We start from the raw sequence: 72,089 nt of genomic DNA on the forward strand, positions 1-72,089 counted from the left end.
TAATTATTATTATTCTTATTATTATTATTCACTCCGCTGTACTCGGGTTAGGTTAGGGTTTATATTGATTTTATTCAAAAATGAATTGGACAAATCAATGAATTATGGGGACACAAATGATTTCGTTTTATTTTATTTTAAATCATTGGCGTACCTTCATGGACGAATCTTACTTGGTAAAGAAATCCACTTTCTACTGTTTATACAACATGTATTTCGCTCACTGACTTTTGTTGTTGTTGTTTTGGTTTTAAACGTGTGTTTCTCGATGTTTACTGTCAGTCTTTGTGCCAGACTTTATGACATCTATATTTCTTTCTGTTTTTTTCTATGCATTACCTTGTCTTGTAATTTTCCTTTCTTCCCTCCTTCATTCCTCGTCTCTTTCATATTTTCTTTTAGCTACATGTACTTTCTTTCTAGAGAATCTGAAAATTTTGTTTGCTATAGATCTCCAGTGGTGAGGAGCTGAATAAAGACTAAATAGGCAACCTCAGCGCCACATTTCGCTTGTTGCTTGATTCATGTGTTCACGTTTGTTGTACTCCCCCTAGCTAGCTGAGTACGCGCTGCCGAAATTTAGTCTTAAATATTCTGTATTCCTACTCGCGAAAGAATGTCTAAAATGCCGCTGAAATTTGCCGTAGTGTGCTCAAGTAATCAGAATCGCAGTATGGAAGCCCATGCTATTCTCGGGTGAGTAAAACATCATCAGTGTCTGTTATCAGTACTGTACCACTAAATTGCACTAGATTATGCAAACCACTGACTACACGTGTACTATTACCAGCACGTAGCACCAAGCACACATCTCGCCCCCGGGCCGTGCGGGCTCGGGCGCTCCGTTCGCGTTCGGGCCAGAGCGACGGCTCTGTAGTCTGGAGCCTGTGCCTGGTCCCTGCCCTGGAGGGTGTTTCACAAAGAATTTTAATCGATCTTTTTTATATTAAGTTTCAAGTTCCTGTATTGTTCAAAACCTTGTTATAAAGGCACAAGAACATGATAACAGTCTCGAAGTTTATAAACTGCATGGCATGGCAATCATGTTTCAATAACAAACTACTATTAACGCATAACGTTAGGTCTGTCTAGTTAGCTAATAATAGTAGTAACCTTTAGTTTTAATGTTAACTTAGCTTAGATCTACAATGTAAGTAGGCTCTATTCTAGGCCCCTAAGTTTTAAACGAAACCTGCTGGGAGTGTTGACAGGCACCAAGACAATGTGACCAGTTGGTTGGTGACCCACTGACCCTGTGCTGTGTCAAACAAATACTTTCTTTTCACTTGCCTTTCCAATATAATGTAGGCACCACAGGGCAACTAACAATATTTCCATGCACAATGGTTCCATGGAATTCTTTATAATGAGGTTCCATTATGTAACAAAACAATCATGACAATTGAATAACTATGATCATGATGATTACAACAACCAACAACAAGTAACGACAACAAAAAGAAATAAACGAAAAAGGGGAAAATACAAAATTATTACAATGTATCTATCCTACTGTAAAAGTGGAAATTTTCGCGCATTTCGGGCAACCAGAAACTAGCGTGAAAATAAAAGCACGCGAATATTTTTGCTTGCCGTATGTTCCTGTGCATGGTTGCTTGATTCCGCGGAATTAAAAACACGCGAATCTCTTCTTGCCCGGCCAAGCGCGAAAAATTAGTCACTTTTACAGTATGTCCTGTTTCAGTGTTTGCTTTTGGGAGTCGTATCTATTAATTGGGAATACATAAAGAATAAATCTGCACTTGAATTAATAAATTCTTCACCTCTTGCTTGAAAAAGTCTCTTAAATTTGAACGTAGGTGGATTTTCAAGTTTAGTCAACAATTTGCTTTTAACAAGCTCTGAATCAGAGGCGTCACATTCTCTCCTACAACATTTTTCTTGCATTTTTCACAAGTTCTCATGCAGTTCAAGGAGTAGGGGCTAGGGGCATATAACTGCCAGAAACAACTGGGAGTTTGCTGAAGTTTCTGCATCTAAATCTAGTGAAAATGTCATTGTCTGGTTTGGGGACAAAATGTTCAGATATTTTTCATAACACATATCATCCTTGAATATCCTATAATTTATGCAACTGCTTGAGTTATTTAAATCAAAATTCCACTAAATTCATTTTTCATAAAAGATTACATACATCTGTATTCCATCACCTTGATGCTGACCAGAGCTACCAAGTCTCACGCATTCTGCATGAGACTCAAGCATTTAGGGGCCATCTCACGATCTCACGCATGACACCCATTTTTCTCACGCATCGGGCGAAGTCTGCAACTTGGGCCTATAATAATGAGCATAGCTCAAAAGATTAAAGTGATAGCTGCAATTGAAGGTATATTTCCCTGTTGTCTTTCAAAATAAGTAAAAAATAGTCACTTAAGTATGCACCTGATCGCACCATTAAGAGCTAAAAATTGAAAAAGCTCCCTACCGTGGGAGGCCACGGGGGAAAAACCCCTTCCACACCCTCGCTCGCGCGCACATTCGCATGCCGAGATGCTGAGTCATGAAAATCTCACTCATAAATTTTTTTTGAACTTGGCACCCCTGGCTGACATCACAAGTAGGCTATATGTGACCGTGCACCTCAAAACGAACACAGAGACTCCAACTCTCCCGTTTTCGACGGGAGATCTCCCGCCGAAAGCCCATTTTTGCAAAATCTCCCGTTCTCCCGCTTGAGATTTGATTTCTCCCGCCCTGGCTCTGTGTCTCCCGGTGGAAAGGATTTCTTACTCATTGCTATCGTATGTTGAAAAAAAATAAGCCTTAGATAGCACCAGAGAACATCTAGAACCCTAGGAACTTTGCGCTTCGCACACATCAACTTGAGGTCTCCCGTTTGCTAGGGGTTTCGGGCGGGAGAATCTCCAGATCAGAAGGTGCTTGGGGTTGGAGTCTCTGCGAACATAAAGTCGCACACACTGATTTTGCGTGAGGACTGAAAACAAGTGAAATGGGTCAACCTAGCCGAACTTGACTTTTTCATATTTTCTAAAAGAGCAGGTCTTCTTTTACATTATGCTAAAATTTGGTATCATGAAACGGGCAGGAAAGTGTGTTTTTTAGCAGTATATCTCGAGCATTTTTGATAGAATAGTGTGATTAGGTGTGTCTTCAGAATCCCTTTTTCATTTCTGAAAAACCTTGTCCACACTCTTCACTTTCAACTCTAATCACTTTTGCAAGGATAGTGCTACTGCTTTGAAAGTTGGCATTAATTATGGAAAGAATAAGTCAATGAGACATGTTTAATTTCAGTTTAATCTGATAATCCCTTCATTATTGTTACTCCAGTGGTTTACTTCCTGTTTTTTGTCCCATTCATCGCACAGCCAGCACGGTTTGGTAAAGATTAAGCGCTTGAATAGACACTGTACTTCAGAGCCTCTTTTCTTAGTTCACACTTTTTCTGAGGTTGTGCTTTCTTTCCAATATTTAGATAGGTTAGGAGAATCCATTTGCTTTGAGTTATACATCATTTTAAAGCTTAAAGTCTGCTCTTTCAGAATATGGTCTTAACTAAAAATTCATGTCTGGCAACTTTTTGTTTGTTTTGAGGTGCACTGTCACATATGTTAAGGGTAGCAATTATTCCCCCTTGCTTTCTGAGAGCAGTCAGTCAAGTGCTCTTTCATTACCCTAGAAAAATGCATTTTTTGTGGAATTCCCTTTATATTTTCTTTATATTGTTGTCCACACATGACATCATTTAACCTCTAGTAGTCTCCTCATCCAGCGGTTCCAACACCAAAACTTTAAAAATTCATAACTTTTGCATCGATTGTCCGATTTTCCTTAAACTTTCATTGATGTGTTCTACTAATGTTGCTGGCACTTCCATTCAATCCCCATTTCTCTGGGTTTGGGTTTCCTTTAATTGAAAATGATAAAGTAAGGAACAAAGGACTTTTTTTCTGTAAATTTTGATAACAATTTGAGGTGGATTCTGAAAACATGAGATAAGATTGAAAAGAGAAACCAATGGCATACCATAATTTTAAGTCAATCTTGCAATTGTGCTGTATTGCCAAATGCAAGGCAATGAAAAATTTGATATTACACATTTCTTAATTCTGCATGTTCATATTGTATTTTAAGTATGAAAACGATCTTTCCTTGTCATAATATTAGAACAGATGTAATTGTTCAAAGATTTTTTTTTTTTTTTTAACAAGTCATCATATCCTCAGCAAAAACAATACCAGACTTTGTTCAGATTTGAGTATGTTTTGTGCATTTGGTGTTTGTTTGTTTGTTTTTTCCACAGCTGCAAATGTCAGGTACATGTAAAATTGTTTGCTGACTTGAAACTTGTTTTTGTACATTTTGCAGACTTTCCAACTTCTTTGGTCCGGCATTAATTGTATAGACAGCAAATGATATGATCACTTGTTCATTTGTGTGCTTTGTAAGTTCTGTTGAAGTCTGGATGATTTGTGGATGGAACAGAGGCACCACATTTTGTAGGATATTGGCAATTTGCATAATTTTGTAAAATGTCATATTCGTAAACAATTTTGTCTAGCAATGACAATAGTTGTTTATTCCTTGCATTTAAATAATTTGAACACTGTGTTATTTATAGTTCAGTGAATTTGTTTGTTTATTTGTGTTTTTAACTGTAGGAAAAAAGGGTTGAATGTGAAATCCTTTGGAACAGGTGCTACAGTAAAACTTCCGGGACCAGCGCCCGACAAACCAAACATCTACGACTTCAAAACGACGTATGAAGACATGTATCAGGACTTAAAGCGCAAGGACAGAGACTTGTATCCTCTTTGCACTGATGGGATGCTTAGTGGATGGTTTTGTTTGGTCTTATACAGTGAAACTCCCACTTCAATGCAGATGTGCTCATTAACCAAAGTTGCATTGTATGCAGAACTAAACAATTCGGAACAACACAATTAATTCAAAAGTGATTCTGAATGATATGACCCACAATGATTTGCACTTTGGTTTCCTTTCGCAATGTTCTCAAGGTGTCATGTTCTGTAATGATCCCTGTAAGTATAAATAGAAACCAATTTATTTACTGCATCCTCAAGTTTATCCCAGTCTTTGAAAGCTGTGGTACTTGTTAGTCTAGTGGATATGTCACCTGTCTAGCAATTCGGAGGTCGTTGGTTAAGTCCAACGCAAGAATACTGTGTCCATTATTTTTGTTGTGGCTACTCCTAAAACACTGAATAATCGGTGCTTGAAGGGCATCGATGAAGGGCAACCATCAATCAGTTGCAATGAAAAATGACTGAATGCAAGAATCATTAATATGAATTTAACTCATTGAGGACGGTTTCATTTTGCTACAACATGCATTTCCCAGAGGCACTTGCCCGAGTATACTCAGGATTTGTCCTCAGTGGGTTAAGACCAGTCTGATAGTCCCATGGACATGTATGTTAAAACATTATGCAGCAAGGAGCATATTTTCTTGGTGGTATCTGTGACCAATATCAATATTTGATATGAATTTCTTACTCTCTCCCCTTCCATTATTTTTTGGTTATAATTTTGCAGTACTAAATTAACATAGGGAAGGGTATGTACATTGTAGGTGCTTTGTCTATTTCATGATAGTATCGCTCTCACAATAAAATCCAATGACAGCAGTGATACTAGAATGGTCTTTCAGAACAGACAAATCTCCCATGTTGAGTGTTACAGAAAAAAGGTGTTTTGAATTAGCACACATTTTGGTGTAGAAACAGAATGCTAATCCCATCATACTTTCTCATTTATGCTGAAGATACAGTATGTAGCTTTTTGTTGTCTGAAGTCTCCAGAAGGTACAACAGCGGCTGCCATGGCATCGCATTTCTTGTGGGCCCTCTAGCCTCTACCAGCTTCATTTTCTTACTAGATTTCGTTCCAATTTGCTGGGGAGGTGTTTAGCATGGTACATTTGGCTATTGTTTTGGTGACAGCGCCCTCAGTGTTCTGACTCTGGTAAGCCAAAAGGTGAATTGATGGAATCTCAAGACTTTAAATAGCTTTCATTTTATTCCTTAGGTATGGTATGTAGATATATTCTAAACTGGACTTTGATAGTAATTGTTTTGTTTCTCTTTAGGTACTTTGGATACTGTTTTGTAAATGACAAGGAATTACAGTCAGCTCTTACTGAGCACAACTTGAGTTGCACAAATCAAATATTTTGCCCAGGGTCAAAGCTTGTACTTGAGTCCCAATAGATGAGGTTCCATTACGCATACATGTCTGCCTATCACGGGGCATGGGATGTTACGCTTACATGCTTGCCCAAGTGTATGGGGGCCTCCATAGGCAGTTTTTGTCCCACAGCATGGCTTGAAGACATCATTGGAACCTCAATACGGAATGCTCATATAGTTAACTGTTTGATTGTATTCTTTTTCTTCAGTGGCTGTTTTTGAATACTGAAGGATGTGTGCTGACTGTTATCCAATTTCTTGAGAATGTTTTGAATCCTTAATTTGTTTATTTCTTCTGCGTGGTGATTGGTGGAACCAGATACACCCAGAACGGTATTTTGCATATGTTAGACCGGAACAGGAGATTGAAACCAAAACCGGAGAGATTCCAGAGCAGCAAGGAAAAGTTTGACATCATCTTGACTGCAGAAGAGAGAGTATATGACCAAGTGCTGGAAGGTGGGAAAAATCAAATTTAAAGGTTTTATGATGTACAAATGCATGTTGATTTGTGTTGATTCGTGATACCCTCAACATCACTTTTGTGGTGAAACGAATATCTAGAAATAATCCATCGAATAGTATTTAATTATTTCTTCTATTTTTCTTCAGATTACTTGGATACGCTCACACAAAACCTTCCAAACCAAGATTCTGGTAGTGACCTCATCTGTCAATCAATGCTGAAGTACTGAATTTGATCAGCAAAAGACATTGGAATGCACCCTCCACGAGGCCGAGCATAGCTTGCATGTTCCCTCGCCATGTCTTTTGTTAGTCACATTAATATCGCAGAAACTGCAACTTATGCCAAGTCAAAAAAAAAAGAAAAAATTGCCAGGAAATTCTGATTTGAGAAAATTTACAGTGACACGACATTCGCTCCTGTGATGATTAGTCCGGTCATATTTTCTCCAAGGACTTAGGGTTAGGGTTGTGATTGGGTTTTAGGTTTAGTTTAATGTGAGGAGTAGGATTAGGATTAGGAGTAGGGTTAGTGTTTATGATTGTGTACAGTATAGAATTTATGTTTGGCTTTAGTGTGCAGATATTTCATTGGAGCAATTGTCACAGGAGCAAATGTCATGGAACTGCTACACACACTGTTTATGACATAATACTCTCATACCCGCTGGCCATACAGATGTAGTGTAAGTGTGTGAATGGGGTGCTACATAAACTGTACCCTAGTATGCTTGTCTGAAAGTATTAGCTTGTGAATGGGAAGTTATACTCAAATGTCCACTGGTCTTAGGAAAGCAAGTGTCATTATATGTCAACTAACAAAGTAATAAAAGATGACATTCCCTCAACTTGTTGCTGACATGGTAAGGGCTATATCATTCCCCCTACTTTTTGAAATACAGTTCTTGTAGGTATTCAGCCAGGTGCTCTTTCACAATGCTAGAAAATTAAAAATATGTTGAATTTTCTTAATATATTCTTATATAATATTTCATACACGACGTCACAAACTGTACAAGTAGTAGTCTTCTCGTGATGATGGCGGTGCCAAAACTTCATTCTTCTAAAAATTCATAACCTTTGAACAGATTGTCTAGATTTTCCTCAAACTTTCACTGATATTTTCTTCTAATATTGCTGCATTCATTCAATCAACATGCATTTATTTGCTTTTCATTCTCCTTTAATTGCAATGATCTCCATCTCCGCCTTCTTGCCACCAAGATTTTGATACCAGAGAAGAAGAGACCCAAGTTCCCGTGCACGTCATCAACATTGACATCCAGGACAACCACGAGGAAGCAACGATCGGGGCATTCAGATTTAGTAGTCTCGCCATGAAGGTACATTGTAAATGAGTCTTAAAGGGATGGTACAGTTTCAGTTGAGATGGGGTTTTCAGTTTTCAACGCTTTATGATGATGATTTTTTTCAGATAATGACAAACCCCTTATGTAATTTTAAGTAGCCTATAATTCTAAGAGGAATTCAAAAATTGTTTGGTGAAAATTGGTATTGAAATGGCTGAGATATCAAAATGATAATAAAGGGATCCAAATAAAAGGTTGGACCCACCTTATATTCGGATCCCTATGTTTTACTATGTTTTTGGATATCTAAGGTATTTCAAAACTGTTTTTCATCAAATAAATTTTGAATTCCTCTTAGAATTGTATTCGTTTTAACATTTTACGAAGTGGTTTCAAAGTACACGTATCTCACAGAAAGTTAAAAGCTGAATACTCACGTCAACCAATACTATACCATCCCTTTATGCCCGCTGCACACTATACGACTGACAGACTTTAGATCCAAAATAAATCACAATAGCCTCTGAATAAAAACGCTTGTTTTAAATTTCAGATCCAAAGTCTGTCAATTGCATTGTCGTGAGTCGTATAATATGCGGCGGGGTTTAGGCTCTGACTAAACCTAACTGTACTTTGTTCACCTTCTCAAATGGCACAGTGTGTCTGGTTGATACAATGGACTCCCGTTATGACAAAGTGTTCGGGACCGGCAGTTTTCGTTCGTTATGAGGTTATGTATCGAAATGTTGTTATAATCAAACAAAGAAACAATAAAAAACAAAGACCGATAATGTTGCGGTCTGAAGTTTTACTTCATTGTAAATTGAATTTCCTTATAACCGTGTGCGTTATAATGAAATTCTTGTTGCAACGGAGTAAAAATTCATGTCCCAAAATTATCATCTAGATCTCTTTACATATTGTGTTGTTTGGCTTTAACGAAATTTCAATATAACAAAGGAAAATTGCCGGTCGCGAGGACTTCGTTAGAGTGGGAGTTGCCTGTACGGAAAATATCAGGAAAATAAAAAGAAATATCATTTCTTACAAGAAGTACACATTTCCTCCTCTTGACGCTGACACAAAATAACTCTACCTGACTACCTCTACTTGTTTTTTGAAAGAGGTAAGCCAAGCGCTTTTTCATCATGCTAGAAAAATGGCAATGACAATGATAATGCATCGTTGGTAGTCCACCAGCATGCTGATCCCACTGTGTCCAAACATTAACCAGCCACATTTAAAGGGACTGCACAGTACTAGTTGAGGTGAGGATTCAGGTTTATACATTTTTTTTTTTCATGAGATTATGAGAAACCTCTTATGAAATATGAAAACCATGTAATCTAAAGAAGGATTCAACGTCTATTTGATAAAAAAAGGCCTTGAAATGGCTGAGATATTAAAAAAAAAAAAAAAAAACTTTCCTAACAAATTTGACAGGCCACAACTTTTATTAGGTATCTAATTACCTAATTAGGTTTTTAGATATCTCAGTTATTTCGAAACCGATTTTCATCAAATAAACTTTTGATTTCCCGGAGAATTGTATGCTCTTTAGCATTTCATAGAGTGGTTTCTAAATATCTTGCAAATTATCTCAAGCTGAATCCTCACCTCAACCAGTACTGTACAGTCCCTTTAACGATTTGCACTCTAAAGCTAGAAGTATTCTCTTCAGAAAATGCATACATACATTTGTATATGTGCATATAACATGCATGCATATTAGGCACCCAAGTGTGTGTGAGTTACAGTGCCATGTGAAGACCAATCTACTGACTTTTGTGAATTATACTTGGGACTCCAGACATAAGGAAGTTCTTGATAACTTCAGTTTTCTTTTGTTGCATTGAACTTTTGCTATAGGCAAATGTTAAAGTATGTTAAGGTATAAATAAAAATATATGTGTAACTGAGTTATTACTTTGTTGTAACAAGAAGTTTGTAATGACTGTGTTTGTTATAATGGGAGTACACTGTACAGATGACTGTATGTCTGGCCTTTAATTGTATCCAGATAGTTGCTTTTGTAGTCGGGACAAAGGTATTACTGTAAAACACGATATACTCGCGGCATGAAAATTTTGCGAATTGGAGCCTATGGCCTTTCTGGCAGCATGAAATATTCGCGACTTGCCACTGGCATCCAATGCATAGTGTGTAGACAAAAACTTTGGCGTGCATTTTAATTTCGCGAATGTTACAGCTCGCAAAATTCGCGAAATTGAAATGCTGGCGAACTTTCCTCGTTTTACAGTACCCTGGATGTGTCCCAATCAAGAGGTGGCTACTGTTATTGTGCTTCATTGAGCCTCATATGATATTCTGGGGACATGTTAAGCCAGGCACAGAAAAGTGAAGGCACTTGACATTGAATCATGTGGTCCACATCAATCAAGGAGTCACGTATAGTTAACAAAGTGCTACCAGCAGCAGTATTTGAAATTCAATGCTGACTCTTCATGTCTATTGAGATTACTTCTGGAGCCAGATAGCTTACATACTTCAATCTAGCAGACATACTGAGCCGTGTATTAACCAGTATGAGTAAGAGATGCAGCCTATCTTTCAATACTATGCAGACCTAAAGATTTCAAAGATTTAACCGTATGAAAGGATTTGATCTGGAATAGACTGCCTATTCAAGGATTTGAAGCACAACAAGCATTAACCCGTTGAGGACGAGTCCTGAGTATACTCAGGCAGGTGTCTATGGGAAATACATGTTGTAGCAAAATCAGTCTGTCCTCAACAGGTTAAGTGCTCATACATATATTTATATTTGATGATAAAATCTTTTGAATTACATTGATTTGATATAAGAGTCAAAACCTGATGGTGTTGATGATTACTGTCTAAGTTGAATGAAAGTTTGTGTAACATTAGAATTTGCACAATGTCCCCAGTGGGAAAAGTGAAATAATGATAATGAAAACAGCATCTTTAACGCAACCTTGATAAAGTTGCCAATTTTGAGCACAGGGGAATATACATTGTAATTTGAATGAGGTACTAATGAATGTTACTTTGAAAATTACCATTACCACTCAAATTTTCACCACCTTTTTCTTTCTAATTCACCCAGCTGGAAAGTGCAGAGGATCTGGAGAATGAAATTGACGAGTTAATACAGTCCTTTGAACATGAGATGAATATAACTGTCCTTCACACTGTGTGCTTCTACTGAAACCTGTCGCGCCTTTCAACAGAAGGATTTGGGCTGAGTGTGAAATGGGCTGTAGTGATGTGTTAATACAGTCCTTTGAACATGAAATGAATATCACTGTCCTTCACACTGTATGCTTCTACTGAAACCTGTCGCGCCTTTCAACAGAAGGATTTGGGCTGAGTGTGAAATGGGCTGTAGTGATGAGTTAATACAGTCCTTTGAGCATGAAATGAATATCACTGTCCTTCACACTGTATGCTTCTACTGAAACCTGTCGCGCCTTTCAACAGAAGGATTTGGGCTGAGTGTGAAATGGGCTGTAGTGATGTGTTAATACAGTCCTTTGAACATGAAATGAATATCACTGTCCTTCACACTGTGTGCTTCTACTGAAACCTGTCGCGCCTTTCAACAGAAGGATTTGGGCCGAGTGTGAATGGACTGTAGTGATGTGTCAGCCGATGCCCGCCTCTCCCTTGTCCGTAGCGACATCTTCGCCCATGTCTCACGTGGCACCACCCGCTGTTCTGTGGAAAACGTGATGGCATCAGTCATCCAGCAGAATCATATTTCTTTTTTTTTGGCTCTCATTCTGCCAAGAGGAGCATGGCCAGGACGGACCAAAGGGCGCGTTCGAGCGCTCTCCTAAAGCGAACTGTACCGTACTGCGCCCACGCCAGAGGAGTGCTCGAATGCTCCTAAAGTGTACTGTACTGTACTGTACAGAGCCAAAAGTGGACCACTTTCCGATGTGCTCCAAAAGCGTACCGTACCAAAAGTTCGCTGTAAAGCATGTGCGTATTATGCGCATGCGTCACAATGCATAAACATTATTCTCTTTGTTTGGGACAGCTGTAAGTAGTTCAAGCGCCAGGTGGATGACATTCTTGCTACAAAAGTGCGTGACCATTTCTAAAAATAACTCGTGAGGTACGTTTTCTCGACAGAGCGCTCGAATGCTTCAAATCTGCCTCAGTTCGGTACGGTACGCTTTGGTTCAGTTCACTTTGTTTGGCTTTAGAGCGCTCGAATGCACCCAAAGACAAGAAGAAGAAGAAGAAGAAGAAGAAGAAGGCTTATTTTTCTCTCAGGTCTTGGTTTTGCAGCAGTGTGATTTTTGTATTGCTGGAAGGGTTGCTGTATTAGATAATGTGCTTAGTAAAAACTGACAGACTGACATTCCGAGTGTCTGTACTTTGAGGTAACCCAGAAGCCATGGACTACCTAAGAACTATTCTGACAGATTACTTTCCTGGACTTTTTATTGGTTAATAATCCCAACAACATTTTCTGTACAACATTTTATGTTGTGGTTGATATCTCAATAAGACATTACGAAGGAATAATTGTAATGTTTTTGTGTACACTCATAGAAACTATCATATGGTATAATGCACTTTCAAGAACTGAATATTATTGCAGGTTGTATCATATGGGAGAATGTCCATCATTGGTCAGGTATTGATGCTCTTATTAAAGTTATGGTGATATATTGTCTCGTAGTTATCACATGATTGGGTGAACCAGTTCATATATTCATTGATCAAACGAAGATGAAAGCAATCACAGGTCAAAGAACCCTGAGAGGAGATTGAAAGATGAAAATTACTTCAGCAGATTGCACGCAAAGTGGAGAGGACACGCTGGCTGTATGGAAAACATGACTTAAATTCATGGCTCCACCATGCAGGATACAGCATACTATCTACCTATTCAGACACATGTTTTGTAGGAGAGAGTGTGACTGATTCATTGGCTTTGATTGACAGATGCTTCCACTCCTGCATTAAATTCGTAATTTCCCATTTGGGCAATTCCGTGGTTAGTAATGTTACATTTAAAGAAATTTAGATATTCATTTTTACTATTAAATCACCATTTATTCATTTCAAGTCAAAATCATGTTAAAAACATGTTCATCCTTCCCAGGTTTATGATACAGAAAAGAATGAGTACAATCCAATAAATATTAGAATTGCTATGGCAACTAAAAGGGCTGGTTAGTAACGTTACGAAAAAAGGACATGACAAAAAAATCAATGTCTTGTAACAAAAAGTGTGCAAAAATTCAAGTTACTTCAAACAAAGTGTTGCATTAATTTCAATTACCCCTGGTATTGCATCATGACAAATGTTCACGCAAATATTTTTAGCAGTTCGACCGATAATTTATTAGCTAGACCCCCAAATGCATGGTTAGTAACGTTACGGTTTAATAGTAACGTTACATTTGTCCGGAGTAATTCCGCAGGTCATTTCACCCTTTTGTAATTGACATAATGTCACATGACTTCTGGAGCATTTAAATGTATTCATCTTTTACCTTTTAGGAAAATTTTAGGAAAAATTTTCAAAGCAACCCACTGTAATTTGCATTTAAGTGAATTTCAGCGTCCCCAGTCCCACATGTACATTTTAAATGATAGTTTTAGATCTCGCAAAATCAATAAATACGAAAAATAAAATCTACTGAATTTGAAAGACCTTAGTGATTGGTGAACATCCATGGCATTAGTTGGAGTAAGATAAAGAGGCACATTTCTTTTATCCATGTCATGTCCACCTAACTGCGGAATATTGTCCATTTGCAGATGAAACAAAAGCCCAGCTTTAATGCTTCAAAATAGTTCTAGAATGTAAGGAATAGAAACATCCAATGTAAAAATGTTAATCAGTATAATCAATGTTAAGTATTGTTAAATATAAAAAATGTGAACAATGAATATGATAAGACTCTTTCTAGACTAAACCATTTACAGTTATGGTTTACTGAGAAAAATAGTGATATCTCTGTATATTTTAGGCTTTATTGCAAAATTTGTATATGGTAGGATGTTTTGTGATACAACTGACCTACACATATGCATCAAATGTGATAACTCAGAACATTTTTTGAAGGCGCATGGTCCCAGTAGTGTAGAGGGCGCTGTTGATGATACTGTCGATCACCGTCAACATTGTACAAAGATTGCCGAAGTTGAGCTGTCATCAAGAGTAAAGCGCATAGGTGTTGCTAGGTAGCATTGCCTTCCTTGTCTTCTCTGGGCATCACACAGTCTGTAGTAATGTCAGGGTGCATGCATTATCCTTCTTAGTATGACATCACAAAAGAAGTTTGCTAAAGCTGTCATCCCCCTCTGCCGAATCAAGAGCGGAACTGTGATCGGACACTGACCACAGTGGATCGGACTTCTTCAGACTCGGGGGAAATGGGTCAAAGCGTAAGCGCTAAAGAGGAGTCGATAGCCTAGGTCTCTATAGGAAACTTGCGCCGTGTGCCCGTGTACGCATTCGATTAAACCACCGGGACCATGTGCCTTTATTAAGTCACTGCTCCTAATGATAAGCAGTACCTTTAAGATGGTGTAGGAGTCCATTGAAAGTAGAGCATTCTCTTCCCCCCCCCCATCTCTCTTTACACAATGTACACACTCACAGACTTAAAAATAAATTGAATATTTTTACTGAATATATTTAGTGTGGTTTATTCAGTGAGTTAATTTACAAATGCATGTACTACAATGTATTTGCATATATATATATATATATATATATATATATATATATTTTTTTTTTTTTTTTTTTTTTTTTTTAATCTCCATCTTTGACAATATCATGCACTGGCAACAATTTGGCTTTTGAGCTAACAAAAAGAAACTTGAATTGATTTGCAAAAATAAATGTATGATCGCTATAATTTCTTTGTTCCTCAAAGATAGACAAAGGCTGAAAAAAAATGGAGGAATATGAAGAATCTTCTGTCAAATCCAAATTCAAATGACGACAGAAAAGGAGTCATTCGAACAAAAATATTTCAATTATGTTTTATCAAATTGGAAAAATTTGAAATAATATTTGTCCTTGAATTTGTTTCATGAATTCTTGTACATGTATTTCTAAAGTAAAAGAATAAAATAAAGGAACTGTCCATTTAATAATCTTTGTGGTATAACTTCATATGCCATATGAAGTTGGAATTGACAGAAAATACACTAATTTTCCTGTGTTTCCCACTTTGTTTTTGTTTGAGGCGAAACAAATATAAGAGGACAAAAACTATTTTTTTATTTAATTCTTATTTCTCATTGTGTCAAATTGGTTTGAAGTTATCATTGTTATCTTGGAGAGCATTTGCAAATGTATTACAACATGTCAATTTTGTAGTTTCTTTTTGTGCCCTTTGAGGACAAAAACAGATGTGATCACTCATGCGCATAAAGTTTCCCTTTATACAAATGACCTACCAGTTTGATAGCCAATAAGCCAATTCGTCGTAATTAGCTTATGTACAAATTGGTACAAATGACCTTTCCTTTTTCTCAGTTGGTTACACACTTCACTCGTTTTCAAAGTGGCATAAGCGTGCCCGATGTAATCATTTATGGAATTCGTTTTCAAGCAAAGAATGAATATGCGTTTAGACCAGATGACCAAAATGGTCCCTCAGCTGTCATTTTAGCGGGCATCTGTTTCATTGCTGTTGTTTTTGATGCAATATAATCTTTTTCTTTCGAGTTTGCCAAATACAGTGCCAGGCTTTCTGACTGGTTGATGTAATGTCTAGCGCCTTTTTGATAAGGATCATATGAATAATCATCACATCACAGATGCTTATCTTGATGAATAAGCAAACCAAAATGCCTACAGGTACAAATGACTTTTTTCTGCCCAAGCGCAAAGTGGAATTACCAATTGGTCTACTGAATTACCTTTAATATCGTATATAAATGATTGACTTTCATAAAAATCTTCCATGAAAAATATGAACTGGAAAAAGTATTCACTTTATTTTTTTTTTTAATCTAACTGATTGTATACAATACAGTATGTAAATGCAGGTAGACGGACGCCATATACGGTGTACATGCAGTACTGTAGGCCTATGGCATAATTATGAAATAGCTCCCTCTTGAAGTGTTAGCACTTAGACATTCAGAAAGGACATTTCCCCATACACGACATTCCAACTCCGATTTTCAGCTTGACTGTAAATACTAAAATTATAGGATCACACAACGAAGAAGGTTGTTTCGTAACAATCGAAGGTATGGAAAAAATATATAATTTGTACAGAGAATTCAAATGTTTCACGTACATGTATTTTCACGTAGCAGATGTAAATCGCAAGCATGATATGAGTAGGTACTCAACGGCGGTGGTGCATTGAATAATTATCATGCCCTTGAACTCGTACCGTGATTTGTATTAAAATAAAGAGCATATTTTTGGTCGGTATGATAATGCACCAAACTCAATCTAATTTCCCTTCGTTACAGCAATTCATCAGTAATCTTACGCGAAACAGAACAGGAATGTCCGCACTTATCAAAGATGTTAATCATGTACATTAAGCTCGATCTTCATCACAACTATCCTCTTTATTTGCGCACAATATTCGACTGTATACAGGTGTGTGTGTGTGTGTGTGTGTGTGCGTGTGTGTGTGTGCGTGTGTGTGTGTGATGGAATGTTTTCCTTCTATAACTTGGCAGCTATACAATCATGTACAAACCAATTTCCTTTAAAGTCTCCATTTGTAGATTACACTTCTCCAGTAACTTGATAAGGATGGATGTTATCCGTTTTTCAATATGATTCTATAAGCAGTGTTCCCATTTAGCCGAGTTATAGTGCCGAGCTTTGGCGAGTTGTGGCAAGTTGCCTCAAAGGGGCACTCGCGATAACTAGCGTAAAGCTCTTCATGTAACTCGGGATAACTCGCGACAAGTCGGCACGACTCGGCGTAACTCGTCGTGAATCAAAATTTTTGAACATGTTCGAAAATTTTCCCTAACTCGAAGCAACTCGTGCTGAACTCGTTTAAACTCGTAATATACTCGTACTACTCGTAACAAACTCTCAAGACTCGTACGAAGCTCGCGATAAACTCTTCGTAACTCGCCACCTTCAAGTATTACGCGAGTTCTGCTCGAGTGAGTGAAGAGTGCGATACGAGCACTATACACGTGTACGACTCTACTATACCGGTATGTGTTAAGGGGGGATTGCCCTCGAGCTAAGCGCGAGTTTAGATCGAGCTCTGCGACTTACAACGAGCTTTGTATTAGCTTATTCAGAGTGCATTGCACTGACCCATATGAATATGGAGTTATTCACATTTTCCCAGCGTTTTCAAGACAGAAGACATTCATTCAACCCTTAACGCACGTGCACGTGCAAGTGCACAAATAGGTCGTTGCCATTACATTTCTAGAACTACGTAAAAATTAAGACAAAAAGCAAGCCTCGGCTCAAGAAATCCAAGAAAAAACCGGAGAAGGAAATGGAGATCAATCAAGCAATGGTAGAAGTAGAGGTAGAAGAGCAGGAAGAGAGTAGAAACTGAAGAGATCATCCGTGATGAGCTACAGAGGCAGTCAGAAGACCAAGCCTCTAAACAAGACCCACAAGACCAGGTCCCAGTAGAAGAAAATGGGAGAAAAGACCCCAATGGAGGCCAAACCGAACAGCAGGGATTGCGCGAACTCATAACGGGCTCGTAACGGGCTCGTAACAAGCTTTTTATAACCCGATGAAAGCTCGGTTAAAGTCGTACACAGGTCATCACAACTCACATCAAGATCGGTGTTACTCGTATCACGCTCGGATCACTCGTACAGCTATCGTAGTAAATTCGATGTTGCCTCGTAGATCACTCATGCGCAGCTCATTTAAAATTGACAACTTTCACGCGAGTTCACGCGAGTTCAAGCGAGTTCAAGCTCGCGCAGCTCGGCACAACTCGAGACTCCAACTCGGCGAAGTGGGAACCTTGCTACACAACTGTACATCTGAATGGAAATGCACGTACACCTGTATTTTTGATAGGAATGTTTGTCAGTCAATGGAGTCTTATGAGCTGATGATGTCATCACTTTAAATCTACGTGTGTGGTTGTGACCAATAATTATCACTGATGAAATAATTCTGAATGTCAAATCTTTCCTCTTTCATTTTTACCCTACTGTACAGTTTGTTTTTATAAAATGGAGTGGCGGTAGCGTGGGGATTCGTGAGTGGCCCGACCTAATCAATCTTTATTCGCTGTCCACCAGGGTACATTCGAAAACCACGAATAGCGCCCATTAGCGAAATAATTACAAGATGTATGTGCATAGCAGTGGCTGATCCAGGAGGGGACGCACCGGGCACCCCCTTTAATTTTGTTAAAAAACAAAAAACAAAACAAAAACAAAAAATGCAGGGGGGGGGGGGGCGAGTAAGCCCCCCTTTAACAAAGGCGCCCCTCTTTTACGGAATTCCTGGATCCGCCCCTGCATAGAATGAAATGTACGCTCATCGGTAACGGTCGACTCCAGTCGCATGATGTTTTTTCGTGCGTGTGAACCTACGGAGATCAGCGACCAAGCTGCATCCACAATTCGTCACTAGGATTCTCGAATATAATATATCCCAGCTGAGCCAGATCTTCCCACCCCATGGTATCTCCACGCTACAGTGGACTCTCGTTTAAACGAAGTCCTCGGGACCGGCAGTTTTGTTTCGTTACATCGGAATTTCCTTATAACCGAACAACTAAATAATAAAAAAGACATAGAGTGGATAAGGCTATGGCCTAAATCTTTACCTCGTTGTAACCGCAGTTTCGTTATAACCGTGTTCTTTATAATGGGAGTGCACTGTACCAAGCCATTTTATTGAACATTTCCTTGCAGTAACAATACTCTGTGTTGATACAACTTCATCACACAGTTTTCATCGGAGACACTGACAACTTGAGTGTTGATATTATATCACACACTAGACATATTACAATCATGTACACCACATATACACACAGATGCAGAAACTGATTCAGGAAGCATTTTCACTATGAAGCGAAACAGTTTCCTTTCCAAACATTTTATTTACAAAAGCACCAGATTCTTTCATGCATATTATGATGACGACAGTGTAAAGAGTAGCGTCATGGTTATTTTTTTTTCCTTTTTGTGTGTGAAAATCCGAGTCATTTTGCGCAGCATGGAACTACATTGTAAAGAAAAACAGGAGGATGCGTTAGTTTCTATTGACCCCTCACTAATTAGTGTGGTGTTCTCTGTCATGCATACTGCTGAAGTGTTAATTTCTTCACTTTTTTCTTTTTTGTAAAGAGAAACGCCTGACGAAACCTCGATACAGTGGACTCCCGTTATAACGAAGTCATCGGGACCGGCAGTTTTCTTTCTTTAGGCCTATATCGAAATTAAGTTACAGCTGTATAACCGAACAAATAAACAATTAAAAGCAAAAACCAAAAAACAGAGACCCGATAAATTTGCGATCTGGATTTTTAATTCGTTGTAACCGGAATTACGTTATCACCGTGTTCGTTATAACGGGAGTGCACTGTATAGCGAGAGAAAATTGCCAGTCGATAGGACTTCGTTATATTGAGAGTCGCCTGTATGTTGTGTATAGGACTTGTTACATAATCACATTACCATCAATATATCAGAGCAGAGGTACATGTAGAAGACTCATTACAACAATCTCCTTGGAACGAAAAAGTTTGCTAGTTACATCGGATTTTGTTAAAGGAGATAAAAACAACTGCATGAATAAGTTATTTAACGACTTTGAGACAAAACAATACTACTTCGAAACGAGATTTCGTTGTCAGTATCAGTGTTCATTATTTCGAAAATCTAGAGTATTAAGCAAAATCTGGGACTAGGTCATACACTCGCCAACTATACTAATATGCATTTCATCGCAGTTTGAAATCTCCTATAAGCTAATCTTAACAAGGTCCAAAGAATCGCTTTTCTTTTGTGAGCATGAAGGAGGTGAGTAAGAAGCGTCAAATTTTCTCAGAATCCCGAAATATCCTAATATAGACAGTTTTAGGTATCTATCAGTGCTGAGAGTAATATTTGTGGTTTACAGTATCAGAATCGAGTATCAGAAATATTTTCACAATGGAAGCATTTCAGAAGAATACATTGATCGAGTTATGCTGTGGTAGATAGGGGAATATTATGCTGTTTCAGTGCATTGATCTGGGAACTGTACAATCTCGGCACCGCAGCTAAATCTCCTGCTTGTTTTGATATAGGCCTACTATGTGCAGTATATACAACATTGTACGTGACATATGCAGATAACTTTAAGAGCGTTTGCTTTTTCACATTCTCCTTGCCTTTTTTTTCCTTCTCGAAAGTGGTTGTGACTGTGCCCGACACCGAACAGCAAACGTCACCTCATAACAGATTAGTGACAACTGCTAACTGACAACTGACTGTCGACCTTTATGGCAAATGAGCACACTGTGATGTTCTGTCCTTCTATAACGAGCCAAATCTTTAACAACCACTGCAGCAGCCGATTTACATGGCGTAGACGTAGTAGTAGGTTCCTTGCCACGTAAAGCGATTGGCCTGCCAGTCCTCCCGGTACACGCTCGCTCCGCTCGCCGTCGCACGAGGCCCGAAGTAGACGGACTCGACTAGGATCTGGTCGGACTCTTCGTTGGGCTTTGGTACTCTCCCGTAGCCACACTTGTGTGACGTTCCCGGTGTGATACGACATGTTATCCGATTCCCTGTGCATTACGGATGAGAGGTGAGCAACGTAAGTCATCACTCTCTCCATGTTGGTCGCAACAAAAGCAACATTCAAAAGAAAAAGACAAACAACAATACTACAATAACATGTGCACACATGAAAAAAAATCCTACTACAAAGTGCTACACAAGCTTCAAAGCACTTCTGAAAAGAACGAGCATTATAGGTTTATAGCATTATAGATTTACAATCACGCCCAATCTTGTTTGAAAAGGCAAACAAAATGATGTGGTGCTTCAACAAGACCAGTGCTGTGAATTTTTTAATTATGTATACTTTTTTAAATAAAATTTCGTAAAATTAGCTGTCTTCTATATCAGCACACACCCATACATACGTCATTCAAGTTTCCTCAGAAAATATATATTTTGGAGTTCTAGCTTATATACAGTGCACTCCCGTTATAACGAAATGCTCGGGACCGCAGTTTTCTTTCGTTATAACGAAACCCCTCAGACACTGCTTGACATACGGAGTGAACACACAGTGATGTGATGTGTTCGCCCATGCAGAGACGCTATAAATGCTTGTTCCGCTACGTATTTTCGAAAGCAATTTGCATTTCGTTATAACGGAGCGCATTTCTTTTGTTTTTCTTCGTCAGTTGCGCTCGAAAAAGACTTCGTTATAACGACCATTTTGCTATAACCGTGTTCGTTATAAGCGAATTTGGTACCATAGACTTTAATGGTGATAATTTTGGGACCAGAAGTTTTAATTCGTTATAACGAAATTTCGTTATAACCGTGTTCGTTGTAACGGGAGTGCACTGTATAAACATTTACCGAAAAAGGGAAAAATAAAGACAAAGTTGAAGTACAAGGTAAATGTTTCAAAGTGAGTTGCCGAAATGAATATTAGTGCAATGTGCTCTCAATGATTATGATACAACATTTTATTTGATATTTATGACACGAGCATTTTATTTGCACCTGCTGTTAAGGTATAAATTTGCATGGATCCCACTGGCGGATTCAGGAATTTCTAAAGGGGGGGGGGGGGGGGGGAGGGTTACAAAATTAAAGGGGGCGCAGTCACCCCTCCATTTTTTTCTTTTTATTTCTTTTGGTTCAAAAAAAGAATAGGTGGCCCCCGCCCGGTGCCCCCGCCCGGTGCGCCCCCTCCCGGACCCGCCACTGAATCCCGCATCTATCTCATCTTTTCAGGCTTTTGAATATGTGTTAAATCTGGCAGCAAATCTCGGTTACCCGAAGGTTTAATCCTGGCATCGAGTTATTCGAAATCCAAACACAATAATCTATAGAGTGCCGTTCAATTTCTTCGCTGCACCCCGGGGAACTTTCGAAACCCACGAATAGCACCGGTCAGCGAATTATGTTCATCGAAGCGTATGCTCTTCGGTAACGGTCGACTCCAAAGAGTATTCGGCTGGTTCTTCCACAGAGATCAGTGATTAATTCGTAACGGGGATTCTCAAATATCTATTATCTGAGCCGGGCAGATTTTGCCACTTCATGGCATCCCCAGCGCACAAATCTTCTAACCCTGCATGGAGTGAAATAAACTGACAAGAATTACTATAAAAATAGACGATGTGCTTGTCACTTACAAAGGACATAACTATGTTTTGAAAATCTATAGTCCGACCTCTCCTATCCGGACATGTCCGGACCCGGCGCTCCTCCGGATAAAGTATTTGGCCAGATATGAGAAACTAAATGTTTAATGCACACAGCTGCCTACCCAATTCTATGACGTATTTTAACCTTTTGCAGGTAGCGTACACTGCGGTGATTTGGGGATAGTGGATGTCTGAGAGGATACTATCGTTTTATTGAAAATTTTATGTGAATGTATATTTATTATCTTGGAAATGATACGTAATTCATGTAAGTTTGTGTAGGAATTTTGTTTGAATGTGAAATCCCCCTTTCCCCTAGGCATAATCATTGGATTGCATCCGGATTTATAACAGAGAGAGATCCGGATTTAAAGGGCCGAGGCCGGATAGGAGAGGTCGGACTGTATTTAGAATAAATTACATGATCCCATCAGGGAGGTGGAAGAGTCTCTCTTCCACCTCCCTGATCCCATTATACAGCAAAAATATTTCGTACAGAAACACAAGGTGATCTGTGATCTCACACGGATCATCTTACTAATAAGAAGCTTGTTGCCTCGAAAAAGAGGGGAAAAGAGTGTCCATACCTCCGGCAATGAATTCCAGACGTGTGAAGTTCTCGCCATACCCTTCTATGAAATACGCTGCTCTGTGGAACCATGGGAGGATGCGAGCGTTGACTCGCGAAGGGTTGGTGCTGTCGTCAGCTTGCAAACTTCGGAAGTGAAACAAGCAGGGGCGTCACCAGCTTTTTTTCAAGGGGGGTGCGTTTTGACACTAAATGTTTACGAGATTTTTTTGGACAGACATTTGGAATATAGGAAGCTCTCAATCCCTAGACTTTTACTGTTTTTTGAGGGAAACCAAGCGGGGAAAGGGCAACGGCGCGCCGGTAGCTAGGATTTCATCGGGAGGGGGGGGGGGGGGGGGGGGGAGGGTGTGGAAGTGCCGGAGAGGGTTGCATCCCTTATAAATGAATTATGGAATGACGGTGTGAAACGACAAATTACTGGCAGCGATATCAGGGGAATGGCATAACGACTACATACGAGCGAGCGGAGCGAGCGAGCTTGGAAATTTTGACATTTGACAGTCCAAAAAACTCCCGTTTGTAGCCATATTTTTTTGCTTTGTAAATTAAGGGGGGCGCACCGAGCGCAACTGCTGGCAATTACTGGCAGCAATATCAGGTGAATGGCATGATAATTAAATGCGAGCGAGCAAAGAGAGCGAGCTTGGAAATTTTGACATTTTACAGTCCCAAAACTGCCATTTGGAGCCATATTTTTTCGCTTTGGAAATAAAGGAGGGGTGGGGCGTAACGGGCGCAACTGCCGGTAATTACTGGCAGCAACATCAGAATGGCATAACGACTACATACGAGCGAGCGAGCGAGCGAGCTTGAAAAATTTGACATTTTACAGTCCAAAAACTGCCGTTTGTAGCCATAATTTTTTGCTTTGTAAATTAAGGGGGGTCGCACCGAGCGCAACTGCTGGCAATTACTGGCAGCAATATTAGGTGAATGGCATAATGATTAAATGCGAGCGAGCAAAGAGAGCGAGCTTGGAAATTTTGACATTTTACAGTCCCAAAACTGCCATTTGGAGGCATATTTTTTCGCTTTGGAAATAAAGGAGGGGTGGGGGTGCAACGGGCGCAACTGCCGGTAATTACTGGCAGCAACATCAGGAGAACTGCATAACAACTAAATACGAGCGAGCGAGCGAGCGAGCGAGCTAAAAAATTTTCACATTTTACAGTCCCAAAACTGCCGTTTGTAGCCGTATTTTTTTGCTTTGGAAATCAAGGGGCGCACCAGGCGCAACTGCTGGCAATTACTGGCAGCAACATCTGGTGAGTGGCATAACAATTAAATGCGAGCGAGCGAAGAGAGCGAGCTTGAAAATTTTGACATTTTACAGTCCCAAAACTGCCATTTGGAGCCATATTTTTTCGCTTTGGAAATAAAAGAGGGGTGGGGGTGCAACGGGCGCAACTGCCGGTAATTACTGGCAGCAACATCAGGAGAACTGCATAACAACTAAATACGAGCGAGCGAGCGAGCGAGCGAGCTAAAAAATTTTCACATTTTACAGTCCCAAAACTGCCGTTTGTAGCCGTATTTTTTTGCTTTGGAAATCAAGGGGCGCACCAGGCGCAACTGCTGGCAATTACTGGCAGCAACATCTGGTGAGTGGCATAACAATTAAATGCGAGCGAGCGAAGAGAGCGAGCTTGAAAATTTTGACATTTTACAGTCCCAAAACTGCCATTTGGAGGCATATTTTTTCGCATTGGAAATAAAGGAGGTGGGGGGGGGGGGGGGTTCACCGGGCGCAACTGCCGGCAATTACTGGCAGCAACATCAGGAGAATTGGGTAACAATTAAATGCGAGCGAGCGAGCTTGAAAATTTGACATTTTACAATAAAAAACAAACTGCCGTTTGTAGGTATATTTCTATATTTAAGGGGGCCCATCGGGCGCAACTGCTGGCAAATACTGGCAGTAATATCAGGAGAGCATAATGATTACATTCGAGCGAGCAGAACGAACGAGCTTGAAAATTTTACATTTTACAGTCCAAAAACCGCCGTTCTTTTCTTAGCCATATTTTTTCGCTTTGGAAATTAAGGGGGAAGGGCCCCGGGCGGAACTGCTGGCAATTACTGGCAGCAACATCAGGTGAATTGCATAACGATTAAATGCGAGCGAGCGAAGAGAGCGAGCTTGAAAATTTTACATTTTACAGTCCAAAAACTGCCGTTCTTAGCCATATTTTTTCGCTTTGGAAATTAAGGGGGCGCACCGGGCGCAACTGCAGGCAATTACTGGTATCTAGCAACATCAGAAGAATGGCATAACGATTAAATGCGAGCGAACGGAGCGAGGGAGCTTGAAAATTTTGACATTTTTACAGTCCCCAAATTGCCGTTTGTAGCTATAATTATTCGCTTTGGAAATTAAGGGGGGGGGGCGCACCAGGCGCAACTGCCGGCAATTACTGGCAGCAACTTCAGGAGAATGGCATTACGACTAAATGCGAGCGAGAGGAGCGAGCGAGCTTGAAAATGTTGACATTTTACTGTCCAAAAACTGCCGTTTGAAGCTATATTATTTTTTTTTTCGCTTTGGAAATTAAAGGGGGGGGGGGGGGGCGGACGCCCGGTGCGCCCGGCGCGCCCGCGGTGCGCCCCTCCCCCTGGATCCGCCACTGGTAGTCAAGGGTGTGGGTTTATGTTCATGACTGGGGGAGGTATGACCAGCGAGGTGGCGTCGAAGTGACCAAGCGGGGAAAGGATGTCCAAAATCTGCACTTTAGAGCATCCCCTAAACTAATTGTGCGTGTTTGTTTGTGTGTGTGTATTATATGTACATGGAAAAGTTAGGAATTAGCCCAGGTCAAGTCTTTTTATTGGCAATGCAAGACATTTTTACATAGACTAATATGTAAAGCAACACTGCAAAAGCAATGATCTAGCTTTGATACAACGAAGCGTAAGGTACAAAGGTGCTGTACATTCTACATCACATTGCGAACCATTGTAGCGACTCTTCGTTCGGATGTACTGAGTACACTGCGCACATCCTGCTTATATGCAGAATGCCAACCAGGAATCACGCTGAATCACAATCTTTTGTCGGGTCCGGGCTTTTTGAACAATGTTTCACACTATATACCTATCTAATTATGGTTAAAAGAAATCATAGAAAAATATCTTATTTCTTGATCACCATTTCATTCAAAAGCAGTTTACTAACACTTGAATTACTATTTCGGTAAGTCTTTTTTTTTTTTACCAGCGGATTATGAGGGGGCGCACCCCCCCCCCCCCGTAGTTACGCCACTGCTTTTGGGTGAAATAATTGGACAGATTTCTTGAATTCTAACAAAAAAGCAAGACAATCTTTTCATCGCGGGAATTATGATCATGTGGGGTGGGGCAAATGGTGCGCTTGCCTTCCAATATTTTTATGGGGGCAACATTTTTGTTTTATTTCAAAAGCAAGAAAATTTCTCATTTCGGGAATTATTAATTATGGGGGGGGGGGGCAAAATTAAAATATGCTTGCCCCTCCAAAATTTTATGGGGGTAACTTTTTGTTTTTCGGTCCAAAAAAAAAGATAAGAAAATCTTCTCGTCTCTGGAATTATGGAGGGGGGGGGGTATAAGTGCTCGGTATCGTAGGGATGTACAGTACGGTCGATAAATAGTAAACACTGTAGAATACTAATAGATATGTATAAAATCAGTGCTGCCAGAAACAGGGGTGCGAATTGATTTTTTTTTTTTTTGTGTGTGTGTGTGTGTGTGTTTCCCTGGTGCAAAATATGAAAAAAAAAATAGAAAAGAGTAATTATTTAGCGTCCGGCATTGAGGTCGCTCGCAGACTGATTTTTTTTTTTTTTTTTTTTTAAGGATCTGAAGGGGGGTGCGTTCGCACCCAACGCACCCCCCCTGGTGACGCCCATGAACAAGTTACAGTGTTTGGTATGATATCACCATATCATTACGGAAGCTTACAATATGTACTTTCACTATTTACACTGCAAAAACATAGGTGTTAGATTTAACACCATGGGTGTTAAATCTAACACCGATCAAGTGTCAAAGAGGACCACACCCACAGGTGTATAAAGCATGTTGTGAATGTGTTGCAATTCTTGATCGTCCTGTTGACGTTCAAAATCAACAAGAAGAATAGTAATAAAGAAACTATGAAAAAGAAAACAATTTTATATTTTGAAATGACACCCGGAGGTGTTAATATAAAATGAGCACCGAAAATAGTGCACCAGCTCGGTGTTTCATATTTAACACCGGACTTTTTGCAGTGTACTCTACCCTTGGAACTATTTCCCATCAGCGATCAGCGTATCATGCCATACTATACTGCACAATCATCCTAATGCATGTGGTACAATCATGAAACAACACACACTAAAATTCACTTTATCTGTGATCATTAATCCATTTGCTAATGAAAATGCATCCCGAGGTTTTAGAATCTTCCGAGTAAAATTGAACAACACGACAGTGCTATAACAACACTACACTGTACAGTGATTCTCACAGTGAGCAAGATTGTATTGAGTAGAATGAAATTAAACAAAATCAAACACGCATATACCCAAAGACAGTTTAAATCCAATATATTATAGTTCATAGGAGCTAAAACAACGGAGAAGAGGCATACCGTACACATGCTAATGAGTGTGCCTTCGTTATTGGATAATTTATGTTATGTTATGTTAATGTTGACGTTTGGATATAGTTGCGCGCATTACGTTATCAAAATTCTACATAATACATAGACTATACAAAGATAACAAACTCAGAATTGAGAAGAGCGCTGTTGCATGGACGCATCTGCAATATTTAGAACGGCAGAATAAACGTAATTTGAACGGTTAGTGTGTCGTGGATTGAGTGAATGCAGCAGTTTGAACTTGAACTTGAACTTGAATTATATGTACAACACATCAGTGAAAGTTTGAGGAAAATCAGACAATTCGTTCAAAAGTTATGAATTTTTGAAGTTTCTGCTCAGTCACTGTTGAATAAGAAGACTACACCTTGTGATGTCATATGTGTAGAACGCTATGAAGAAATTATAAACAAAATTCAACATCTTTTTACGTTTCTCTCATAATAAAAAAAAAACACTTGACTTGCCTCTTTCAGAAGGCGGGGGGAATAAATACCCTCAATATAAATACGTCAGTGACAAGTCAAGGAAATGTGCATTTAAAAAAAAAATTGTGAAATTATCTTTATATTTTCATTATATCGTTCTGCGCGTGTGTCATCATACACTGTAGTAGTCTTCTCATCCAGCATGCAGTGACTGGGCAGAAACTTCAAAAATTCATAACTTTGATGACCAATTTCCCCCAAACTTTCACTGATGTGTTTACGAATATTGTTGCATTCACTCAATTTACATGTATATGAAGGTGCAGGACTTGTCCTTCCACTACTTAGTACCTTCGTAAACTCGGGGCAACTATAATTAATCGAGCACACGCGCGCGCCCGCAAAACAACAACATTAACAACAACAGCAACAACAACAACAACAACAACAACAACAAGCACACAGGTATTCTTACCTGAATCTGACATCGGTGTGTACTTGGAATGTATTGTAACTCATGTCGATCATCTCCTTGATATCCCGTGGGTCGATGATTTCCAGGTTGACCTCGATCATGTCTTCGTCCACAAAGTTCCACTGGCTCTGCATTCCCCCTTTACCGTACCGCGCCCAACCACCACCAAATAGCTCCATCTCACAGTAGACCTATTATGTCCCCCCCCCCCCAAAAAAAAACAAACAAACAAACAAACAAACAAACAAACAAAAAAAAAACCAGAACAGTCGCATTTTCGCATTGATAACACCCAATGTATTAAACCGTCTAAATATACACCAGGATCTTAAACTATAACATCTTAGCTATATTTTGCAGAAAACCCCATTTAATTTGATTAAGCGGTCGCAGAGAAATGTAGATTGTTGTAAAGCATGTCATGAGTCTGATTCTTCCCAACTTATGTACTTGGATGCTCTTGGAATTGCATAATGTGTGAACATAATGGACAGAACTTGGAGGGAAGGGATTCCTGACATGCTCCACAAAACTCCTCATTTCTTCTTGACCACTGAAGCAAATCGGATGGGATTTTCAGTAAGATGTGGGTAATAATTTATAGTTTCACACCCTGAAATTGCATTTGGATTGATTCACTATTTCTAAAGTTAAAATTTGCGGAGGTCCCGTTGTAATTTTTTTTTGTTTTGACATACGGTATATTACACATTAAATCTATATTCATATACTGTAGTCATTTTAATTGCGGAGAACATTGTGGTATGAGACAAATACGATTATAGAGCACTATCTACACCACGAAATTATTTATGACATGGCCTATCTCACAATGCGCAATATGAATAATTTATATACATACTTTATAATATATAGTAACATATACAGAGAGAGATAGAAACAAAGGTTAGTTAAAGGAATGGTACAGTTCCGTTTAAGATGGAGCTTCAGATTTCCGGGGTTTTTATGATTCTTTTTTAGATAATGAGAAACCTCTTATGAAATCTGAAAAACATATGATTCAAGAAAAATTCAAAGTTTATTGGACGAAAATTAGTTTTGAAATGACTGAGATATCCAAAACAAAGCGATCCTAATAAAAGGTGGGACCCACCTTTTATGAGGTTCACTTTGTTTTACTTTCTTTTGGAATTTCTCAGCTATCTCAAAACTAATTTTCATCAAGTAAACTTTGAATTCCCCTAGAATTGTATGCTCTTTAGCATTTCATAAATTGGTTTCTCAGTGACTCATGAAAAGTTAAAAGCTGAATCCTCACCTCAGCCAAGACTAAACCATCCCTCTAAAGATAGAAATAGACAGAGATAATCATAGAGACAATCATATCAGGTTATTATTTTTCTTTTAACTGACCTTGGTGAAGTAACCGTTATTTATGAAATACGTTCCCGACGGTCTGTTGCAAGCTAGCTTCAGATGGCGACACGAAGATGCCGGAGCAGCTGGGGTGCCCAGCTGATCACAGAGACCGGAAGTTGGCTGAGCAGGAGGGGACAGAGTCAGGGCAGGGAAACCTGCACAATGAAGAATTTCATCGCATGCGCCATTAGAATAATAATAATAATAATAATAATAATAATAATAATAATAATAATAATAATGTAAGACTCATTCCATTATCAAAAAGAGAAAAATAAAATCTTTCAAGTTCAATTTAGATTTCAATTTTTCTTTCATATTTCTCGATGAAAAAATACATCAAATATATAACAAAATAAATAATATATGATATCCACCTATAAAGAGGCATAATACAGTGTATTACAAAATGAAAATAATACATAATATCCATCTAGGAGGCATTATAGAATATTGCAAACATATAGAACATAGTGGCTGATCTCCGAAAGTTTGAATCTGAGAATGAATGCTAAAGACATATGATGGAACCTGTACTTAGAAGCAAGCTTGTTAAGCGTAGGTCCCAGTGATATACCTCACTTGTTACATAACAAAATAGTTTATTACAGGTTACGCACTCGCTAATTCTAATTTTCTCCTCTAATAAGGTACGATATATTTCTTACTTTGGTATATTGTTATTTTTGTATCTGAACGAATTTGTCATACCGGAAATGATAATAAAAAAGATATGATTTGATTTGAATAATGAATAGTTCAAATGACTCTAACTTTAAGTGACAACGACAAACAACAAAAGTGCGATTTTCGAGAAGAGCATGGGTTTCCTTTCTTAAAGGGATCGTATAGTTTTGGTTGAGACCTAATTTCAGGTTTCTAACATTTTTTTTTGAGAGAGAGATAAAGAGAAACCTCTTATGAAATGTGAAAAAGCATGTACTGTAATTCAAAGAGGAATTCAATGTTTTATTTGATGAAAATTGGTTTTGAAATGGCTGAGATATTCAAAACAGAGCGATCCTATAATAAACGGCGGGACCCAACTTTTATTACGCCGGATCGCTTTGTTTTATACTTTGTTTTGGATAACTCAGCCATTGCAAAACCAATCTTCATCAAATGAACTTTCAATTCCTCCTAAAATGGTATGCTTTGTAACATTCCATAATATGTGACTTCTAAGTATCTCGCAAAAAGTTAAAGCTCAAGTCTCATCTCCACTAATACATCTTATACAATCACTTTAAAAGCCCAATCTTCATCTCCACCAATACGATGCCAGCCCTTTAAACTATATGATAACTATAAAAACATCGGTGTTAGATTTAACACCATGGGTGTTAAATCTAACACCGATCAAGTGTCAATAGAGGACCACATCCACAAGACTAGTGTAGAAAATGTATCGTGATGGTGTTGAAAAGTGTTCACTTGGCATTTTGTGGTGTTGATTGGACACTGTTCATAGCTGGTAAGATTTTTGACACTGCGCTGGTGTTAATTCAATAATGACACCGCATGGCGTTGATTTGATATTGCTGGTGTTAATGTCAATGATATATCACCCGTCCAACTTCAGTAGGAGACCACACCAACTGGTGTTACTGTGGTGTAAATGTGTTTACACATGTTTGTTTTTTTCAAATATCAAGTACTTTATCGGAAAATTCTTGATCGTTTTGTTGAAATTCAAAATCAACAAGAAGTGCAGTAACTAAGAAACTATTCAAAAAACAATTTTATATTTTGAAATGACTACCGGAGGTGTTAATCTAACACCATAGATTAGCACCGAAAATTTAACACCAGCTTGGTGTTTTATATCAAACACCGGACTTCTTGCAGTGTACCTTTAATAAGATTCTGTATTCCAAGGTGCCCGGCTTCTTCACACGCCTCGCCTTCATCTGCCAGCGCCACGCTCATGGCTGCTAGGGCAAGTTTCTTCAGCTTGTTGTTCGATCTTTCCATCTCGGCCACGCGGGATTCCAAGCCGACGACCTTGGCGTGCACATCGTCCAAGTTTACGCCCCCGTCGGCTGCTGCGGTTGAGGGAAGTTTAATGAAAGGAACACCTGTTGCATGTGGTTGACCTCGCACTCTCCTAGGCGCTCGAAATGAACTGTAACGACTTGAAATTGTAACAGCACTGACTGGAAAATAGTGATCTATCACTTGGTCTACTCCCACTTTGTCTAACAGCCAGAGTCTCACCTATGGTCTAATCCTGTTTCGTCTACAACCAGTAGTGTTCGTCCAGTCCAAAACTGCCACTTATAACCAGTTGGTCTACTTCCAGATGGGCTATTCTCACTTCGTCCAATTCCCATAATTTTAGACCAAATGATTGGAAAAAGTCCAAGGAGACAAAACTACAGTTAGACCATCTGGCCATTAGACGAAACGATAAGTAACCGAACTGGGTATTAGACCAAGTGAGAAGTAGACCAAACGGGCATTAGACGAAATTAATAGTAGACCAAGTGAATTTAGCCGTAGTTTTTTAGACGAACTAGGAAGTAGACCATCTGATAGTAGACCAAGTGGTGATAAATCATTTCTCCTTCTTGTTAATACAGAGTATAATATCCCCACACTCGATTGCTTTCATTCCAGCATCACATGCATTCCACGTAGCTCTTTATCATGTTTTATCAAGTTGCAATATTTCCTTGCTAGGCGTGAAAAGCCTCGGAGAAAGGAGATGTAAAAATCCTTACAAAAAGAAATAAGTATGATGCATTTTTAGCATGTGTGAAAATGAAATATGTTTGAATGCAAGCATCGTTAAGTGTAACATCAGTCCTAACTTTTTTAATACTATCTTGTCTTTTTTGTGTGAAAGTCACTTTGGATTTGATTTTCCCTTTTTGGTGCAAATAAAAATCCTATCATAAGTAAAGATATATGTAGGGTCCTACTGCTGTTACTTCTTCATAAAATAAAAGGCATGCTGCCAAACTTACGATTCGACAAAATTTCTTTTAAGAAATAAAAATGACAAGTTTCATCAAATCTGACGAAAGTGTAAAAGTCGTGATTTTGTTTTTTAGTTTAACATGTTCATTGTTCCAATCACAAAAACATACAAGTCATAAAATAAACCATGATAATGCAATCGTTTCTTACCTCCCCACTTACCGTAAATATAAGTAAAATCTTTCTTAAAGTCCATATTCGATATTTATAGTTATAACTTTCTCTCTTTCATGAAGTCATCATCATACCGTCGTAAATTTCTTCAAATGTAGAACAACTTGGGGTAGGACCCGGTTTTCCTTCGGAAGTTTATATGTTTGTAGCTGTCTAATTTTCCTCAAAATTTCACTGTTTTGTGTGTTTGATGTCAATATGAATCAATGTATAGGACTAAATATATTGGGTCTCCAAAGCCGATTACAGAGCATCAGATTTTCATTTTACTGTTTTGTGTGCTTATAATATCATCAGTAATATTTAGTTACAATATGCTGATCATCCAAAGTCGATTCCAGCACGTCAGATTTTCACTTTAGATGTGTAATACATACAGTCAGCATTAGCACAATTACAGCTTTATTGAGAAAAGTAAACATAACAACTAATCCCGCGTGAATCAACCATTAAAGGCTGACTAAAAGAAAAATCGGTAAACTTAATAGAGCGACTCAAGAAATTTATATGTGAGGAGAGATTATACACACACCATGTGCCTATGCAGAGCGATGCAACAAGTTTTTTCGCCATTCCGTTCTTTCAGCAATTTCAACCGCAAGACTGATAAGATGGTTTCATGACACATTAATATAAATATAATATATATATATATATATATATATATATATATATATATATATGGGCCGTGACGCGAGAAAAGGGCCCTTAGAGCCGCTGCGCGCAAACGCCACATTTAGCAATACGCGCAAAAAGGGATCAACTAGCTAACTGTGCGCACATGCATAGACGCATCAAAAAGTGACAGGATTTGGACAAAACATCCCTTTTTTAATGTCGTAATTGGGGTATCTGGGAGTGGAATTTTCAAAAAAGGCCTGCATATCTACATACGTCTGAGTTCCTTCTACAATGTGGAGGTGAAAAATCATTTTCAGCATTGAATGCTCTAAGGGCCCTTTTCTCGCGTCACGGCCCATATATATATATATATATATATATATATATATATATATATATTGTATATGAAATTGTTTATCATTTATTTATTTTTTGCTGATCCTTAACTATGAAGAATGCACTTCTACAGAAGAACACCTGCAATAGCATTCCCAACACGCATTAGTCCAACGATTACATGTAATTATATACAGCCAACAATCACTGACAGTGGCGAATCCAGAGGGGGCAGCGGGCGCGAGCCCCCTCATTATTTTTCTTTTCTATTCAATTCAATTCAAACTTTATTTTATGTTTCGGATGAAAAGAACATAAACATTCCACTTTCTTAACAGTTGCATAATCAAAACAAAGTAAATTGAGAAAAATATACTGGAATTGTGGAACCTTGGAGTAACAAATACGTCGTCATGGAAATTGACTGACTGAAGTGATAAGGACAAAACAATACGCAAAACATCGAAAAATGGAGGGACCCACTAAAAAGACAAATTGCTTGTAGAATGTGGGCGCCTCAGGTACAGAACGTCAAATAGAAAAAAAAAATGAACTGATGTAAAAAGGGGGAAAAAGGCTGGGAAAAAAGTCATTAAAAAAGTCCGGAAACCCACGAAGAAGACAGAGTTACAAACAGACAACCATACACAAGCAAATAAACATTAAACGAGACTGGGACGAAGAAACTAATAAAGGGAGACTAAGAGACAATTAAGACAGAATGAGACAAGACTAAATATAACAGGAAGACAATACAACGGACAGAAAGGCATAGCAGATTCTGTCAAAACAAAAGAAATAAAAACAAAAAAAAAAATGTCGAGGGGGTGCGCCCCCTTTATTTTTGTAATGGCGCATCCACTTCACAAAATTCTTGGATCCGAATCTTAAAGGGACTGTACAGTACTGGTTGAGGTGGGGATTCATGTTTTGAACATTGCTAAGTGAGATATTCATATAATGAGAAACCTCCAATAAAATATGAAAGAGCATGTAATTTAAAGAAGGATTCGACGTTTATTTGATGAAAATTGGTTTTCAAATGGCTGAGAAATCCAAAAAAGTGATAATAATAAAAGGCGGCAGGCCACGCCTTTTATTAGGATCTTTTTGTTTCACCTTGTTTGTGTATATCTCAGCCATTTCAAAACCAATTTTCATCTTTTCAACCTTTGATACCCCTTACAAGTGCATGTTCTTTGACATCTCATGGAGTGGTTTCTTATCTCGCAAAACGTTAAAAACTAAATCCTCACCTCAACCAGAACTGTACACACCCTTTAAAAGGAACTCAAACTGGTAGGTGCTCTATTCCACTCCCCCAATTATTTGAAACAGCATTCCTCCTATATGCTACACAGCACATCCGACGTGGAATAATCTCAGAGCCTCACAAAATGGAAGATTTTTAAGGTGAGATGAATGCTCTCCTAACAGAATGGGCTGATATACGGATCCACGATAAGATTCTCACCTTCACCGGGGGCTTGGTCACAGTCACACTGCAATGTTGCCTTGGCCGCCGGGTACGGGTCGGGTGTGGTATCCTGGTGGTGCTCCTCGTAGGAACTGGGTTGGAAGAAACTCGCCAGGTACTCATCCGTCGGTGAAGGATCCAGCACTCCTTTCCCAGCAGCATCGTTCACCAGACACAACAAGCTGGCAGCTAGCACGGCGAGCAAGGACACATACGATTTATGATCCCATTGAAACTTTTGCACTGAAAAAGTCCGTACAGCTATACGATCTTTACCTGCCATTTTCCCCCTTCGGTTTTCCTTCGACTTACTTGAAAGATACAAATGGATATGGAATTACAGGTCTTCCTCGCTGGTTCAAGTTTGTTACGCTTGTCCCTCCGTATAGTACTTATAAACCGCTGTCAGCAACAGCTAAAATCCAAAAAGATGGGAAGATACAAGCTCCTCGCAACAACAAAGGGAAACCTTATTATGAACGTCTGTGCCCATGGAGAACTGACTCGATCCCAATAAAGTCCCAGACGATAGTGACTCAGAGGATTGAAATGCCATCATCACTTCTTTCCCAGAAGTTTGGCGGGTTACGGGGGGGGGGGGGGGGGGGGGGGAGTGCAGCATTCAAAACTGCGTTTCGTGTGTCTGAACGAGATTGTCCCCTGTAATCCCTGTCATGTTTCAATTTTATTTGGAGGGGGGTCGGTCGGGGTGAATTGATAGTCAGGTGTAAACGCTGATTCATTCATTTTTCCCTGATTCCCTCGCACCCTTTCACACAGCTATGACTGACCAGGGATCCGGTCTTCCACCTTCCTGGGCTGACAGATACGAGCACTCGGAAATTGGCGAAATATGTTTCCCCCTCCCCCCCGCCCCCCCCCCCCCCAAAAAAAAAAAGATGTGGACAATGACTTTCATACCCTGAAATTGTATTTGAATTGATTCACTATTTTCAAAGTTATCATTGCAGAGGGTTCCGTTGTAATTTTTGGGGGGACATACTGTAGGTGTGTTGCCTGACCGCCATTGTCGATACACGACTCATCACGGTTACCATGGAGATGAATAAATGGAAGAATTCTCGGCACCTAACGCTAAGAGATGATATTATGAGGAGTCTTCTCATGTCACACACAGACTACGTTCTTCAGCATTTTCGAGCAGTAAGATAACCCGCCAGCTTGAATGTATATAGAATCGAGATCAAATCTTGGATCATTGAGAGAGAAAAGTAGCCTAACGAGTTCCTATTCTTTCTGAACACTATTGGGATAAGAAACGTAAATTTGCATCGATTGTGCGCTGAATGTTGAAGGGGTGGGGGGGGGGGGAGCGAAAGAGAGAAAGAGGTGATTTGGAAATCATGTCAGTGGAGGATAGAAAAAAAAATCTTGCGAATTGATGGCCATGTGGTGACTCATTCCAATGTGATTACACTGCGCCATCCAAACTCATTTTCACCCACCTGTTCAAAAGTCATGACTTTTGACATCTCTCTTTATCTGCTAACTTGGCAGTAGTAGTTATGTGCACACATAATTATTATGGTACATGGAGGGACCACGGAGGTTGGCACCTTCTTTTAGGGACGCTCGAGATTCTCCACTCGGCGCAGATATAAGATTTTATCACCACAATGTCTATTCCTGGTGGTAGTGTCACTGCCCGGAAAGCAGTAGATGACATATTTGTTAACTCACAGACTCAACAGTTGCGATCTTACAAATTTAATTTGTAGAGGGAGACAAATTGAAGAAAATTCACACCTCAACTTCTTAATTTTCTCTTGCTTACTTTGAATATTATTGCGGGGAATTGGGATGGGGTTGAAAGAGGAGAAGTGGAGGGCTAAGGAGGGAAAAAGGGGGAAAAACAAAGAAAAAGAAGATTAGAAAGAAGTTGAATTTGAACATGTTAAAGGAAAAGTAGTGACATATGCACAGGTAATAATAATCATTTGTGATATTGAAAATAGCTGTGTTGTAAAAGAATAGAATATACATTGAAACTGATATTGTTATGTTTGTTCTTAATCCATAATACTAGTGTAATCTATAGTATAAAATTTATTGCTTTAATGAAAGTTTTTTATTTTGTTATATTTGTATAAAATAAGTAGAAACAGCAGCTCCAATTTCATTTTGTAGTAAAGGTCTTTTGTGATGTAATATTGAAGATGGATATTTATTAAAATATTTGACTCTGGGGAAATGTGCTATACTGTGCACGTATCAAAATATTTAAACTGGTTTAATGTAAAATTGTTTGCAGTTTTGCCTGGGACCGATACCAGGGATGTTCTTCAATCAATATGCCTACCTTTGCGATTCAATTTAATTCAATAGTCATATAGAGCCAGATTCATCAACCCAAAAACTCGCGAAGGCATTACTGACTACGCACATTATGTAACAGGAAATGAAATGAAAACAAGGTAGGTTTTATGCGGCCCTTGACTGTGTGTGTGTGTATATATATATATATCATATATATATATAATGTCACAACAGAGAAATGCATTGAATGCCAATCTTGGTTTTAATTAAAAATCCTAATTTTCGGGGGTCCTCCCCCTTTGTCAGGGATGACAGTGCGAATCAACCCAAACCGGGTGATGTTCGCACTGTCATCCCTGACGAAGGGCGAGGACCCCCGAAAATTCGGATTTTTGATTATAATCAAGATTGGCATTTAATGCATTTCTCTGTTATGACATTATTATCGCTATTTCTAGTACTGCCAATACGCGGAGCAACTACAATATATATATATATATATATATATATATATATATATATATATATATAAATGTATAATCTTATATATATATGTTTTTTTTTAATATTCATACTGAATGTACAGTATTCAACTGCATTGCATAATCTGTCATTAGTGCATTTGATATTTTCCCAGTACTGAAATACGATAAGCATAATTATACGGTATAATAGTCACTTGACTTCAGTTATTTCTTATGATGAGCAAACCGTATGCCAGAACGGGTGATGTTCTTTATTCCGAAAGTTCGTATTTACAGTCTGAAAATGTAAGGAGGTTGTGTACCAGCGAACCTTTGGAATCACGACCGAATTTACGAAATGAATTGAATTATGAAATTATTTCGTTTTCGGATTAAAGAGCCTTCTAAATAACATTTTTTTTCTTTTTTTTTTCATTTTCAGATTAACCAGAAGGTGGAAGATCCACCTCCCTGGATTAGCGAACCTTCGGAATAGCGAACCTTTTCAGTTTTGAATCGACGAACCTTTGAAATAACAATACTTATATCAATTCCGGAATTACGAACCTTTAAAACCGACTGAAATGAAAACTTTAAGAATCTATGATAATGAATACTACCCATTTGACTGGATTAGAGACTCTCTGAATCAAACACTTCATCAATATTGATTGATTGATTGATTGATTGATTGATTGATTGATTGATTTTTATTTCTGCCTTTTCCCAAATCACACATAACAAAAGAATATGCATATTTAGAAATTAACGTTACACGACATTTAAGCAAGCATACTGTCTTGCAAATTAATTCAAGGTACATATACACACACACTATGAACATGACAGTATTTGATGTATAAGACGTGTAGCATATCATTCACAAAAAAATGTTCAGAGGCCAATCGTTAAATCAACACTTGTAGATTATGTAGATAATTGATTATTCATTCAGAGTATTATCACGTCGTTTCATTAAACGAATTTTAGAGAAACGAATATAACAGAGGGGATTTGAATAAACTGATTTTTAAAATTAAACATTTTTGGTTATTATGATAACAGAAAAGCAGGAGACCGCGATCCTAAGCAGCAGCTTGACATGGATCGAGGCCTCGGGGTAAAATTCAAGACGGTTTACATATCTGTATAACGGACGTGTCTACAAAAATAGAATCAATAGTCAAATCCAAAATATTGTAATGATTTATGAAATCAAAAGTAAAGGGGGAATTCAAATAGTTTTCGTTTATGTGTTATCAATAGGCATTTTTTAACCATAATACTGTGCTGAGGTGAGTGCTGTGCTGTGCTGTGCTGAGCTGTGCATGCGATGAAATACAATTTTGTTAATTAAATGTTTGGATATAATATACCTGATTAAGTTGATTCTGGTTTATTCTTTGTGTCACATGTCTGTCTTCTACATACTTCTGTATACAATATCAACAATTTTGATGCGCAGCAAAGTACTAAAACTGATACTATATCAATATAAACTGTGAGTGAACGTAAAAACCCCAAAACTTCTTATCACTCATACATCATTATATTTCGATAAAAGATATTTTTCATAAGTGCCTTAAAAGAATAGAATTTGGTGGTTGTCTTAATTTGCTCAGGGAGATTATTCCAAACGTCAGGTCCATGGTGTCTAATTGACTTGTGAGCTATCATTATAGTGGGATTGTGGAGGTGATGATTTTTAGAATGTCGAGTTGGGTAAGCGTGGACGCTGGAGTTCACAGTGAATAGGTTGTGGAACGAGGAAGGGAGGGTGTGGGATTTGTATTTGTACATGAATATTGCGCATTGTAATGTATGAATATCGTTGATTTTCAGAGTTTTCAATTTAAAAAATAATGGTTCTGAATTTGCAAGATAATGCGAGTTGGTACAAATGCGGAGTGCTCTTTTTTGGAGAAGATGAACTGATTGAATTTTTGTCTTGCTGGAAGTTGCCCATACCATATTGCAGTATTAGATGTGATGTATGGTAAAATCAGTGCATTATATGAAATAAAAAGAGACCATTCTATCAAAATATCTTTCAGTTTGAACAATATACCTATGTTTCTTGATATAATACTACTTATATTATTTACATGTTCATTCCAGATAAGATTAGCGTCAATAATTACACCAAGAAATTTAGTAGACTTTTTGTCTACAAGGGGTAACCCATCAATATATAAATTCAGTTCAGTTCAGTTCAGTTTTATTCACCATCAATTTAGGAGTATACAATAAAAAACATACACAAAGATACATAACTATATACAAAGCAAACAAAAACAAAGCAGAAAACAATTAAACTTGATGGTGGGAACCCCAGGAGAAGCAGTGCTTATAAATAGGGGCCCCAGTAACGCTTAAATATTAATATACATGTAAAACAAACAAGCAAAAGAATAAATATACATTTCAAGGTTGTACATTTGGTTTGGTGGGAATGGGAAAGGGAAAAAAACAGCATGCATATATAAATACATATATATGCACAGATACCATGGAAAACAACAGCGAAAATCCAGGAGAGATGAAAGAAGAGTAGAAAACATGGTGAGTATGATAAGAAAGGTGGGAGTATATAAGCGATAGATGGACTATAGACAATAGACGTAGTGCTCGCAAGCAATGATTTTCATTCATGTGAGTATAAGTGTGACTAGGATGACAATAGATTTTTTTTTCTTTCAATTTTCCCTCGGAAGGAGCAAATTAAAGGACAATCTCTTAAATCGTGATAAAGTAGAACTATGCTTTATATCTTCTGGAAGAGCATTCCATAATTTTGGGAATTTTACTTGGAATGAGTTCAGGGCTAATGTTGTGCGTACCTTTGGTTGTCGCAGTGAGTTTCTCTGACGGGTATCATACAAATGAACAGAACTATTTAATACAAATAAATCATTAAACACATTTGGTAATAAACCAGCATGAAGCTTATACATAAAGACTAAAGAATTAAATGATATCGAATCAGTAATAGGTAATACACGAAGCTGAGAAAACAGGTTGCTCGTGTGGGCATAAATACAAGAATTAGTTATAACTCTGACTGTCTTTTTTTGGAGTATTTCTATTTTTCGAAGTTGACTTTTGTATGTATGACCCCAGATAATATTACAATAATTCAAATGTGGCATTATGATACTATTATACAATATTTTTAATACAGTTTGGGGTAGAGTGTGCTTCAATCTTCTAAGAACACCAAGGCTTTTTGCTATCTTGAGTGAAATGGCACTGATGTGAGGCCTCCAGGAAAGATATTCGTTTAATACAACACCAAGAAATCTTATATTATCCACCATTGACACAGCGTGACCTCCTATACATACATTTGGGTGGTTACATGGTATTTTTCTGTTTCTTGTTCTAAACAAAACATATTTGGTCTTATCAAGATTCAAAAATAATTTGTTACAATTAAACCACTCATATAAATTAACCAGTTCTGCGTTAAGTATTGTTATCAGATCATTCAGATTTTTGTGGGATACGAGAATTGTTGTGTCATCGGCAAATAATAAAAACTTGACTATATTAGAAGAGGATACAATGTCATTAATATAAACAAGAAACAAAAGGGGTCCCAGAACTGATCCCTGTGGGACACCACAACAAAGATTACCAAAACTGGATTTAACACCGTCCACCGCAACGTACTGTTTTCTATTCGTCAAGTAATTGGTGAACCAATCAAGAGCAATACCACGTACACCATAACATTCCAGTTTACGTAACAGTATGTGGTGGTCGAGGGTGTCGAACGCTTTTGAAAGATCCATAAAGACCCCAACACAATAGTTACCAGCATCTATTTCGCGAGATATTGAGTTCACCAAGTTCAGTACACCGAGTTCGGTTGAGTAGTTTTTCCTAAAGCCGAATTGTTGTGGTATCAACACGTCATTGCGAACAAGGTGACCGTGTAGTCTGGCGTGGAGTACTTTTTCAAGGAGCTTGGAAAAAATGGGTAAAATGGCAATAGGTCTGTAGTTTTCTATACTGTTTTTGTCTCCTTTCTTGAAAATGGGAACTACTTTGGCTGTTTTCAAACTATCTGGAATCGTACCTTGAGTCATGGATTGATTAAAAATAAAACAAAGAGGATCAGCAATATAATGGATACACTTCTTAATAACTTGACTGCTGATTTCGTCAGGTCCAGACGATGCTGATGATTTCATACAGCGAGCAATATCTATTATTTCGGAGACTGTTGTGGGTTTCAAAAAAAGAGAAGAGAAGGATTGTTTTGGAAGAAATTTATCAAAATTCTTACTTGTCATTGGGATATGCTGACGGATACGTTTTCCAGTATTCAAAAAGTATTTGTTAAACGCTTCGGAAATAGACTTTTTGGTGTTCAGTTTATCTTGATGATGATACATAGTTGTAGGAAGATTATTACTCTTTTTGCCGAGCAGATTGTTTATGTGTCTCCACGTCTTATTCATGTCACCTTTTACAGAGATAAACTTATTGTGAAAATACTCTTTTTTTGATATTCTAATAATATTCGTCAAACTGTTTTTATACATGACATAAACCTTGCGTGTTTTATCAGTTGGGTTTCTGATATAAGTTCTATACAATCTCTGCTTCCGTTTTATTGATTTCAAAATTCCCGGAGTTATCCAAGGCTTTGACATATTCTTTATGGCAACTCGAACTAACGGAAAACACATTTCATATAAATGACAGAATTTTTTAATAAACATATTATACGACTTGTTAACATTGTCAGTGTCATAGATATCAGACAAATCAACCGACTGGAGCTGCTGGATAAAATGATCTATCTTATTCACGGTTATTAATCTTGTCTTTGTCCATTTTTTGTTGGACATTTGGGGTTTGTTTCGGTTACTGACATGAAATATGGGAAAATGATCTGAAATATCAGAATAAATAAGACCACTCTTGTAATTTATATCAATACAATTACAAAATATATTATCAATCAAAGTAGCTGTATGTGGCGTAATTCTTGTAGGTTTTGTAATAGAGGGAAACAAACCAAACTGAAAGAGTGATTCAAGAAAACTATTTGTTTTGTTATCTCTTTCATAATTGAGTAAGTTAATATTGAAGTCGCCCATCAAATAAAAATCTTTATTGCCAATATTGGTATCTCTTAGGTAGTCGGAGAGAATCTGCGTGAAAATAGAGATGTCAGTATTGGGTACTCTATAGCAACAACCTACTACAATGGATTTATTCGTTTGGGGTATTTCAATAAACACTGAATCACAAACACTACTACTGGCTGGCATTCTAGAACAGAGTGTGAATTCCACACCGTTTCTTACATAGAGGGCGACGCCGCCACCTTGCCTGTTCGGTCTGTCAACATGAACGAGTGTATAGCCATTGAGAGAGAAAGACTCAATTGATGTATCATTACGAAACCAGGTTTCTGAAATACCAATGACAGTAAATTTGTAGTCTACAGCAAATAAGAGTAGTTCCAATTCTTCATGGTTTCGGACAAGGCTTCTTGCATTTACATGTAATAATGCAAAATCATCAGAAGTTGCCTTAGTTTTATGAAGGAAATCTTCACAGAACAAATAATTACAAAAATTGGAGTCATTGACACTGTCGTAGGCACTCAATGCATCATTAAAATCATTGGTTATCGGATTAAACTTGTTCATGCTCATTGGATTCACAGAGAGGGAGCAGAATCTTTCTTCATCAACAATTTCATTTAACTTAAAATATGAGAATAATGACCACAGAAATTGATCATTACTATCGTAGTGATTAAATGGAAACAATTCAGAATTACATGTACAACAGAATGAATTATAACGTAAACAGTTCTGTTTGGAACAATATATACAAGGGTATAACGGATTCGATTTGACAATACCAGGATATCGCTCAGCAGTGGAAAAAGGTAGTTCACAAAACAAACATTTGTCACATATCCAATCACATGTTTCATTAAAAATGGCGATGCTTGAGGGTGTACATTTCAAATGGCACCATGACTTACACGAGACACAGAGGAGTGCGTTTTGATTGTTTCGCACGGAGGTATTACAAACGATACACGGGTATTTCGGAGGCATTTATGAAATTGAAATCAATTAGACGAGAATGTAACTACAAAATGTGTATGTACAGTTGCAAATATAGAGAGAGTGAGAGAAGTAGAAGAAGGTAGAGAGGGAAAAAGAAGTCTCAGACTTACACGTTTCCGAGTTTTTCGAGGTCGTTTACAGTGTTTATTGGTATTTTCCTGTTGTCTGTGGTTAGAACTGTGATTCGTCCGTCTTGGGTCCACGTTCTTTGTACGTTCTTGCGACGTTTTGCTTGCATCAAGAGTCGCTGCCTGTAGGAAGTCAGAGATTCGTTGATGTAGATTCCCTTCCCTTTCAGCTTCGCTTTGGACTTGTAGACGAGTTGCCTCGCGTTGTACGTGGCGAAGCGGACAATGACGGCTCTCGGTTTCGGAGGTCGATTTGTTCGCGCGTTGTCGGCTTGTTGTCGAGGTCGCTGTGTAAGTCTATGGCTGCGGTCGATGTCCTTGGCGTGGAGGTCGATGCCCAGTTCAGTCTTGGCGAACTGCGAGATGACGGTGTCTGTGCTCTCGTTCTCGTTCTCGGGGAGACCATGGATGACTAAGCAGTTTCGACGACTATATTGTTCCTGGTCGTCGATTTCCTCGTTGACTTCATCAAGTCTGCGATGAAGTTGTTTTAGCTGGTTGGAAAGAGCCTGAACTTCTTTCTCTTGTCGTTCCATGTCCAAGCGGAGGGACTCGTATACCTGTTGAGTGACGTCCTCCAAGATGGCTTCTTTCACGGCTTGAATGAGGGCCGCCATGACAGGTTGAGAAAGGAGGGCACGCCGTATCTTATCAGATAGGAGACAATCAAGGTCATTGTCTCCTTTGTCTGTTGACTGATTGTCCGTGGTGTCGGTTGGGTGACCAGCTGAACTCCCTTCAGGACCGGTGGGAGTGGAATCTACCGCAGAGTTGCCGGGGCCAGTTGTGGTCCGATGTCGTGCTTCCTTGCCTTGTCGTGTCACAGGCATCGTCACCACTTCAAAGTTGTCACAAAATTCAGTTATTTGAACGGAGTTGGTGGTAACAGAGCTTATCCAATGTTTCTTGAGCTCGACATCGTCGACGTCAGGCTGAAAATCACTTCTCAGATGTCATTTCAGCCACGTTGTCAGAGAGAAAACAGTAATTTTAGTGGAGCAACAAGCAGTGCATGACCCTACGATGTGCATGACCCTACGATGTTAAACATTACATTCAATATCAGAAGAATGAACATTTTTGAAATGTATAAAACTAGTTTTATCAATATCTAAAGATAATCTATTGCATTTGAACCAGGAAGAAACTTTACCTAATTCAAAATTAAGTGTGCGATTAAGTATCTGTGGATCTTTACGTGAATAGAATATATTTGTACATGTATCATCTGCAAACAAAATGTAAGTTAATATTGGTGAAACATTAATTATATCATTAACATAAATAAGAAATAACAGAAAGCCTAAGATAGACCCTTGTGGTACTCCACAATTGATTTTTAACCTCCTGGAGGAACATGAATCAAATTCAACATATTGCTCACGGTTAGATAATAATCGGTGAACCATAAAAGAGGTATTCCTCGAATTCCATAATGTTTTAATTTGCGAATAAGAATTTTGTGATCAATAGTATCAAATGCCTTACTCAGGTCCATAAAAACTCCAACAATCATTTGTTCCTTATTAGTAAAAGCTTTAATTATCTTATCACAAAGTTGAGTAATAGCGTAATCTGTAGAATGATTTTTCCTAAATCCGAATTGATTCGGAACAAGAATTTCATTTTCATTTAAAAAGGAAAATAGTCTTTTATAAACAATTTTCTCTATAATTTTTGATATGCTTGGGAGAAGGGATATTGGGCGGTAGTTTTTTAGTTGTGTGTGATCGTCTTTTTTATGGATGGGAATCACTTTTGCGGTTTTCAGTGAGTTTGGGCAGCGGCCAGAACTGAGAGATATGTTGAATATGTGTACTAGTAGGGGTGCGATAAAATGAATAATCTGTTGAAGGAGATAAATACTTAAACCGTCATAACCCAAAGACTTACTAGATTTAAGGTCTTTAACAATGTTAACTATTTCATGGTATGAAGTTGGTGAGAAAAAAAGAGAAATATCAAATGATTCAGAAAAATACTGCATAAAATCACTATCGGTTTCATTTATGGAAGATGCTAAATTTGATCCTATATTAATAAAATACTCATTAAAAGAATGAATAATATCACTTGGATCCGTAATTTCATATCCATTTTCAATAATTTTAGAACAAATAACTTTTTTATTTCCCAAAAGATCCTTAAGTATCTTCGAAATTGAGTTTGTATTGGATCCTTTAGATTCAAAATTTGTTTAATAATAAAATTTACGTGACAATATTTGTTAATATATTTCTGTACTTTTTATATCTATCAAAATCAGGATCTAATCGCGTGTGTAACGCTTTCTTATATAAATTATTGCGTGTTTTTATCGATAACAAAATACCCTTAGTCTTCCGTGGTCTGCGAGGCTTTCTCTTGTTTTTTCTCTTTCGTACAAGGGGTATATTCCTGTTATACAAAAAAAAAAAACTTATTTATAAATAGTTCATATGAGCTGTTAACATCGGATTCACCGAAAACATCATCCCAAGGCTCAACTGCCAATTCAGCAATTAGTCTATCAATATTTTGTTGAGTTTCTCTTTTAATATATTCACGTTTATACTTATTCCTGATACTATCAACCTTATTCTGAGAAATAACAAAAATAGGGAGATGGTCAGATACATCAAAATATGAAATACCATTAAAATTTTCTAACTCATTAACATTAGAAAATACATTATCTATTAAAGTTTCAGGATTATTAATTATTCTGGTCGCTTTATTGATATGAGGGTATAAACTATACATTGAAAATGTATTCAATAACTTTAAGCTATTATTATCTAATTTAGAGGGTAAAATATCAATATTATAGTCGCCCATAAGATAAATATATTCATTTTCACGTGCCAATTTGTTAAGAATATATTCTAATGTTTCTAAAAACAAATCAATTGAGCTGCTAGTGGGTCTATAAACTACTCCGATAATCATATTTTTTGAAGTATTGCTTGTAAACTCTACGAATATATTTTCAGTTCCTTCGATGTATATATCATTTTTGTTTTTGAAAGTGAGAGAATCATGAATATATAAGGCGGCACCTCCTCGTCTGAATCTGCGATCATTTCGTAAAATTTTATAATTCTCTATATTAAATACGGGGGCAAAGTTTTTATGTAACCAATTTTCTGTTATTCCTATTACTGAAAATTAAAAATTATTATTCGAAGACAATAATAAATCAAAAAAATCAAAATTTTTGTTCATACTTCTGGCATTTAAGTGAAGCAGATTGAAATGATGTTTGATATTGTTGTAATGAAGATCAAAATCGTTATCATTATCAATATTACATTTTTCATTGAATTCTTCAACCGTATACTAGTAATAGTCAGAATGATAAACAGCTATATCTCTGTCAATATCGGATTCAATATCCATAATTAATGAAATTCTTTTTTCCTATAAGTATTGATTAAGGGTCTGTAAATCAAGACTGCTGCACAAGTTCGCTGTTAACAAAACGTGAGTACATGTAGTATGTGTTTGGCCGTGGGGTTGGGTGCAGTGAACGAAAATAATAGGTGCGCGAATAGGTGCTAAGATACAGAGAAACTGAATAATAAAATACATTTTATGCATACATGTTGCACGTGTGGGCGGATCTGGTATCCGACCATCGACCGCTTGGTGGGAAAGGGTGGGGGGGGGGGGGGTTAAAACAGGGAACAGAAAATTGCAGTGGGAGAAATGAGTAGTAGATAAAAAAAAATTGTAAACAAACAAGGCGAAAGAGCACTGTACTGCTAACATATCATTGCTTTCAAATTCGTAGATCATTAACCTGAATCCTTTAATAAACAATAAACTAGACTTTACTTTTGATATTGAAAAGGGTTCGCGGGAAAATTTCGGCGCGAAATAAGACATAAACAAACATGTGGTTGATACACATACAAAAACATCATTTAGGTATTTATGGGAAGAGGCTAAGGAGAGCACTTCATACCTCCAGCAGAACAACTAAACGCGTTAATTGCTTTCAAAATTTTAGATCATGGAACTGAACTGACAATGAGGTGACTTATTATGTTTACATACCAGTTATTGAAGAGGGTTTCAAGAGAGATTTTCTGCGCGGAAAAAAAACACAAAGTAAACATTTGGCTGATACACATACGAAGACATCGTTTAGGTAAGAATGGGACAGGAATTTGAATTCCGCCTGGTAGGATCCCAATTGTTGAATGGGGTTTTGCGGGCGAGTTTTGGCGCGAAGTAAAACAAATAGTATGGTCGTTTATAGGTAAGTGAAAAACGGGAAAGGAATTCAGAACTTGGCATGTTATAGTGCCAGTTATTGAGGAGAGTTCAAATAAAGGTGGGCATTTAGGTAAGTGATAAACAAAACATACATTGGATTTAAACTTGGTGTGTTGGAATGCCAGCGATAGCAGAGGTGAGCAAACAAAAGTGGGCGTTTCGGTAGGTGATAATTACAAAGCATACATTAGATTTAAACTTCGTGGGCTGGAATGCCAGCGATATAGCAGGAAAAGGTTTCGCGGGAGAATGAAACAAAAGCAGGGATCTAATTGCAACGGCTTGTGCCGAAAGGGTGGGTTGGGTGGTGGCGCGTCGCGTTAATGGGAATACCACCCTTCGTCCAAAGCCCCCCCCCCTCCCCGCCCCCCCCCCCCGGTTTTGCCGAAAGGGTGCGTTGGGAGCGTTGGGTCGCGTCGCGTTGACTGGAACCCCACCCTTCGTCCAAAGCCCCCCCCCCCCCCCCCCCGGTTTTGCCGAAAGGGTGCGTTGGTATTTGTAATACAAATTTTTGTAATCGTTGGATCCATGGCGTACTTGAGACTCTTTCTTCTAATATATATATATATATGTCTAACCCTCTACTCCCGACCCAACACACCGCCCTGGGCTGGGGCTACCAGCGGCAGGGGATGGCTGGGCTCGCGCCCGGTCTGTAAGACGCGAGGGGATTTGGTTAGTGCACTCGTATAAATAGACACACCTGCCCCATCATCAGCAATTCATTAAATTAATTTACGGACAAAAAATTAAGAAAACGTTACATCAAATTCATAAAATTATTTGCCTTTTATTCAAGGGGAAAATCTCCTCTTGTTCAATCAATTTCTATCAATGATTACTTGACACTGGCGATTCAAACACTATTTCACAATTTAGCTGGGCATGCGCATGACAATCTCATCTCGGTTATTGTACTTACATACAGCTTCGGGTGCAAGTGCAAAAAGGGGGGGGGGGGTTAATTGGGAGGGGAAATTGTCCGTGGATTACTGCAGTCATTTACGGAAGTCCTTCCTTCGCTCAGTCCTTTTCGCTGGCGCTACACGTAACTCTGCTGATGGCTGCCTTCGTCGCCTTCGACCCGTACCGCTTCCGTCGCACCGGCGGCTCGTCGCAGCATCTCCCTGACGGCTGGTATGCGGCTGCGTCGATCTGGCTGTCTGGGCTTCGCTTCACCTGCTCCTCGGCCTCATCGGGATAAATATTAGTGGGCATCAGGGGTGGGGGTTGTGCACAATTCACAATCATTTTTTACACGGCAACTCGTCGGACAGTGGTACGGACAGGCGTTCCCATTCGAATCAGATTCCGATTGTTCCGCTAATTATATTGTCATTCGGAATTGCAAGCCGTTCCCCACATCAGAAATTAAAGTCGGCCCACGGCACTTCATATTAATAAATAGTCTGGCAGAAATCAATCATTGTTCAGGACGACACCCCACTGTAATTCAATTCAGTCCACCCGTGTGTTGCCAAACTCGGTCTTTCCCCACAAACGTTCAGAAGGAAATTATGCCAACGGGCTACATCTTCAAATCTGCTGCTCTGAGGACTTCATCTTTGCTAAACTTTAAATATCTGACAGAGTTCTCTCTCGAGCCGGGCAAAAGTTCTCGCAAAAATTTGCTCGCAGAAGTCTCTCCCAAAATGTGCGCAGAAATCTGGGCGGAATTTCCCCCAAAAGTGGGTGCCGGAAATTTGAAATGTCTGCAGAAATCTATCTCGAAATGTGAAAAATTCTCCTGAAATCTCCAAATCTCTCTTCTCCCTACAATGCATGCCCTTTTAAACTAACCCTTAAATCCCTCCTACAATTCCATTATCCAATCATTTTAATTAATTTCCCACACCTGAATTATTGACAACCCTCTTTCGACCAATCCGCTTACCTGTCCCCAACTTGACCCTCTCCTCTCACCTGCGTAACCTACCTGCGTTTCGAACCCAACCTGACACTCTCCCTTCCTCCTAATATTTATAAAACAAAACCTAGCTTCGCTACGAGCCCTTTAACTTACTCCTCCAGTAGGATTCCCAATTTAACTCGCACTACCACAATATTCTCGTTAAACACCTCAACTCCTCGTCAAACATCTACTCCTAACATCCTGCCGGTCCTATCTATTTCTTTATTCCCTTAAAAATCACCTGATGTCTATCAAATGTCCTTCTTCTTTATTCCCTTTGTCTGATTCCCTACACTGTCCTACCATGCCCTAAGCCCGCTGTCTGAACCTTATTCCCTTCCCTTTTATTCCCTTTATTCCTTCACCCTGTGCTTTGCCCTATCTTCTTCCTGACCTTCTAAATTTTTATTATTCTCTTTATAATACCCATCCTATTCGGAAGCCCCCTATTTTCAGCTCGTTACATCTTCCCCCCTGTTCACAAAATGATGTCCTCATCATTTCCCATCAGCCCGGTCTTGCGTTCCCTACCCTTTAACCAGGAATGCTTGTGGGGAACCAACACTGTCACATCGCCAGCCACTGTCCGCGAAAATATTTACAACATATATGCATAACATCAAACCCTAACCACATGCCACATAAATTTCAACAACACAATGACTGCTAAGCTGAATACTCATGACATTATACACTATACAAACGGAGGCACAGCGTTCTAGCTAACGAAACCTCCCATAAAGAGGCAACCACATGCTTAACCAAAGCATTTTCCGAATTTCTTACCGCTACGACTATTTACATGCACTGGTTGATGCTTGCGAATACAATCAAATAAGCATATAATCATCGTAATGTCATTCACAACATTAAATCACGTCAACCAAAAATGATGAATGGGTAGGCTAAATTCCGGCCCTCCTTCCTATATAATACATCACATCAATTTTCCGAAGCACATCTCCTTAATTGTTGCTTCATTACAAAAAAACTATCCTCCTTCACTACACCGTCAACTCGATGACCAATCGATTATGTGATATGGAACATCGGTGACCGCCCCTAAGGCACATATCCATTAACAAATTAACAATATTCCCTATGCGAACGTAAGGGCAGCAAACTGGTAGGCTAAAATTGGCCAATTTCCTATTCAGAATTGCTACATTGACTTGTCAGCACAAATCTCCTTAGTCCTTGCAAAGGTACAAAAAATATATCCCTACTTCCAACTCCGTCAACTTGATTACTAAATCGATTAAAAGAGATAGCACATCAACCGACCGCTCCGTAACACAAAACACAACATCATCTAAACATTACATTATAAAACACAAAGCATAAAACAGCAAAGCCAGCAGGCTGAATTTGGGCCATTCGCCTATTTTGAAATTACTGTATTGATTTATGAAAATCACAAATCTGCTTATTCTGAACTAGGGCGTCCCCTATGTGGAGACTCCGCATCTTCCTCCAATTGGAGCATAATGAAACGTAAACACTCTGCAATATAGCGCTTTGCAACTCTTCTCACATTATCATTACAAAGCAACACTAAAACCAATACAACAATACTTTCTGTTACAGATAAGAAAGCAAATATACACTTCACTAACAAAATTATACACAAGACATGAACAATAGTGGACCTACTTAAGGTCTCCACAACTGGCTGTACAATACCTCTTTGTACTTGGGAATACGCCAACCTCTCGGGAGCGCGGGAGCACCTTTGTGATCTCCTCACAGGAGGATCTTCCTCTAACGAGGCGGCTTCTGGCTCGTCCCGAGGGGCAGGCACGTCCCCTGGGGCTTCAACTTGTTCCTCAATTTCTTCGTTACGCGGTTTGGTATCTACTACCTCTTCCAATTCAATACATTCTTCCCTATCATTACTATCTCCTTCCCTAGCCTCTGTTGTTACGTTATCAATGGATGGATCCAACTCCCTAACATTATCCTGCAACTCATTGTCAATTATTTGATTAATTTCACCGATGACATTCGGCTCTACACGCCAAGCGACTGCCTCACCCAGCCCTACATCCTGGGGTTCATCCTCTACTACTTCAATTTCACTTGGGGGAGGGGAGCTGACATTTTGTTTTCGCTTGGGGCCGACGGCCCGGGTCACCTTAATAGGAATAAAATTACAAAGCATTAATAAATTTCTATGGAGCATTTGCATCCTCTTTCCCCCTGTTTCTGATCTTACTTGATACACCGGTATATCTACGTTGGGCTGCCCCACTACAACATGTACATCCCTACCCCACCTATCGGCTAGCTTCTGTCTTCCCTTTAACCCTACGTTACGCACTAATACCCTATCCCCAACTTCAAGTTTATTCTCCCTAGTGTTGGCGTCGTACCTTTTCTTATTCTTATCTTGGACTAACTGATCGGTTTCCACCGCAAGTTTGTAAGCATGTTCCAGTCTTTCTCGGAGGCACGCCACGTACTCATCGGAGGAGATAAACTCCTCTCCTTCCCTAGCCCCTAACAAAGCATCTACGGGTAATCTTGGATGGCGTCCAAACATTAAGAAAAATGGGGAGTGTCCAGTGGATCCGTGCTTGGTAGAATTATATGCATGGACGAGAGTTGACACATGCGCTTTCCAATTCTGCTTCTGCTCTTCAGGCAAAGTGCCGAGCATTCCCAACAGCGTTCTGTTCATGCGCTCGCAGGCGCCATTACCCTGGGGGTGGTAGGGGGTTGTCCTAGTTTTCTTTACACCGACCAACTTACATAATTCATTAATTGTCTGGGATTCGAAATTGCGACCTTGGTCAGAATGTAACCGCTCGGGGAAACCGTAGGGGAGAAAAAAGTGCTCATACAGTGCTTTTGCTGTAGTGGTAGCTGTTTGGTTCTTAGTCGGGACGGCGACGGCATACCGAGTGAAATGATCGGTTATTACCAAAATATTTCCGCAACTGCCCTGACCCTCTTCCACAGTAAGGAAATCCATACAAACTAATTCCATTGGGCGTGTGGTTCTAATGTTCACCAAAGGGGCTGTGTTTTGCGCTGCCGGCGCGCCCTTCCTGCGCACGCACCGCTCACATGTTCCTACAAAATGCTTCACATCCTGCCCCATGTGAACCCAATAAAATCTACTTCGGACTAAATCCAGTGTCTTCTCAACACCGAAATGACCATGTTTGGAATGTAATAGATCTAAAACAAACTCCCGTCGGCTTGCAGGCAATACCAGCTGATATTGGGTGCTTCCATCTACCAGTCTTCTCCTATAGAGTACTCCCTCCCGTAATTCTAATTTATCCCATTCTCTCATTAAACATTGTACCTCGGGACTTTCCCGCTTTAATTCCCTCCTTGGGGGTAACCTATCACTCGATTTCAAATCAATTACTCTACTTATGTGGGGGTCGGTCCGCTGTTCCTCGCACCAAGCAAGGGGGCCACCTAAGGGGTCAGCGTCATTCGTATCTGGGGAGGGGGGTGGGGCGTGTACCAGTCCGTCATGTCCTACTACTTCCACTAAGGGGGTACCTGTTTCTCGGGCTTCTCCTAGCCCCTGGGCCACGGCGGTGATCACCGAGTGAACTACTGTGGGTGCCACATCACCCTCTGTCTCCTTACTATGGGACTCTGTCTGGGGGTGGGGGTTCCTTGACAAAATGTCAGCGTCGATGTTAGTCCTACCTGTTCTGTAAGTCAAGGTCAACTGATAATTTGCCAAAGCAGCCAACCATCGGTGTCCGGTCGCGTCCAACTTTGCAGTGGTCAACACATAGGTCAGGGGGTTGTTGTCGGTGTACACATGGGTCTCGTTACCATAGAGAAAATCGTGGAACTTCTCCGTCACGGCCCACTTAAGGGCTAAAAACTCTAGCTTATGGGCGGGGTAATTGCGCTCTCCCTTGTTAACTGCGCGGCTACCGTACACAATAACGCGCTCCCTCCCTTGATTGTCCTTCTGATATAACGCGGCACCTAAACCGGTCCTACTCGCGTCCGTGTGCAAAGTAAAAGGCTGGGAAAAATCCGGGTACTGTAACACTGGGGCAGAAGTTAATTTGGCCTTTAATGTTTGAAACGCTTCCGCTTGCCGTGCCCCCCAGGTCCATGGTGGGGGTGGTTTCATGCTCTTCTTTCCCTTCTTCCCCCCTGTCCCCCCTAATAATTCGTACAATGGGCGCGCTACGCGGGCAAAGTTCGGCACGAACTTTCGATAATAGCCGGCCAAACCTAAAAAAGCTCGCAGCTCGCGTTCGTTTGTGGGGGTAGGCCATTGATCGATGGCGGCCGTTTTCCCAGGGTCCGTTGCTATGCCCTCCTCCGAAATCACGTGGCCCAAATAACTAACCTTCGACTGTAATAAGTGACATTTGGAGGGCTTCAGCTTGAACCCATGGGTGGCCAATCGGTCAATGACCTTGCCCAAGCGCTCGGTGTGTTCTTCTAAGGTGCTACCAAAAACTATGATGTCGTCAAGGTATACAACGCAGCACGTGTGATTTAACTCACCTAAACACCTCTCCATAGCCCTTTGGAAGGTCGACGGGGCATTGCAGAGTCCGAAGGGCATCCGGTTACACTCCCAATGACCAAAAGGGGGTGGCAGAACGAAGGCAGTCTTGGATTTATCCTCCTCCGCTATTTCGATCTGCCAGTATCCCGCCTTCAGGTCAAGGGAGCTAAACCACCGGGCACCCCCCATCATCTGCAGCACCTCGTCCACCCGCGGCAGGGCATAGGAATCCCTAACTGTACGTTGATTGAGTTTCCTAAAATCTATGCAAAAGCGCATGGACCCGTCTTTCTTGCGTACTAACACTACTGGGCTTGCGTATGGGGAATAAGATTCGCGAATTACGCCTGCGTCCTGCATTTCTTGTAAATGCTTCCGCACCTCCTCGTACTGACCGGGAGGAATTCGCCTATATCTCTCGTTTATGGGGGTGGGGTCTACCAAGGGGATTTTGTGTTCCACGATTTTACTATGGCCTATGTCCGTCTCTGAGGTGCTAAACGCACCACTGTATTGTCCTACTAACTGTTTAATGCGGTCGATAGCTGCTTCCGGGGCGCTAGACTCCGAAAAATCTAACTGGGAGGCAACTATCTCGGCCTGGGATGGGGGACTCTCAATTACCTGCTCTTGGGACTGTACAGTAGCGAGTTCCTCACACAAATATACCTCCCCCAATTTGGCATGTCGGGGAATCCACAAGGTGCTGTCTGTCGGGTTTTGAACTACAACTGGGATACTCTGCTCTTTTTGCACCTCTTCACTAACTGTCACTAAGCCTGACTCGACAACTAATCCTGACGGGAGGTCGTGAAATTTCGGCTCAAACACCACATCATACTGGACTGGGGATGGACGTAACTTAATCTTAGCGGACACGACAATGGCCTTTTGGGCCGGGACGGGGACCGCTTTTCGACTGGCATTTCGAGCTACACCTAGATTGCCCTTAGCGTTCGGGGAGTTTGGGCCGCTGACGGCCGCGTAGACTAGCTTCCAGGCGGCAGTCACGCCCTCCATAGTCCCAGACTCTTCGAGAAAACGGGGTCCTACGGTCTCCCTCCCTAATCTAACACATTCGCGTATTACATTGACACCTACACACATGGGGACGGTTTTGTTGTACGGAGTCTCGGGTACAATCAAAATCAAACTACTTACTGGGGTTTTCCCTGCTTGGGGGAGGGCCCCGTCAAATGAAATGTCTACTTCAATATAGCCAAAATACGGGACGGCATTCCCATTTGCCGCCTCGACCCTTATCAAATTGTCGATCTGGTGTAGGGGGAACCTCGATAAATAACGTCTATAAAACCCCTCTGACAAAGTACTGACCTGTGAGCCCGTATCTAATAGACATCGACACGTCTTCCCCCCTATTCTTGCAATGCCCTCATTCGCCCCTCCTATTAACCTGTCAACAACCGTGGCTTCTTCGCTGCTACTACGAGGAATCTGGCTACTTATTTCCTGACCCACGGCCTGCCCCACGGACGCGGGTCCTGTCCGTTTAACGGCTGTGCATGGGGCGGGGGCATGGGTGGCGGGGCATGCTGAGGGGGCGGTGGGCGAAAAGGGGCAGGGGGATGTGCAGCCATATAGGGTGGGCCGCGAGGTACCGGAGGGAGGGTACACTCCCTCGCAAAATGACCTACCATGCCGCAGCGGTAACATGCCCCTCCCTGCCTAGGCCTAGCTTGATTATTAATATGATTCATCCCTCCCTGTTCTAACTTTTGTAATCTATCCCTAATTTCTTCTAGCCCTGCTACTAGCTCCTTGGGGGCAGCGCTCGCTTGCGCGCTAGCCGGCTGGTGTTGCGCGCGAGGCCGCGACGGTCCACTACCTCGGAACTCGCGCGCTTCCGCCGCCTCCTGTTCCATCGCGCGCGCTATTTTTACTAACTCGTCAAAGCTCGTCGCGACCTCATACCGATGCCGGATCGCTTGCTTCACGGTTTCGTCCATCAGCCCCCTCCAAAACACTATTCGCAGTGTCTCATCTTTGGAGGAGGAGGGGATCCCTCCCCTCTTTTCCGCGCGGTCTATCAGCAGCTGGAGACGCGCGCTGTAAGCTGCTAGCGCCTCCCCCTGGAGTTGTCTAGTGCAATGCAATTGGTGTAGGAGCATCGCTCCACTCTCCAGGGTCCCATAAAAACCTTCTAGCTTTGAAACAATGCCGGAGACCGTCGTATCGGGAGGCATATTAAGGACCATTTGCCCCGCCTCCCCCCTCAGCGACCGTCTGACCAACCTATTGAGGGCGTCAGGGGGGCACGTTTCGTCCTGCTCGAGGCATTCCACCTCGTATTTCCACAATTCGAACGAAACTTCGCCCCCCTTCGGCTTTGGATCACCACTAAAAAAGGACAATTTGTAGGGGTTTTGCACCACAACTTGTGGTTTTTGTTCAGGGACCCTGGGTTCCGAAATGTTTAAAGAAAGGCAAGTGCGAGGCATGCATGCTACTCTAATTTTCCTCCCCGAAAGTGTCGTTTCATTCAATTCTCTAGCCTTAGCCGCCTCCTCAGCTGTCTTGAAGCCACAGTAAGCAGTGCCAGTGGGCTCACCAGTAAGGGAGTCCCTCCCTAGTTTTATATATGTCAAAAAGCCCACACCCTCAAAAAACTTCCTCAATTCCTCGTCTTTCGTATCCGGTTTCAAGTTTTGGACTAAAACCAAACAATCTCCTGCCAATGAAGCCATGATATCGGAATTTAGTCCTAATGTAACAACAAAGCAACAAAAAAAAAAAAATCAATCCACAACCTCTAATAATCTGAATACAACTGTAACTCAAATTACACACATATCAAAATTAACCACATGAACAAAAACATAATATAATAGGCCTACTATGATACCATTTATCCACTACTGCATAATCCCATGTGCTTATACCAAGCACCAACAGCGCCTAGTCGCCATAGGTGTACAACAAAACAACTTGATCCGTTGTCTTACATAATTATGACCCGGACTCAGGCAAAATAGAGCACTGGGGCAGGTGATCGACGGGAAGAGGTGTGCCATGCGGTGCGATGGCGCGGGTAATTTTCTTGAAAAGCTGCCAGAACGCATTTCATGACACACTGTGCGTATTCGCGAGTCGCCGGCTGTGTAAGCAAAGGGATACAGATTGGGATCCCCAGCAAGGTCAAGTAAAACGAAACAAAGTCATAGTATTCCAAAGTGGCGCAATAGTGCAGCGCATCGCTCAGCGCTTCCACGCTGCGGCTTGGTCTTATGTAAAAGCGCGTGACTATATGTCGGAGGATACCCTGCGGGACTTGCAAGTACCCGCAAAGATAAATGAAATCTTCAATTGGTATGTTTGTCTGGGATCGGGTCAAGGGCAGGCGCAGAGAATACCTATAGAAAACCCTAAAGGCGTCTCGGGGCCTGCGAATCTCTTCCGGTAATATCAATAAGTGGATCAGCTTATGACCCCACCCTCGTTCTCGGATAGAGGCGAAATACCCCGAATTCGCAGCTAGCTTCCGGATATCTCCCCAGGGTATGGATATTCCCCTGCTGCTCTCGTCCATGCAAAAAAATATCAACAAATCAATGCGAATTTTGTGCCCAAAAAAAAAACTGGAACACGCAAAACAAATCACGAAATCTAATAGACGGTATCCACTAAAAACAATTTATACCACAAAATGAATGAATACTAAAACCCTATTACGGCATATAAATCCACGCGACAACGAGCAAAACGATCAACGACACCAACAAGGTTATCGCGGAAAACATCATTAGCCACCAATGTTTGACAAAAAAAATCCATACAAACTTCAGTATCCATGGTTAAAGCATCAACCAATCTCACTGTAATAGAAAAATGTTTGATTATAACCCTACCTGCTGTGCCTCCTAAAGTTCGCTTTAGCTATCCTAACCACTGTACAATACTCACTGATAATCAGCCTCTCAACATATAAGCTGAAATTGAACAATCACTTCAACATCGCAATTCTCAACAATAAACAAATTGCCAACTACTATTAGACCAAGAGGAGATTTTTTTTTTCTAATGCATCATTTTGCATTATTTATAATTAATTAAAATTTATTCAAAACATCGTGCTGATAACGCGAAGGTCGTGAGTTCTGTCTAACCCTCTACTCCCGACCCAACACACCGCCCTGGGCTGGGGCTACCAGCGGCAGGGGATGGCTGGGCTCGCGCCCGGTCTGTAAGACGCGAGGGGATTTGGTTAGTGCACTCGTATAAATAGACACACCTGCCCCATCATCAGCAATTCATTAAATTAATTTACGGACAAAAAATTAAGAAAACGTTACATCAAATTCATAAAATTATTTGCCTTTTATTCAAGGGGAAAATCTCCTCTTGTTCAATCAATTTCTATCAATGATTACTTGACACTGGCGATTCAAACACTATTTCACAATTTAGCTGGGCATGCGCATGACAATCTCATCTCGGTTATTGTACTTACATACAGCTTCGGGTGCAAGTGCAAAAAGGGGGGGGGGGTTAATTGGGAGGGGAAATTGTCCGTGGATTACTGCAGTCATTTACGGAAGTCCTTCCTTCGCTCAGTCCTTTTCGCTGGCGCTACACGTAACTCTGCTGATGGCTGCCTTCGTCGCCTTCGACCCGTACCGCTTCCGTCGCACCGGCGGCTCGTCGCAGCATCTCCCTGACGGCTGGTATGCGGCTGCGTCGATCTGGCTGTCTGGGCTTCGCTTCACCTGCTCCTCGGCCTCATCGGGATAAATATTAGTGGGCATCAGGGGTGGGGGTTGTGCACAATTCACAATCATTTTTTACACGGCAACTCGTCGGACAGTGGTACGGACAGGCGTTCCCATTCGAATCAGATTCCGATTGTTCCGCTAATTATATTGTCATTCGGAATTGCAAGCCGTTCCCCACATCAGAAATTAAAGTCGGCCCACGGCACTTCATATTAATAAATAGTCTGGCAGAAATCAATCATTGTTCAGGACGACACCCCACTGTAATTCAATTCAGTCCACCCGTGTGTTGCCAAACTCGGTCTTTCCCCACAAACGTTCAGAAGGAAATTATGCCAACGGGCTACATCTTCAAATCTGCTGCTCTGAGGACTTCATCTTTGCTAAACTTTAAATATCTGACAGAGTTCTCTCTCGAGCCGGGCAAAAGTTCTCGCAAAAATTTGCTCGCAGAAGTCTCTCCCAAAATGTGCGCAGAAATCTGGGCGGAATTTCCCCCAAAAGTGGGTGCCGGAAATTTGAAATGTCTGCAGAAATCTATCTCGAAATGTGAAAAATTCTCCTGAAATCTCCAAATCTCTCTTCTCCCTACAATGCATGCCCTTTTAAACTAACCCTTAAATCCCTCCTACAATTCCATTATCCAATCATTTTAATTAATTTCCCACACCTGAATTATTGACAACCCTCTTTCGACCAATCCGCTTACCTGTCCCCAACTTGACCCTCTCCTCTCACCTGCGTAACCTACCTGCGTTTCGAACCCAACCTGACACTCTCCCTTCCTCCTAATATTTATAAAACAAAACCTAGCTTCGCTACGAGCCCTTTAACTTACTCCTCCAGTAGGATTCCCAATTTAACTCGCACTACCACAATATTCTCGTTAAACACCTCAACTCCTCGTCAAACATCTACTCCTAACATCCTGCCGGTCCTATCTATTTCTTTATTCCCTTAAAAATCACCTGATGTCTATCAAATGTCCTTCTTCTTTATTCCCTTTGTCTGATTCCCTACACTGTCCTACCATGCCCTAAGCCCGCTGTCTGAACCTTATTCCCTTCCCTTTTATTCCCTTTATTCCTTCACCCTGTGCTTTGCCCTATCTTCTTCCTGACCTTCTAAATTTTTATTATTCTCTTTATAATACCCATCCTATTCGGAAGCCCCCTATTTTCAGCTCGTTACATATATATATATATATATATATATATATATATGTATATATATATATATAGATGAAAGATTTATATTGACTGTATATAGTCAACGGTCTCGTTTTCTACTTCACGTCTGTTTGTTTATGATCGGTATGTATATGATTGTTATATACAATTTGTAAAATCAGTCTTGCGTAGTACTTCAGACAACTCGTATAATTATACCCCATGCAGCTCCCAACATTTCTTTCACAGTTCATGTTCTCACTATTCTGCGATGGGGTGACGATCGCTATTACAAAGGTTCGTATAAAATAATCAAAAGGTGCGTATAGGCCGATAGGAATTACAAGTGTATATGTATGTATGTATATATATATATATATATATATACATATATAAACTAAATTGAGAGGCTTTTTGATCAATACGGATAGATCACTTAAAATTAATTTCTTCATGATGAGAATAAAGGGATAAGATAGGAGAAAACGAACTTACTTCTCAGATTCAGCCTTACAATATGTCAGAGTTTAAAGCAGTCATAATGTGTGTGATGTCCGTGTATGATAGCCAGCATAAAATTTTGTGAACAGAGTGTATATATATATATATATATATATATATATGATACCCCAAGAAAATGACCCCCCCCCCCATTTTTTAAAGAAGTTTTGGACAATTGCACTGATTTAGAAGAAAGAACATACCCTCACAAACTTGATCCATCCACCCCTAAAGCCCGGAGTGGAGTTAACCAAACTGCTTGAAATTCAGAGAAAAATGACATCACTCAGATGGATGTGGTTTTGAGCACACTTTCGTCCCTGCATCCATCTTGACTGGACGTGTGTTATCTTTCTCTGCATACAGGTAAGAAACCTTGCTTTTACCCCTTTCAATTATTCAAAATCATTCCTTCCGATTGGTAAATCTGGTGATTCTATGATATCTAGTGTTTTGCAGTTGAATGTAGTAATTATTCCTTCAGAAAAAAGGAATTCTGAACACCAATGGTGTTCTCAGTGAAGTTATTAAGTATATGTCTTTGTACAAATCTATTGTCACTTACAGCTAGATAGACTGGTATGCTAGTGTTGGTGAATAATAGAAATGGTGTTACTGTTATATTTGTGTAGTGATTTAGTAGTTTTCATGATGTAAGAGTTGAAATTACAACTTAAGCTGATGTAATTCCGGATTAAGTGCTGCTTGTGCGAGTGTGAACAAGCCATAGGCTGTACTGTCCTGTGGAAGAGAAAGAGTAGAACGGTCAGTGTAAACACTCTCCTATAGGCGGTGCGCCGTGTAAGAGTCCGTTGAACTTTAGGCTATCTTGGGAATGACTGTGAAGTGACTGACATACATTGTATATGTTATTCTGACTGAAAGCCCAAATGCCTTAACGAGTGTGCTAATTGTAAATACATGGATATTTGGCATGATGCTTATGGAATAGTAGTGTAGCATTGTGCAGAATGGAAACAGTGACGGATGATGATAATAGTGTACATTTGTAGATACAGGTAGAATAGAGATAGAGACGGAGGGCCGGTGTGAACACAGTTTGGATGACTCACGCCAACCCCCGCACCTTATCGGCCAGAGCTCTGACCACCAGCTCTCTGGACGGAGTGTTTATAGTTGTGGTCAGTGTCTCTCTCACTTTCCCAGCTCCTCAGTTCCTCACTTTGGCCAGTTCCTCACTTGGTATAAAGAAATTAAAAAGGATTTTACAGAAGCGTTTTGTTTTATATGAGAGGAATAAAATACAGAAGCGAGCAGGAAAGAGAGAGAAAACCTGGCTTTTAGAGAAATAAAGGAAAACTAAAGAAGTTAGATTTGTTTTGCAGTGTATAAAGACTGCCGGTTCCCCTTCTTGCTTTTAAACAATTCTTGCCAAAGAAGTGAATGCATTCCAGGTTTAGGTTTATCTAATCATTTGTGTTTCGGTTTGTGGATACAAACAGATATTAATCAAATGATATGTAGGTGTGTCTATTTGATTAAATCAATTGTATTTTAAATGACTGGTTAATGTTAAGCTATAAGGTTGCTTTTGTTAAAGGAGAATTTTACAGTTAATGATGCTTACTACAAAGGAATATTAAGATTGATTGTTACGAGCAAGTGTCATAATTAACCTTTGATTTTAGAGACTCTTTGAGGTATAAATCAAGCATCATAATATTGAGCAAGGTAAATTATCAATTACACTGAAGAAGAATTTAGATATTCATATCAACAATTTGTACGTGTTATTCATGTTGTGTTGATGAAAAGAAGTACCTGGTATTGATAATTATTTTGATTGCGATTTATATGATCATTATTGGAACTCGGTATGATTTATACCAGAATAAAGAGAAACACTTTCATCCCTGCATCCATCTTGACTGGACGTGTGTTATCTTTCTCTGCATACAGATCAAGAGTGATATTGGAGTGTAAATTCAACCCAGTTACCCGAGACCCGGGTAACATATATATATGTACATTATAATCCTATGGACAAATGTCAATAAATGGACGAGTTAATCTTTTCTAGAGGCGATAATCGATAGGTTGCATGTCTGGGATCTTGTGAACAGGATTTCCTTTATAGGCTGAAAATGTTATTTGATATCAGAATACCAGGATAATCAATTGTTTGAGGGTGTTGTTTAGATAAAGCACAAAATATAATCATGAGATATCCAGGGCAGCCGGATGTTGCAGCACTTGTCTTCAAGAGAGCGCCAGTCACTTTCAATTTCCGAGGACGGGCTGATACAGGCCTGTACATCTGAACGAGAAGAGAAAGCACATTCTGGTCGCTGTACCAGTCGTATATAGTTAACTCTTCGTGTGCTATGGGTGCTGATTGACACAGAAAACTCCATAGCGTTATACAAAGTCCAGCGTCCATGGCACAGAAAAGTTAAAGCGCAAATTCCACGCAATGATTGGCTTTAGCAGACTGAGTTAAATTACACAAAGATAGCAGAGGAAGTTTCATAGGGATCGGACATAGAATAAAGAAGTAATTGGATATTGAAATATATCTATGTCTTTGTTTACTTATGATGATTATAATCATGCAATGTCACCATCTTTCCGTTATGTTTTTCTGATTAGGGACAATGCTGTTACGGAATTGGCAATACCTTTATTGATTAGATTCTCTTCCCTTCTTTGCATATTTAAATGAATTTGTCATTATATCTGGAGAACAAAAGTAACAGAGAAAGAAAATCAAGCAAAACCATCTCAAAATTTCACGTTTTCCATGAATAACTGCTCCTTCCGATGTCTTTGTGTTAAATCATTTCAGTATCTGCTTGTTCGTGTGTGTAATTGCGTGCACAGTGTACGTCTATGCATGTGGGAATGGATACCCTATACATGTATACTGTTTTCGTATAACAAGTGTCTTTTTCTGATTGGTTGAAGCAGATTGATAGTCTTCTAATTTGCATATCAGTATTTGCTATTTACAATTACAAGTCTGTAATATTGATGTAGTGAAGACAACGATTTCGTGCCATCGGAAAGAACGTTGATTCTCTTCTGCTGTGAGGGACCGCTGGTGAGTAGTGTTTGCCCTATTTTCGTGTAGCGTTTCTATATTTGAAGAGTTTGTTTGCAAAAACCGATAAGTCCATATTTGCCAAATGGAGATATTTGCGATTAAAGTTCAAGAAAAATAAAGAGAACAATAAGAAAATTTTTGCTTCTTTTGACCATAACTTCAAAAATATACCTTTGTAGTGACCAATATATCATTTAAAAGGTATCATTTTGTACTTTTTCACAGAGATCGTACTTCAAAATCTTCAAAAATGGACTCATCGGTTTTTGCAAACAAACCCTTCATATTTTGCAGATATGCAACCGAGCATATTGCAAATCGGAAAATGTAGTATTTCTTTTAATTTTCAAATCGAGATTTGAATATCATATCTACTGCTGATATGAATTTCAACGTCTAAAATATATTTTGAAACGCGCAACTTTGCTTTTCAAGAAGCGAAATTATTACGATGATGTTTAAGTTTAATAAAACGCTTCGAAGGGCTAATCTCACAATTTGCTTGGAACTTCCCTTTGTCGATCTGGTGACTTTAATTCTTATCTCTTTCGTAGCAGGTGTCTGGTAATAAAGTGGAACAAATTATGTATCATGTATGTATATATACATATATATATATATATATATATATATATACAGCAAAAAAGAAAGAAAGTAAAAGCTTTTTCAAGTTTAGATTTCTCATAGAATATTTGGCTGAAAGCTAATGTATTATATACCATATCAAAGGTAATTCAATTGGCAATCAACCTGGTAGGTCAACAAACTGGGAAATTTTACGCATGAGTGAACACCTTTGTTTTTCTCTTCCAGGGTACAAAAGTTGTCATTCATGCGTATGTGCTTTCCCATAGAACAATAAGAACAAACAACAAATTTCACACAAAACGAAACATGAATCAAGTTGCAAAAATAAAACATTGATCTCTATGATATCTTTAAAGCCAAAATGATCAATGAAGGCTAAAAATAATGGAGGAAAACAAAGAATTCATTGTCAAATCTAAATTCAAATGAAATAAGAAAAGAAGTAATAATTAACATAAATTGATAGAAATTTGAACTTCTTTTTTCAAATTAGGATATTGTAAATAATGTTTGGCTTTTGAATTTGTCTCGTGAATTCTTAAATCACTAGATTAACAGAAATAAATAAAGAAATTCTGCTCATTTAATCATCTTTATGCTTATTATTCGGTATGTCATGTGAAGTTTGACTTGACAGAAAATTCTTATTTCCCCCCTTTAGTTTCCCACTTTGCTTTTTTTAGAGGTTATACAGAGATAAAGAGAGCGAAAACTTATTTTTGCCATTTCATTTATGTCTCTCATTGTGTTAAACTGGTCTGTTGTCAATGTTATCGTGAAGGGCATTTGGAAATGAAATTTAACATGTCAATTTTTGCAATTTTTAATTTTGTGCCTTGGAGGACAAAAAAGTGTGCTCACTCATGCGTAAAGTTTTCTTTTTAATTAACCTATTAGCTTAATATCCAATCAAATTACCTTTAATAGGGTATATAATACATTGATTTTCATCAAAATCTTCTACGAAAAATATGACCTCAAAAAAGTGTTTACTTTTTTTTTTGGCTGAGTGTATATATATATATATATATATATATATACAGAATCGAGATTTACAGCGACTCTAGCAAGCTCCAGTACAATTATTGTTTGGTGTTTTTATTTCATTCATTTATACAGGAAAAAAATTGTGTCACATCACTATCAAAACTTAAACATTTGAGGGATAGTTTGGACCAGATACTTTATTTTTTTTTCTTGCTATGTGGTATACTATTTTTTCCTGCAAATATTTGCTGTATTAAACTGAATATCCTCATGAAAGGTAGGCCCTTAAATATTTTGTACTATAGATGGTATGTGTCCATTTTATACATACAACATAAACTTGATGAACGTCATCTCCAAGGATGTGTAATAATTCATATAGTGAAGTCGCAGAAATGCTACAGTAGTTCTCTTCATTGTGTTAGAGATTTAATTTTAGCTGTCTTCTTGTGCTGTCTGTCGCAGTGCAGGTGAGGATCCAGCCAGGGAGTTGCCAGGAATTCCATAAAGGGGGTGCCTTTACAAAATTAAAGGGAGTGCACGCGCCCCCTCCAATTTTCCTGTTTATTTTTTTTAACAAAAAAAAAGGGGGGGGGGGAGCCCGGTGCGCCCCGCCTTGATCCGCCACTGCAGTGTGAAAATCCACACCAGGCAAAGTTGACAATAATTGAAATCAAGTGAAAACAGAACATCGACACTTTAATCAAGGTTGTACAAACACCAATAGAAAGACGAAATTGTTGAAACTGTTGCTAGCTTTTAATTCTAATGAGATAGATTCGACAAACTAATCGGAGCGGCATCGCGTGTCGTTTCATTTGCATATTAGTTGAATGGAAGTGATGATCTTTTCTCCGACAATGTCCGAAGGTTCGTTAATCCGAAAATGAAAGAAGCTCCATGCATACTGCTGCGAACATACGGAATACCGAACCTTTTTTCGTTGTCAAGATTAAAGAACCTTCGGAATAACAACCCACGTTTCATTTTCGGATTAACGAACCTTCGGAATAAGGAACCTTTGCAATAACGGGTTGTAAACGTTAAATGGTTACCGAAATCAGACATGTTCGACATGTTAAAAAGTTAAGTTTATGATTTTGAGTTTTTTCAAACATTGATTACACATGACCTGGGCCCTGTTTTATTAAGAGTTAAAATTGATTATATGGTTGATTTCAACTGTAAGTCTATGGCAGCCTGTGTGGTAAGGAAATTTATAATCGATTTTATCTTTTGATAAAACGGGACCCTGAACTTCTTTACCTCTAAAAGCTCGATTGATCAAGGGTATGGTCTTCTCCTATATTTGATGTACATGTTCTTAAATGGTTGAGCTCGTGAATCTGTTCTAATTCGAAAACATTATCTGCAACTTCAAGAATGACGTAACTTATTTCAAATAACTGCATGATATGAACCTGATGCCCAAATAACGATTCTTCAGCGATGTATCTCTATACTCACTCAGATTCGGGTTTTTTTTTCTCTCTCTCTTAACGAAAAAGTTACACTTTTAAAAGAATTGTCTAAATTCCATTTCAAAATATTTGGAAAGTTTTTCATATTTATGGATGCCCAATAGTCTCATCTATCAAGTGCAATCAACAAAACAAATTCTTGTTCACGCTTGGCTGAACATTGACGCTCTTTGTCCAGAGTGTGAAAAATGACTTGCGCCAAATTGAAAGAAGATGGAAAATTCAGCAAGAGCAAGGAAGTGTGTCAAAAGGGAAGGAGGATACGTCGAGGATTGAAATGGAAGTCCAGGGACTAACGAAAGGACTTAAGTAGACGATAAAGCAGAACATGTTTTAGCATTATAATTTTGTCATTTTATTTCTCTTTTCACCTTGCTCTGATATGCAAAAAAAAAGTATCCTGTTGTACACGGATTGTGTCACTTATAAAGAGGAAATAAAAGTTCATTAATTTCAAATACATGTGTATGAGCGTTTAAATGCATTTTTAGAGTAAATTACCCGAAGACGACAGCAGCAAGGAGTAAAGGGGCTGGTGGTGGAAACAACAAGGGAAGAGAGCAGTGGCCATTTTGGATGAACAAAATTTAATGTTTCCAGGTTAGCATGCCTGTACAGTGACGGGGCGATCGTTAACGGCCCGTTAATGATCGCCCCACACACAACAATAGATATAAATGTACTCTTAAATGAATCCCACAAGGATTGGAACAATCATCCCCCAGCATTCCCACTGATTCCCACTGATCAGTTACTAGCCATCCCCTTTAAAATCCTTCTGACCTTAACATTTCCTCTTTGTCTCAGCTTCACGTTCAACATGGCATCGACAGTCAACAAGTGTCTATTTGTGGTCATCGGCATCGTGGTCATTCTCCTACCCTTCATTCATGGTCAAGTGGATGCTGACCATGCTCACGGTGAGGAACTAAGCAAACAATTTTGGCTTAATTCACCATATACATTGCAGCTGAAGATAATGGGATTTTGTGTGGTTGACTCTCAAATGCGAGTAAGAGTAACTTCCAGCAGATTACAACTGAACGTGTTGTGTTGTACCGGAAGAGCGCTCAAGATTCACCCACTTTCAAAAAAGCATTACCAATTCGATTTCGCATCCCAGTCCATCCAGACAGTATTCCCTAATATCTAATAATTAGGATGAAGAATAAGAATGTTTTCAAAATTTATAACAAATTGCAATGAACGAGGATGATGACATGGCAGCCTCACCATGAGAATGCATTAGTCGGGGCTCAAGGAAGCAGAACAAAAGAAGAAGGCGTGCATAGATTATACACGGTCGAACTTGCAAGCTAGCCGTATTGTAATGGAATTACACTGCTACATTTCGGAAATGTGTGAGGCTCCTATGTCATCATCATTGTTCAGTGTAATTTGTTTTCAAAGTATTGTTTCTCTGCTCAAAGACCACGATAAATTCCCTAAATATGGTGCTGTCGATTTATGTAGTACATGATGTGATATCATGAAACTCGTCTGGAATGCCCCTTTTACCTATGTCACGTGATATCGTAAGCTGATAGATACAGCTACTTTTTAACTCGCCCTGATTCGAAATGCAGAGATTTTGTGTACCGCACTACAGTGCCCTAAAAAGGCACCCATCAAAAATGACAAACTAAAGAAAAAAAAACACCCGGAAAATATCCTAAACCTGAATAATGATTAAACAGGGCAAAACATAATGCTTGAATGACAAATGCCAGTTTCCCCTGGCTCTTAAAACTTTGATCATCATAGGTATACTTATCCAGGGAGGTGAACGAGATTAGACAATAAGCAATAACCTCAAGAGAACGTGAATCAGATCGAAGAATTCGTAAGTGCTTCTATATCATTTGTCAAGAGTGATCTCGAAAGGTACATCATTCTCAAGAAGAGTTACTTGAGGATGATGATATTGTAAAATTCAAAAATGATTTGAGATTCTAGGGAAAACAGAGGTAATAGCTTAGATGCTAAAACATATATTTATAAGTATTTATGAGGTATTCATAAATGATTGTACTTCTTATGATCACATGACATATCAATAAAAACATCGAACATCTGCAAACTTGGTGTAATTTATACATGAATGTGTTTTGGAATACTTTAGGTGACTGTTCATCCTCTCTTGGTAGCCCGGATAATCCTGCCTTCTCTTGTCAACATATTCTGAATGTCGGCTATAAACCGAGTGGATATTACTTCATAACTGCTGCTGGAGTCTACACCAAGGTTAGAACAAAGCAGGACAACTGCACCCATCCTCAAACCCTTTCATGCACTTCGCTCCTCGTGATTTACTCTTAAAGGGGATTATTCTTTTCTTAATATATTGGTTGAACACATAGCATGGCCGGCGCCACATTTTCAAAAGTGTGTGTGTGTGTGTGTTTGTGGGGGGGGGGGGGCACTTCAGACTTCTGGTGCCACTTCCGGGTTTCATCAGCTAACAAGCAAAAAAAAAAAAAAAAAGGGGGGGGGGGGGGTCTTCAGCGCAAAAACAAAAGGCCTTACCGCGCTCACATTTCAAGGTTTCTATCTATACTTTTTTTGTGCCACTTATGCACTTCTGGGGTTAAAAACAGAAGTGTGTGTGTGTGGGGGGGGGGGGGGGGAAGGGGGCAAAGTGGTGACACCTTTTGTATTCCTTTGTATGGTGCAAAAAAAAAAGAGTGGGGGCCACCCCCCCCCCTCCCCCGTTCCGCCTGCCCTAAATAGGCCTATTCGTGACGTTTGAGGAAAATCAAACAATCCGTTTCACCAAGTAGAATCAGTCAATAATAATCAATCAACAAATAAATCGAACGACCAATCAATCAATCAACACTTAAGAAATCTCACAGTTTCGTTAAATCTATGTGCCGTCATTGCTGGATAACAAGACTAATGATTCTTTCAACTTTCAACTTTCAACTTTATTTTTTCATTTCCATTAAGTAAACAGGACAAATTATACAGAATGCATAAACAAAACAAATTTGTAGTAATTTCAAAAAACGTACATTAACAAAATACACGTGATGATGAGTAACAACATAATTGCATTTATAAGGTATATACATGATATGCATATTACACGGATGGGAATGGAAATGGAGGGTCCCACTAAAAAGCCAAGCTTGTACGATATGGGACCCTCAGAAATACATAAAAAACGAATAATAACTTCATGAAACTACAAACAAATATATGAAACAAAGTCAAAGAAACCAATGTCAACTGACAAGGAATGATATAACAGGAAAGAACGAAAACAGAAAAAAGAAAAAAGGGAAACAAGAAAAAGAAAATGAAACTGCAACACACGCCATCGTGGACACAAGCAAACTGAATTGCAGGATGTAGGAGTAATAAGACGCACCCTTGAATGATATTGGGAATATAGGAATTGGGTACATATACCAGAAAAAAAAAATACAAAAGAGCGGACATATTAAAAGGAAGAATAGACACAATGATACCTTGTTCAATAACTGTAACATTTGAGGAGAACTTATGTTCGACAGATTATTTTACTCTTTAGAAAATAGTTGATATGTAATGATTAATGCATAATAATAAAATGAAAACTTAATTGAGTTAATGAAACAAACCTAATCCGGTAGTATGTTATAAGATTTCAATAAAAATAATTTAAATTTATTCTTGAAAGAATTCAAAGTTCTTGCTGTTACAATATCATTAGGAAGTGAGCTCCAATACTTTGGCCCATCGTAAATAAAGGTGTTCTGAGCCAGCAGAGTTCTGAAAAAGGGCAAATGAAACTCATTCGAACGCCTTGTTGGGTAATTATGAACGGACTGATTTCTTGGAAACATTTTTGTATCATAATTAAACATAAATTGTCCTAGATTATACAAATACAAATCCTTAATTTTCAATATTTTGTTTTCAAAAATTAACAGGTCAGTATGAGACAGAAATGCAGTATGACATATGATACGGAGTGACTTCTTTTTGTAAAAAAATAATTTATCTAAGAATGTTTTATATGTATTTCCCCACGCAAGAATACCGTAATTTAAATATGGCAATATGAGAGATGAATATAATGTAATCAGGGACGACAAAGGAAGACAAAAATTTAATCTTGTTAATTATACCAATATTTCGTGAAATAGTTATACACATACTATCAATATGGAATTTCCATAAAAGCTTGTTATCAACTGTCATTCCCAGAAATTAATATGGGAAACATTTTCCAGTGGAGTCCCATCAAAAACAATGTCAACAGGTAGTGTCTCTATAGAGTTGCTAAAAAGCATATATTTTATTTTTTGAAAATTAAGAGATGATTTATTTGCCTTTATCCATTGGGCGACATTTTCTAAGTCAGAATTTATTGTATTTACAAGAGTAAGAGGATTATTGTGCGAAAAAAAAAAGTAAATTTGAGTCATACGCAAAGAGAATAAAGAAAAGAACATCTGATGACCTACAAAAATCATTTATATAAACGAGAAACAAAAGCGGACCTAATAAACTTCCCTGTGGGACCCCACATTTGATATTTAACATTTGTGAATTACCACCGA

At 39.2% G+C, this 72,089-nt stretch overlaps 3 protein-coding genes across 3 annotated transcripts in view; 2 read left to right on the forward strand and 1 right to left on the reverse strand.

Annotated features, from left to right (window-relative positions):
• Positions 1–566: 566 nt before the first annotated feature.
• LOC139733560 (RNA polymerase II subunit A C-terminal domain phosphatase SSU72-like) lies at positions 567–11,593 on the forward strand. The gene is made up of 5 exons (XM_071644371.1): positions 567–696; positions 4,647–4,790; positions 6,514–6,653; positions 7,884–8,002; positions 11,058–11,593. Exons 1-5 carry the CDS (start codon positions 617–619, stop codon positions 11,157–11,159), a joined length of 585 nt encoding a protein of 194 aa, XP_071500472.1. The 5' UTR covers positions 567–616; the 3' UTR covers positions 11,160–11,593.
• Positions 11,594–20,284: 8,691 nt separating this feature from the next.
• On the reverse strand, positions 20,285–36,404 carry LOC139733574 (echinolectin 1-like). Its single transcript, XM_071644384.1, has 7 exons — positions 36,380–36,404; positions 35,374–35,565; positions 31,640–31,831; positions 29,781–29,941; positions 28,407–28,597; positions 22,878–23,005; positions 20,285–20,685 (listed from the first exon to the last, which is right to left on the reverse strand). Exons 1-7 carry the CDS (start codon positions 36,402–36,404, stop codon positions 20,471–20,473), a joined length of 1,104 nt encoding a protein of 367 aa, XP_071500485.1. The 3' UTR covers positions 20,285–20,470.
• A 33,232-nt stretch (positions 36,405–69,636) lies between these two features.
• The window catches only part of LOC139733576 (echinolectin 1-like), a 7,109-nt gene continuing 4,656 nt past the window's right edge, over positions 69,637–72,089 (forward strand). The window contains exon 1 of the mRNA XM_071644385.1: positions 69,637–69,783. Within this exon, the coding sequence (XP_071500486.1) occupies positions 69,637–69,783 (147 nt within the window). The remainder of the gene's footprint in view (positions 69,784–72,089) is intronic.

The sequence above is a fragment of the Diadema antillarum genome, unplaced genomic scaffold, assembly GCF_040938485.1.
Source record: "Diadema antillarum isolate AM-2024a unplaced genomic scaffold, OU_Dant_1.0 seq00000483_RagTag, whole genome shotgun sequence".
Lineage (NCBI taxonomy): Eukaryota > Metazoa > Echinodermata > Echinoidea > Diadematoida > Diadematidae > Diadema > Diadema antillarum.

Coding starts and splice junctions, on each gene's coding strand:
- LOC139733574 (XM_071644384.1), bottom strand. CDS start 36,404: ATGGCGGTCAGGCAACACACCTACA. Junction 31,832..35,373: donor TGACCAAGCCCCCGGTGAAG/GTGAGAATCTTA, acceptor CCTCAACCGCAG/CAGCCGACGGGGGCGTAAAC. Junction 23,006..28,406: donor CACACCGATGTCAGATTCAG/GTAAGAATACCT, acceptor TCACTTCCGAAG/TTTGCAAGCTGACGACAGCA.
- LOC139733560 (XM_071644371.1), top strand. CDS start 617: ATGTCTAAAATGCCGCTGAAATTTGCCGTAGTGTGCTCAAGTAATCAG. Junction 697..4,646: donor GAAGCCCATGCTATTCTCGG/GTGAGTAAAACA, acceptor TTTTAACTGTAG/GAAAAAAGGGTTGAATGTGA. Junction 4,791..6,513: donor AAGCGCAAGGACAGAGACTT/GTATCCTCTTTG, acceptor TGGTGGAACCAG/ATACACCCAGAACGGTATTT.